The sequence below is a fragment of the Pipra filicauda genome, unplaced genomic scaffold (genome assembly GCF_003945595.2).
Source record: "Pipra filicauda isolate LSUMZ 115617 unplaced genomic scaffold, ASM394559v2 scaffold844_size67700_pilon, whole genome shotgun sequence".
In the NCBI taxonomy this organism is placed as follows: domain Eukaryota; kingdom Metazoa; phylum Chordata; class Aves; order Passeriformes; family Pipridae; genus Pipra; species Pipra filicauda.
The window spans coordinates 1-67,697 of NW_024105025.1; the positions used below are offsets into that span (position 1 = coordinate 1).

A 67,697-nucleotide genomic window follows, 5' to 3' on the forward strand; every position below is an offset into this window, starting at 1 on the left:
ACTCTATGACTCTATGACTCTGTGATTCCGTGTTTCTCTGATTCTCTGATTCCCTGATTCTCAGGGCTGAGGGATGCACAGGCTCCCACTCACCGAGTGCGTCCGGAGCGCGGCGATGGTTTTGGACAAGGCCATTTCCCACAGCTCATCCAGGTAGGCCCGGTTGACCAAGCCCTGCGTGGTGTGCAGGATGTGATCCTCCACCACGAAGAACCTGAGGACAGGGGACAACATTCCTGGCATCACATTCCGGCTCCGGAGAGACCCGGAGACATCCCCGGGCCACCCCCGCGAACGGAGACGCGGCACCGGCGCATCCGGGAACACAGGGTGGGAGGCACATTTGAAATATTTCAATGCAGGGAAAATCATTTAAATGCAGGAAAAATGCTTTAAATGTAGGGGAAAATGATTAAAACGCAGGAGAAAATTCTTTAAATGCAGGGGGAAATGATTTAAATGCCGGGAAAAATGGTCTGATTGCAGGGAAGAGGGTTTTATCTGCAGGGGAAAATGTTTTATCTGCAGGGGAAAATGCTCCAACTGCAGGGAAAATGATTTAAATGCAGAGGAAAATGATTTAAATGCAGGGGGAAATGATTTAAATGCAGGGAAAAACTTATTTAAATGTAGGGAAAAATTATTTAAATGCAGGGGAAAATTATTTAAGTGCAGGGGAAAATATTTCAATGCAGGGAAAAATTATTTAAATAAAGGGGAAAATGATTTAAATGCAGGGGAAAATTATTAAAACACAGGAGAAAATTATTTAAATGCAGGAGGAAATGATTTAAATGCCAGGAAAAATGGTCTGATTCCAGGGAAGAGGGTTTTATCTGCAGGGGAAAATGTTCTAATTGCAGGGAAAATGATTTAAATGCAGGGAAAAATTGATTTAAATGCAGGGGGAAATGATTTAAATGCAAGGAAACATTATTTAAATGCAGGGGAAAATTATTTAAGTGCAGGGGAAAATTATTTAAATGTAGAGAAAAATATTTAAATGCAGGGAAAAAATATTTAAATAAAGGGGAAAATGCTTTAAATGCAGGGGAAAATGATTAAAACGCAGGAGAAAATTCTTTAAATGCAGGGGGAAATTATTTAAATGCAGGAAAAATGGTCTGATTGCAGGGAAGAGGGTTTTATCTGCAGGGGAAAATGTTCTAATTGCAGGGAAAAATGTTTTATCTGCAGGGGAAGATGTTTTATCTGCAGGGGAAAATGCTCCAACTGCAGGGAAAATGATTTAAATGCAGAGGAAAATGATTTAAATGCAGGGGGAAATGATTTAAATGCGGGGAAAAACTTATTTAAATGTAGGGAAGAATTATTTAAATGCAGGGAAAAAGGATTTAAATACAGGAAAAATGGTCTAATTGCAGGGAAAAGGGTTTTATCTGTAGGGGAAAATGCTCCAACTGCAGGGAAAATGCTTTACATGCAGGGAAAAATGATTTAAATACAGGGAAAAATTATTTAAATGCAGAGGAAAATCATTTAAATGCAGAGAAAATGATTTAAATGCAGGGGGAAATTATCTAATTGCAGGGAAAAGGTATTTAAATACAGAGAAAAATGATTTAAATGCAGGGGGAAAATGATTCAAATACAGAGAAAAATTATTTAAATGCAGGGGAAAATTATTTAAATGCAGGGGAAAAATATCTAAATGCACAGGAAAATGATTTAAATGCAGAAGAAAGTTATTTAAATGCAGGGGAAAATGGTCTAATTGCAGGGAAAAGGGTTTTATCTGCAGGGGAAAATGTTCTAATTGCAGGGAAAAATCATTTTATCTGCAGGGAAAAATGTTCCAACTGCAGGGGAAAATGATTTAAATGCAGGGGAAAATGATTTAAATGCAGGGAAAAATGATTTAAATGCAGGAAAAAATATTTAAATGCAGGGGAAAATGATTTAAATGCAGGGAAAATTGCTCTAACTGCAGGGAAAAGGGTTTTATCTGCAGGGGAAAATGCTCCAACTGCAGAGAAAATTATTTAAATGCAGAGGAAAATTATTTAAATGCAGGGGGAAATGATTTAAATGCAGGGAAAAACTTATTTAAATGTAGGGAAAAATTATTTAAATGCAGGGAGAAATTATTTAAATATAGGAGAAAATTATTTAAATGCCAAGAAAAATGGTCTAATGGCAGGGAAAAGGGTTTTATCTGCAGGGAAAAATGTTTTATCTGCAGGGAAAATGCTTTAACTGCAGGGAAAAATTGATTTAAACGCAGGGGGAAATTATTTAAATGCAAAAGAAAGTTATTTAAATGCAGGGAAAAATGCTTTAACTGCAGGGAAAAAATGATTTAAATGCAGAGGAAAATGATTTAAATGCAGGGGGAAATGATTTAAATGCAGGGAAAAACTTATTTAAATGTAGGGAAAAATTATTTAAATGCAGGGGAAAAGGATTTAAATGCAGGGGAAAATTATTTAAATGCCAGGAAAATATGGTCTAATTGCAGGGAAAAGGGTTTTATCTGCAGGGAAAAATGCTCCAACCACAGAGAAAATTATTTAAATGCAGGGAAAAAAATTATTTAAATGCAGGGGGAAATGATTTAAATGCAGAGGAAAATGATTTAAATGCAGGGGAAAATTATTTAAATGCAGGGAAAAATATCTAAATGCAGGGGAAAATTATTTAAATACAGGGAGAAATTATTTAAATGCTAGGAAAAATGGTCTAATTGAAGGGAAGTTTTATCTGCAGGGAAAAATGTTTTATTTATGGGGAAAAATGTTCTATTTATGGGGAAAAATGTTCCAACTGCAGGGAAAAATGCTTTAACTGCAGGGAAAATGTTTAAATTATGGGGGAAAGGGCTTTATTTCCAGGGAAAAGGGCTTTATTTCCAGGAAAAAGGACTTTATTTCCAGGAAAAACGCTTTATCTGCAGGAAGAAATGTTTCCACTGCAGGGAATAATGTTTTAAGGACAGGGAAAAATGCTTTAAATACAGGGAAAAATGCTGAAATTGCAGGGAAAAATGGTTCAGGGAAAGGGAAAAATGTTTAATGGTAATGTTTAAATGTTTAATGTATTTAATGCTTTAAATACAAGGAGAGTGTTTTAAGTGCAAGGAAAAGTGTTCTAAATGAAGGGGAAAATGATTTATCTGCAGGGAAAATGCTCCAGTTGCAGGGAAAAAATGCTGGAAATATAGGGAAAAGTGGTTTATCTCCAAGGAAAAATGCTCTAACTGTAGGGAAAATCCTTGAACTGCAGGGAAAATGTTTTAATTACTGGGAAAAGGGCTTTATTTACAGGGAAAGGGTCTGTAGTTCTAAGGAAGCGCCGAAATACATTTCTTATTTACCTTTTAAATTTCTTTTTACCTTGAAAATGTTTTATTTACAGGGAAAAGGGCTTTATTTACAGGGAAAGGGGCTTTATATACAGGGAAAAGGGCTTTATATACAGGGAAAAGGGCTTTATATAAGGGAAAAGGGCTTTATTTCCAGGGAAAATGCTTTAACTCCAGGGAAAATGTTTTAGGGGGAGGGAAAAATCCTCTCTCCCATCCAGATATCCCAAACCCTCACAACAATTTAGAGCCACTCCAACCCCCAGTTCTGGAATGTGCTGCTCCAAAACCCCATATTTTTAGGGAGGGAGAGTGACAGGGGATGTTTTAAACCCCCAAAACCCCAAAAATCTCAGGGGTGTTTTGCTGAGGAAATCCAGTCCAGCACTGGATTTGTGATGGTGATACTTAGATATTGAAATTATTAGCACGTGGGGATGAAAATATCCAATTATCCCCTGGGTTTGAGGGATTAAAAAGCCTTTGGAAGTCTCCTCTTGGAGCTGGGATGGGTTTGGAAGACTCGTGTGAAATTTGGGAGCGATAATAAAGACCAGGGGGTTGAGAATCACCTCCTTTCCAAGGAAAACCATCACAGAATAACTATTAAATATGCAAGGATAATTGAGGCAGAGGGCCTGTTCCCCTCATTAGCAGGGCAAGAAGGTGCACAGAGTTCACAGAGGTTATTTATCCTCGAATTCCCAGAAATTCCCAGAAATCCACTGGCTGCTCCAAGAGCTGGCAGGTCCCTCCACGCTCCCATTGGTGCCATAAAATCCACTCTGCACCACTTCAAAAGCACAAACCACCTTTCATTTCCCTCTTTTGGGCCTGAAGGACCATCAAAAATTCCAACATTCCTCATCCTCTCCCGTTTTTTTTTTGGGGGGGGGGGGGTATAAAAAGGGTATAAAAAGAACACCTACCCTACAATTTGATTAAAATACTTCCTGTAGCCGTCCAAGGTTTCGTGCTGCAAGGAAGAAAAAAGGGATAAAGATTAAAACTGAGGTGGCCCAAGAGCCACTGGGAAATTTTGGGATGCCCCAGGGAGCAGGGGTGGAGGTACCATGTTGGAAGGAGGCTGCAGGACCAGCCGGGCTTGTTTTCTCCTCTGCTTCCTGTAGTAGCTCTCGAAGGTTTCTCGGGCGCCCTGGAAAAGAGGAAAGGTTCATTTAGGGAATTCAAATTATCCCAATTCAGGGCTGAGTTGAAATATAAAATCATTCCACTGGTCAGGTTGGAAAAGCCCTTTCAGATCATCGAGTCCAGCTGTTCCCCCAAAGCCACGACTGACCCATTGATTAGGTTGGAAAAGCCCTTTGAGATCATCGAGTCCAACTGTTCCCCCAAGGCCACCACTGACCCCAAAGCCACCACTGACCCATGTCCCCAAGGGCCACATCCACAGGGATTTGAAATCCCTCCAGATCTTCTGAGGAGGTGGAGGGTGAGCAGTAACTGAGTGGGGTCGAACCACTACATCCAACATTCCTTCGGATCTGCAATCACAGAATCCTTTAGGTTGGAAAAGCCCTCTGAGATCAGCCAGTCCAACCATCCCCCCCAGCACTGCCAAGGCCACCACTGACCCCTGTCCCCAAGGGTCACATCCACAGGGATTTGAAATCCCTCCAGGGATGGGGATCCACCACTGCCCTGGGCAGCTGTGCCAGGGATGGAAAAACCTTTCCAGGAGGAATTTTTCCCCAATATCCAACCTAAACTTCTCCCGGTGCAACTTGAGGCTGTTTCCTCTTGTCCTGCTGCGTGGTTTTTTGGGAAAAGAACCCGACTTCCCCCCAGCTCCCCCCTCCTGTCAGGGAGTTGCAGAGCCAGAAGGTCCCCCCTGAGCCTCCTTTTCTCCAGGCTGAACCCCCCTGCTCCCTCAGCTGCTCCTGCTGCTCCAGCCCCTTCCCAGCTCCATTCCCTTCCCTGGACACGCTCCAGCACCTCCATGTCCCTCCTGTCTGAGGGTCCCAGAACTGCCCCCAGGGCTGGAGGTGCCCCAGCAGTGCCAGCACAGGGACAATCACTGCCCTGGGGCTGTGCCCAAACCATGGCTGGTACAATATAAACTGCATATATTATATATATTTAATATATTATACTGCATTTAATATCATTAAATATCACATTGCTCCAGCATTTTCCTGCAAAATTCAATTTAAACAGCAAAGAGTTTTCCTCAAAACATCAAGTCCCAACCCAACAGTTCAGTCCTGAGAGTATCTGGTGAGCTCTCCTGTATCCAATTCCCAGTGTCACCCTGGAGGTGTGGGATTAGAGGGATACAACCAGCTGCTTTCTGCACCATGACATGGACAAACATCAGATCGATTTAACCAAAGGGGGGGAATGAAACAACCAGTTCCAGGGGCAGCAAAAAGAAAGGGGGGACAAAGAACACCAAGAAATTCATAGGAAAACAGGGAGGCAAAGCCACAAACATCAGGGAATTCCAGGCCAGGTTGGACAAGGCACAACCTGGGCTGGTGGAAGGTGTCCCTGCCCATGGCAGGGGTGGCACTGGATGGGCTTTAAGGTCCCTTCCAAGCCAAACCAGTGTGTGACGTTCCCTTACATGAGGTGCCCAGTTCTGAACACTTGGCCAGTCCTTGGTACGTGGAGATGGGATACTGGGAAGGAATTCCTGGCTGGGATAGTGGGGAGGCCCTGGAATGAGTTTCCCAGAGAAGCTCTGGCTGCCCCTGGATCCCTGGAAGCGTCCAAGGCCAGGTTGGAGCAACCTGGGCTAGTGGAAGGTGTCCCTGCCTTCAACCCTTCCAGAGGGTTGAACTAAATGATTACTAAAGGTCCCTTCCAATCCATGGAGCGACAGGACAGGGAGGATGGCTTCCCACTGCCAGAGGGCAGGGTTAGATGGGATATTGGGAAGGAATTCCTGGCTGGGAGGGTGGGGAGGCCCTGTCCCAGGTTGCCCAGAGAAGCTGTGGCTGCCCCTGGATCCCTGGGAGTGTCCAAGGCCAGGTTGGAGCAACCTGGGCTGGTGGAAGGTGTCCCTGCCCGTGGCAGGGGGTGGGACTGGGATGAGCTTTAAGATCTCTCCAACCCAAGGAATTCCAGGAGAACGTGGCTTGCGTGGGGTTACAGCAGTTTACGAGACCCATCGATACATTCAGGAAAAATAAAATTCCCAGCTCATTTTCTCCCAGCTCAGCTGCGGAGGAGAGCTGGTTACCCCGAAAAGCTCCACACCCCACGGGTGCCACTCACCCCCCACCCTGGGCCCTGAGCAGCCCTGCTGGGGTGGTTTGTTTTACCATCCTGGCTCCACGGGAGGATCCCACCCCCAGGCCCCAGAGCCGGGAGGCTCCTCCAACGCCCGCGGGAGCCACCGGAGCGTTCCAGGTGGAAAACCTGGGACGTTTCATCCCCGCCTGTTCCTCCCTCCCCTCCCTCCACGCCCGCGCTGTTTTCCGTCTGAAATTGGATTCTAAACACTTCAGAGAAGGGACAACGGCTCCCTTTGAACTCTTGGGAGCCGAAGGAGACGGGGAAGAAAAAAAAAAGAGAGAGAGAGAGAAATCTCATTTAGAATTCACAAAACAAACAACAAGCAACAACAAATATCACCTGAGCGAGGCACCAGCTGTCAACCTGCTCCACACCAGGAAATAAATTAATGAAAAGGCAACCTGATGGTAATTTAATGATTCTCCAGCTGTCCTGGCATTATACAACCAGGCTGCCTCAGGATGCCCTCAGCTCCCGGGCTCTTATGAAATGTCTGCAAAGAAGCCTCGAGGAGCCATAGCCTGAGTTGCTCCTTGTCTTCTCCGAGCTGGAGCTCCGGGTTTCAAAGGAATTCAGGCTTGCTGAGGTGCCCAGAGCTCTCCCAACCCGGTTCTGCCCTTCCCAAGGGTGCTCAAATCCAGCCAAAAAAACCTTCTTGCCACCCCTGCACTGCAAAGATAAAGGGGTTTTTTTGTCCCTGGATTATAATTTTTATTCCAGGTGGGAGTCAGGGAGGCACAGGATGAGCAGCTCCTGATCCATGCTGGGCACATCCATCCATCCATCAGTGGTGTCAACACCCTGGCAAGGGACAAACCTGGACTGGGTGCAAATCCCAGCCTTTCTCCTGGGACCAGGTTAAGAATCTACTTGAACCTGCAACTAACTGGACATTTTAAGGAGGACTTTAGAAATATCTGGGAACCAGCATTTCCCTGTCCTGTGTCTTCTCCTCGCTCTCCAAAGCTGTTTCCCTCAGGAAAGGGAAGGATCACAAGCCAGAAATCAGGGACAGCACAAGGAGGATTATTACAACTTTTATCAAGCCCAGTGATAAAATTTAAGTGCCATATGAAGTGATTAAGCCAAGCAATAAATTCAGAGGACCTACAAGCAGGGAGCTCCTCTCCCAGGTCTGGGAGCTGGGAATTCTCAGGATGCTGGTGCTGACCACCTCCTTCTCCCAAGACACAAGGGGGTTGTCCCACTCCCGCCCCACCTCTGATGGGACCAAACCAAAGATAATTATGAAATTCAGCTGTGCCTCACCTCCCAAAACCTACACAAAAACCCCCTGATCATCTCCCCCCTCATCAACTCACCCCCGGCAGCAGCACCGAGAGCTCGGAGGGAAACTGCTCAATAAACAGGAGCTAATTAACTAATTAATTGATTTGTGGTGCAAATTTAAAGCTGAAGGTGAGGGTTTTTTTTTTTCCCCCATTCCTTTAATAAATTAACTTTGGAACCATCCAAGAGCACACCAGGTTGAGCCACCTGGGTGACAATGGCTGGGGGCTCCCACCGGACACCACGTTGGGTTTTACCATCCCAGGGGATTTGAGGAGCAATTATTCCCTGCTGCTGAACAAGCAGAAGTTGCCACTTCCCCCAGTATTTTGTGGTGACCTCGAGGACCTACTGGAAACTTGGAGAACACCTCAGACACCAATCAGACCTTTAAAGACCAGATTTGGGAGATTTCTGCTAAGACTGCACCAAAGGCAGACAGTTCAGCTGGAATTCTGCCCGTTCACCTCCCCCTCACCACGGATTCCTTCAGGGAAGAAAGGACAAGGAGTCATCCCACCTCCTTAAAAACTTCTCTGTTTCATGGAATCATGGAATGGTTTGGGTTGGAAGGGGCTTTAAAGACCATCCAGTCCCACCCCCTGCCAGGGGCAGGGACACCTTCCACTAGCCCAGCTTGCTCCAACCTGGCCTTGGACACTTCCAGGGATCCAGGGGCAGCCACAGCTTCTCTGCCCAACCTGGGCCAGGGCCTCCCCACCCTCACACCCAGCAATTCCTTCCCAATATCCCACCTATCCCTGCCCTCTGGCAGTGGGAAGCCATTCCCTGTGTCCTGTCCCTCCCTGCCTTGTCCCCAGTCCCTCTCCAGCTCTCCTGGAGCCCCTTCAGGCCCTGCCAGGGGCGCTCAGCTCTCCCTGGAGCCTTCTCTTCTCCAGGGGAACCCCCCCAGCTCTCCCAGCCTGGCTCCAAGACCCAAAATCCCCAACCCCACCATTCCCCTCCTTCCCCACTGGGACAAACCCCAGTTCAGGTTTCTATCCTTACTTTCCCGATGGCTTTGAGGCAGATGAAGCATCTGCACCAACTTCATCATATTCCCTGAAAATGAAACTCATTTTGGACTGGAGTTTCAGAGGAAAAAGTGTTTTCCACAGCCAGGAGGAGCAGGAGTGAAGAGAAGGAACAGCAAAGACCTTTGACACCACACCCCCCAAAAAAATCATAAAATCCTATTCACATTTTAGTTTCCCTAAAATTTATGGCCCAGAGTCCTGCCAATGTGACCAAAACCATCTTCCTCCCAGTGCCCTGTTCCAAGTGTTTTCCTTCTGGAGCCTTTTCTGACTGTCCCAGGAATCAGGGACTCTCTCAGGAGAGGTTCTTTCAACACAAAACTCCTCCTCAGGACATCTCTCTCGACCATATTCCCATATTTCTCGCTCACACTTTCATCCTTTTCTCTTAAATCCATTCCTCCATCGTCTCCTCGGATACTTTCATTGCTCAGGACATTATATTATCCTAAAAATGGAAAATATTTCTTCCCCTTGGTGGCAGTTTGAGCTCAGACCACCCAGTTTCCCCCGTTTGATCTGTTTAAGACCATTCAACTTCCCAGGTCTTCAGACAATCCATTAGTCCCCTGTCTCCTATGTTTTACTACTGTTCTCCTCTGGATAAAACCCCAAAAACCCAACAAACACGGAAACCACACCAAAAAAAGTCTCCAGAACAGGTCATGGGATCCCCCTATTTTAGAAATTACTCCTCTGAATTTATATTTATTTTTGTATTTTATATTTTAATCCCGTTCTTCTCTCACAGCCCAAGGACGAGAGGAAACGGCCTCAAGTTGGGCCAAGGGAGATTTTTGGTTGGATATTTGGGGAAAATTCTCCGTGGAAAGGGTTTTCCAGCCCTGGCAGTGGTGGAGTCCCCATTCCTGGAGGGATTTAAAGTGGATGTGGCACCTGGGGACATGATTTAGTGGTGGCCTTGGCAGTGCTGGGCTTGATCTTAAAGGGCTTTTCCAGCCAAAATGATCCCATAAAACCAAGGTTGGGGAGAGGAGAAGGAGCTCCTTTTCCCATTCCTCTCCTCAGTTTTAACAGGATTCACCCAATTCTCAATCCTTTAGGATTTCACCCCATCCTCAATCCTTTTGAGGGAGTTGAAGAATCCAAACTTCCACTTCCAAACTGCCCCTTTATTGCAATATCCCCAGTCCAGGAAAAACCCTCCAGAGTTTTAAAATGACGGGGCAGAACTTTCCCCCCCAATTAACTGGGAGTTCACAGAGCTGGCAACGAGAGGAGGGTAATTAAGAGTGTGGATGAGCACCAGGGAAGGGAAAACAGGAGAGAATCCCAAGAAAGCAAAACCAGCAGCTGAAAAAAAAAAAAAAAAAAAAAACCACCAAAAAACCAACCTTAAAATGTTTAAGAATTCAAGAGGTGAAAACGAATCGAGCTGGGATTACACGGGGGAAAAAAACCAGGCTCTGAGTTTTCTCGTGCTCTTGTCCCCAGAAATGATGAAAGTGCCTCGTGAAATGGGACTTTTGGGATCCAGAGCGTGTCAATAACAATATTTTGGATGACTGAATCCCTGCAGAAACGCTCCGTGTCATGATTTGCTCCCTGGGTGACACACAGCAACCCATACTCCACGATTCCCACGGGATGTTCCTGGCTGAGCCACCCTTTGGACTTGCAACATCATCAGAACATTCCCTCAAAAATCAGTGAGTCCTCTGAGTTCTGACATTAAAATATCCTTGCCATGACAGGAAGGAGGGGGATGTGCTATGATGATATATCTTGAGAAGATCCTCCCTTGAGAAACCCAAGTTGGGCTCAGTTTATTGTAGGTTTTTTGACACCAGGCACGGAATAGGCAGAAATAGCCCAAATTTACTTGAACAGCCCAATTTTACAGCCCCTGGAGAAGGTTTTTGTACCCCCTGATCCACAGAGCACCTCAGTCACACCTCTGAGACTGATTTAAGCAAAGAGTGATGAATTTGGCTTTAATTTCTTCTCCAGGAGAGTCTTAAACCCACTGCCCACCTGGATTTATTAATTTATCAGCACTACATGGAATCATGGAATGGTTTGGCTTGGAAGGGACCTTAAAGACCAACCAGTGCCACCCCCTGCCATGGGCAGGGACACCTTCCCCTATCCCAGGTTGCTCCAAGCCCTGTCCAACCTGGCCTTGGACAACAGTTAAAGCTTTAATGGATTCCCATAACAAGTAGAAGGAACAACAGGAGGAATTTTGGGACCTTCACCAACGATCTTGAGGAGCAACGCCAAGGTCTCATCCACTTTGCAGATGCCCCCAAGTCAGGGGAAAAGTCAACAGGGATAACATCTGGAGAGGTCCTGGCAGGCTGGAGGAACGACCACCGTGAACATGAGGGACTCCAAGAAGGACAAACACCAAATATCCCACCTGGAAAGCCCTGAGCTCCTCGCAGCGACACAGACCGGGGAACCACAGCTTTGGGAGCCCCCTCTGTGGGTAAGGATGGGAAGTTTTGGTAGTTTTCCACAACTAGAACAGTCAGGCAGCAGAAAGAGCCCCCAGAGGTGCGTTGGAATCTCCATCCTTGGAAGATTTCAAGAAATAACTGGATAAAGCCCTGAAAAAGCTGCTCTGGTCTCACAGCTCCAGGCAGGAGGTTGGACTTGAGATCTCCTGAGGTCCCTTCCCACCCCATCCCTGTCCCTATCCCACCTCCCAGCCTGGGAGAACACTCTTTACAAACAGCCCACACAAGAGATTTTGGAAACCTCTGTGCATTTTACACACGATTTATCTCCCAGCCTGGGCTCCAAACATCCCGGTCACCAACCATGTCCCACGAGTCACATTCTGGGAGAAGGAAAGGCCAGACCTGGGGCCAGATGTCCCATTTCATGGGGGGGGGTTTAGTCACAGTTCAGCCAATCCCAGTCTCATTCCAACAAGGAACAGTTTATTCCTTCCCCCCTCCTTGTCAGGAGCAGAGCCCTGGGCTGTGTCACCCTCACCTGGCTCAACCAGCCCCTCTTTCAGTGTTTCATTTTCATTTGCCTCCGAGTGCCAAACAACACTTGGCATCGTGTCAATGCCCAAAAAGTCACTCCATCCGACCTGGACCCCACCTCTGCTCCCCTCTCATAACCCCAGAGTTCCATGGACGTGCCCCAAACTGGCCCCACGGGTCCAACTCCTCAAGAAACAGCAGTTTGGATGGGCCAGACCTCATCCAAAGCAGCACAGAAGCTTTAAAATCCTCCAAACCACCGTTTTTTTACCCTGAAATCAGTTGAAACAGGCAGGGTTTCTTATGAGGTGACAGTCACAGATTATGCTGAGCTGGAAGGGACACGTGAGGATCAGCAAGTCCAACTCCTGGCCCTGCACAGGAGACCCTGAGAATCCCACCCCGTGAATCCCACCCTGTGCCTGGGAGCGTTTGTCCAAACACTCCTTGAGCTCAGACAGGTTTTCCAGCGCTTAAACAAACCACCAGGAGCTCGTGCAGCCACGGAAAAACTGCCAAGAAAATAAATTCAACATGCCCTGAAGATCTCTGGAGATAAGAGAACACCAGTAGCCACTAATGAGGCACAAAGAAGTCCGACTCTCTTGAGCAGATGCTTAACTTGAAACACGTAAATATTCCCAAATAATATCCCATGGATACACACGCAGGTGCTCGGGGATCAAAAAGGAGGCTCCTGCTCTGTGGAACTGTTTGTTGACTGTAAACACCCCCCTCGATACCGAAAACAAAGAGATAAAGGGAAGCAGAGAAGTGCGTGGGGGGAAGAGAGAGGGAAGAGCCCCTTTGGAGCTGAGTCTCTCCCTCAGTCTCTCCCTCGGAGCTCTGCAACCTCTGGAGCAGCCCTCTGATCACCACAGAATCCTGGAATATCCCGAGTTGGAAGGGACCCCCAGGGATCAGCCAGTCCAACCCTCAGCCCTGCACAGGCCCAGCCCCAAGAGTCCCACCCTGTGCCCCAGAGGATCAGCCAAACCCTCCTGGAGCTCTGGCAGCCTTGGGGCTGTGCCCACTGCCCTGGGGAGCCTGGGCAGTGCCCAACCAGCCTCTGGGGGAAGAACCTTTGCCTGAGATCCAACCTGAGCCTGCCCTGGCACAGCTCCAGCCCTTCCCTGGGTGCTGTCCCTGGTCCCCCAGAGCAGAGCTCAGTCCCTGCCCCTCCTCTGCCCCTCCTGAGGATGTTGAAGACCCCAATGAAGTCTCCCCTCAGTCTCCTCTGCTCCAGCTGAACACACCAAGTGCCCTCAGTGTCCTCCCAGGGCTTCCAATCAAGGCCCTTCCCCACCTTCACTGCCCTCCTTTGGACACTCCAACAGCTCCATATCTCCCACTGTGTCCCCCCAAACCGCCCCAATGTTGCAGGAGAGGCCTCCCCAGGGCAGAGCAGAGCGGGACAATCCCCTCCCTGATGCCCCCCAGGACAGGTTGGCCCTCCTGGCTGCCAGGGCACTGCTGGCTCAGGGCCAACTGGACCCTCAGGGCCCTTTCCCAGCACTGCTTTCCAGCCTCTCATTCCCAGTCTGTCCCCACATCCAGGGTTGCCCCATCCCAGCTGCAGAATCCGACACTTCCCCTCCACCCAGCCCTGACTCCAACCTGTGCCCTGGATGAAATGCAACCCATTCCTTCTTTAAGCATTAAATCCCAAGGTTCAAAGTGAACTTCCCGTGGTTTCAGGGCTTGTATCCAACCCCAGGGCACTGGTAGGACCCTCCTGACTTAATGGACTTGGACTCAAGCACCTGAAAATAAATTAATGGAGACCTAGTGAAGAGGAAGAAGGCCAAGGAGCACAACCAAAGGTGATCCCAAAGGAAAAGAGCACTCCAGAGCTCAGGAGATAGTCAACTGAAGTTGTCCAGAGAGGCTGTGGACTCTCCATCCCTGGAAGTGTCCAAGGGCAGGTTGGACAGGGCTTGGAGCAACCTGGGCTGGTGGAAGGTGTCCCTGCCCATGGCAGGGGGTGGCACTGGATGGGCTGGAAGGTCCTTCCAACCCAAACCATCCTGTGACTATAAAACAAACTCTAACCAAGAGCTACCCAGGGCCATGAGAGCAGAAAGGCCACCCAGAAGGTTCCATCGGAGCTCCAGTCCTCCCTTCCCTCTCTCCAATCATTGGCTTCGTAAGTTAATTTAAAGTGTATTTTGAAAGCAGCAAAAAAATTTGCAAAGCAAAAGCAAGAAGAAAACAAAGCTTGAAATCACAGATCCAGTGACCTCCCTCCTGCTCCACCAACCAGTCCAGTGCTGGTGGCCACCTCCAGCAGCAAAGATGGGAGAGGTGGGAGAGAAAAAACCCTCCTCATCCCTCAAGGATGGGCACCGAGATCCAAGGGGAGCTCCCAGCCAGCCCTGGTCGGGCAAACAAGGTTCACATGGACATCCACACAGAAAATTGATTTTAAACTCGGTTTTAAAACTGGTCTCTACAGAGTGAAGGTTCACATGGACATCCATATACCAGAAAATTGATTTTAAACTCGGGTTTAAAACTGGTCTCTACAGGAGGAAGGTTCACATGGACATCCACACAGAAAATTGATTTTAAACTCAGTTTTAAAACTGGTCTCTACAGGGTGAAGGTTCACATGGACATCCACACACCACAAAATTGATTTTAAATTTGGTTTCAAAACTGGTCTCTACAGAGTGAAGGTTCACAAGGCTTTTCTTTGGGCACAAGAGCAGCTGCCCGTCCTGGGGTCCCGCGGCAGCTCCTGGCACAGCTTCCCACCGCTCAGCCTGGCCAGGAATTAGTTAACTAAGAGCAAAATAGGTAAGATTTTCCCCCTCACCCCCCCTTCCTCCAAGGTAGACGCCCAACACCTCCTCTCTCAAAGGAGCAGGGCTCCTTCCTCCCAGAAAATCAGGCCATTACCCCCGTGCCGGTGCCGGGGCCGGCGGCGCAGCATTGTTCCCCAGGCCTGGCCATAGGAAGCAATATCTATTTTCCATTTAGAGCAGGGTAAAAGCCTTTAATTTCACCCTCCTGGCTGCAGCTGGAGTTCCCTTTTAACTGCTCGGGCCACAGGAGTGAAGACAGTTTTATATGGAAGAAAACGCTGAAAAGGCCACTTTAATATGCTTGGCCTGTGAAAAGGGGAGAGCTTTTCCTACGGCATGGTAATGAGGGGCAGCGGGATATTACACTTCACCATATGGCTAATTTGCACAGCAGGTCAACTGCTCTATTTGCTTTTTAGGGACAGGCCTGTAGATTAAGCTGCAGTAAAACAAAACGCTCTCAAAACAAAAAAAAAAAAAAAAAAAAACCCAAAAAACCAAATAAAAGCACGAGCAGGAGATGCCCTCTAATGTCGGAGCCCGGCAGCACAAGCTAAAACTAGGAAAACTGGGAGAGGAGAGGGGTGAGGATGAGGTAAAACGTGGTGTTTTGGGGTGATTTGGGTTCACCCCATGCCTGGCACAGGTGAGGGGTCACAGGGAGCAGCTCTTGGGCATCACCAGCCGTGTTTGCTCTCTGCAACTCCCTGACAGGAGGAGGGAGCCGGAGGGGGTCGGGCTCTGCTCCCAGGGAACCAGCAGCAGGACAAGAGGGCACAGCCTCCAGCTGTGCCAGGGGAGGTTCAGGTGGGACATTGGGAAGAAATTCTTCCCAGAGAGAGTGATCAGACACTGGAATGGGCTGCCCGGGGAGGTGGTGGAGTCACCATCCCTGGAGGTGTTTAGGAAGACATTGGACGTGGCATCAGTGCCATGGGCTGGGTGACAAGGTGGGGTTGGGTCACAGGTTGGACTGGATGATCTCAGAGGTCATGTCCAACCTGGCTGACTCTGGGATTCTGGGATTCTGGGACTCTGTGTTTGCGTTGGCGCGTCCTCGGAGCCGCGGCCCTGGAGTGACCCGCGCCGGCGCTTCCCGTTCCCAACAAATCTGCCGGGCAAAGATTAGGGAGCAGCGTTTGAAGAGGGTAAACAGGCTGATTAACGAGCCTGGCTTTTGTAACACCCCATTCCCTCCCTCCCTCCCGCCCTCCCGAGTGTTAATTTATAAATACCTTCACAAAGGGCCTTTCTGAGCCGGCCTGGCTGGGCCGGGCCTTGCTGGGTCCCCATTCCAGCCCATAAAGCTTTAATTGGCCATTGCTTTGCACAACCTCTGACCCAGGAGGACAAACGTGGGGCCACATCAGCCAGAGGAGGAGTTTCCATCCAAAAAGAGCCCGGGAGCTTGTAGGGATGCCACGGGCTGGGATGGATCCGAGGGATGAGGAGGCTGGGGATGAGCATCACCTTGGTCCAGATGGACCAAAAGTTGGTTGAGGGGGGGATTCTGCCCCTCTGCCCCTGTCTCAGCTGAGACCCCCCTGCAGAGCTGCTCCAGCCCTGGGAACAACAGCACAAGGACGTGGAGCTGCTGGAGAGAGTCCAGAGGAGGCCCCAGAGGTGCTCCCAAGGCTGGAGCCCCTCTGCTCTGGAGCCAGGCTGGGAGAGCTGGGGGGGTTCCCCTGGAGAAGAGAAGGCTCCAGGGAGAGCTGAGAGCCCCTGGCAGGGCCTGAAGGGGCTCCAGGAGAGCTGGAGAGGGACTGGGGACAAGGGAGGGAGGGACAGGACACAGGGAATGGCTTCCCACTGGAAAAGGGGAGATTTAAATGGGATATTGGGAAGGAATTGCTGGCTGGGAGGGTGGAGAGGCCTGTCCCAGGTTGGGCAGAGAAGCTGTGGCTGCCCCTGGATCCCTGGAAGTGTCCAAGGACAGGTTGGAGCAACCTGGGCTAGTGGAATGTGTCCCTGCCCCTGGCAGGGGGTGGAACTAAATGATCACTAAAGGTCCCTTCCTACCCAAACCATTCCACAATTCTTCTCACATCAGTCCCTTTTACAGATGCTCCAGTTTTCCCAATGGGAGGAAACCACATTTTGGTGAGAAATGGGGAATTTTTCCAGCTTGTGTGATACAGAGGGGAGCCAAATGCTCTCTTCTCATTTAAATCTTAGGAATTCAGGAACAGAGATCCAGGTCCTGGTATTCACCAGCCCCCCATTCCCTGCTCCCAGGTAGAAAAAAAATCCAGCATTTCCCCCTTTTCTCCAAGGAATCACCACAAAAGCAGCTGCAGGGAGGTGGGGACCAGAAAGGCAAACAACTCTTTTTGCTTTGGACATGATCAGGGTTTCTCATGTTCTCACAGCCCAAAGCCACCAGGGAAGAGACAGAAAACTGTCTTTGGCAACATAATGGAAAATCAAAGAATTGAGGATTCCAAGGGAAAAATAAAAAAAGGAAAGCCTGGAGGAAATAGAATTCCCAGGTTGGAATTGCCTCTTGAGCCTGGTGGAAGGGTTGGGTGGCTCATACCTCTAGTTCTTCTCCCCAGATTCCACACCAGACATCTCTGGAGCCAGCTCTGCTCTCAGGGTTCCAACCAGGCTCCAGTGTTTCACCTCAAGCCCAGGAGGTGGAATCGAGAGCTGCATCACTGTTTAAGCTGTCACTGAAAATAAATAAATCCTTGAAACGGAAGGATGGGGCAACCTGGGCTAGTGGAAGGTGTCCCTGCCCATGGTTGGACATGGAACTAGAAGGCCTTTGAGGTCCCTTCCAACTCAAACCATTCCATAATTCTATGATGATGAAAACAATGCTAATCCTTGAAACAGAAGGGAAAAAAAGGCATGAAAATGAGAATAAAGTGCCCTTGAACTGCTCAGTCCAGGAAAGACCCTCTTTTCTGAACGCCACGAATTCTTTCACCTCATTCACATTTACCTGCACTGGGACAACAGGGAAAAAAACCAGCAATTCCCAGGATAAAAAAAAACCCTGCCTGCTGTTCTACAAAGCAGTCAGAAGTATTTTAACCACATTTAACTTTAAAAAAAAAATAAGGAAATTAAATGTTTCTCAAACCCTTGGCAAGACCAAAGGCAGGAGGTGCTCACACAGTCACAGAGTGGTGCCCAAGATCCATCAGGAGACACCCCATGTCCTGCCCGGATGGGGCTCCAGCAGGTGTTGAGGAGAATGAAATAAAACTGGAATTGAACCAGCAGGAACAACCAGCTTTCCTGACACATGTGTGGGAATGTTCCAGGGCAGCAGAGCCTGGGCCCCAACCCCAGGCAGCACTACTGAGGGTGTTCCTGAACAATGACACAACAATCCAGCTTTTCCAGAGGAGTTTCTCTGTCTCCAGCAAATGAGGGAGTGAGGACGCCCTGAGCCACAGGCCAGGTCTTGTTATTTGATGGGATTTTTTTCCATCAATTTGCCCAACGGCTTCCCGTGCCCGTGGAAATTGGAGGTGTCTGTAGGAGCTGTGTCAACGTTTCAGAGAAAACAGAGGTTTGGGATCACAACACCCTGTGAGTCTTGAAAAGTGATGGAATTGTATCCGACTGTGTCCTGGGCTGATCCCCCAGCGTGGGCAGAGGGCAGGGGGGGATTCTGCCCCTCCGCCCCTGTCTGAGGTGAGACCCCCCTGCAGAGCTGCTCCAGCCCTGGGAACAACAGCACAGGGACGTGGAGCTGCTGGAGAGAGTCCAGAGGAGGTCCCGGAGCTGCTGCCAGGGCTGGAGCCCCTCTGCTCTGGAGCCAGGCTGGGAGAGCTGGGGGGGTTCCCCTGGAGAAGAGAAGGCTCCAGGGAGAGCTGAGAGCCCCTGGCAGGGCCTAAAGGGGCTCCAGGAGAGCTGGAGAGGGACTGGGGACAAGGCCTGGAGGGACAGCACACAGGGAATGGCTTCCCAGTGCCAGAGGGCAGGGATAGGTGGGATATTGGGAAGGAATTCCTGGCTGGGAGGGTGGGGAGGCCCTGGCACAAGTTGGGCAGAGAAACTGTGGCTGCCCCTGGATCCCTGGAAGTGTCCAAGCCAGTTTGGAGCAACCTGGGCTAGTGGAAGGTGTCCCTGCCCATGGCAGGGGGTGGGACTGGAAGGTCTTTGAGGTCCCTTCCCACCCAAACCATTCCATGATTCCATGATGATGAAAACAATGCTTATAATTTATATTCTCCCTTAGAAAATTCCAGCTTGTGTGACAAAGCTGGGAAGTGTCTCGTGGTTCAGAGGATCCAAAAGCCACCAAAAAACTGCAAACAAGCCCCAGATCTGGGGGCTGTCACAGCAGCACAGCCAATCATAGAATCACAGAATGAGCCTCCCCCAGGCCCTGGATAACCATGGAAAATTCAGGCTCAGGTGCTCTTATCTTCAAAGCACTCAATGGGATGGAAGGAGCTCATGGAAATCATCTCCTACAGACTCCAGGATGAAGGAAGGATCAGCAGCTCGGCTCTATATATGCAGCAGACACCCCCCTCCCACCAATAAAGCTGATTTTGCAGCCTTTGGAGGGGCTGCCAGGCTGCAAAAGGCAGCTCTGGAAAGAATTCCACTCATCCAAACCCTCAGCCCTTCCCAAACACAAGCAGAGGAGGAGGATGAAGAAGTGATGATCCATCTTCCAGCCCTGCAGGAAGTCCATGGACAAAGAGAGGGAGGGTAAACATGCACAGAACAGATGGATGCTGCCCCTTCCAAGGAATTTCTGAAGTGAAATCTGCCTTCCAGGGAATTTCTGAAGTGAAATCACACGCCTGGTTTCGGAACTTGCCTTCACAACCCATCTCCCTTTTCCAGGAGCATCCTGGGTTTCGGGGAGCTTTGCAAGGGGAAAAGGGAGAGCAGTCACCTCTTCCAAGTTTATCTCCCTGCTAAGAATTTAACCTCTGCAAAAATCTAGGATGAGTTTCCAGGAGAAAGGGCATTTTTAAGTGCGTGTTGATCCCTGAAAGCAGAACAGACAGTGACCATGGAGAGGATGAGGAGGTGAAGACCTGCCTCTCTTCCCAGGCTGGATCAAAGTTCCCAAATTAGAAATGCTGAGATTTCAAATTCAGCAACAGAGTCAGTGACCCTCTGGTGTCCTGGGACAGGGCAGTTTGTTGGGAAAGAAGCAGGAGAGAAACTCTGCAGGGAGATGTAAAACTCTTGGGCCACCAAAACCCTGCTGATGGGGAGATGGAAATGCTCCTCATCCTTAGGGATGCAAGGACACCCTGCAACAGGAGACTCCCAGATTCGCTGTCCCCTTTCACACCAATTCCAGCCTCTTATGGAATCCCAGAGTCACTGAGGTTGGAAAAACCTTCTGAGGTCATCAAGTCCAACCATTCCCCCAGCACTGCCAAGGCCACCACTGACCCCTGTCCCCAAGGGCCACATCCACAGGGATTTGAAATCCCTCCAGGGATGGGGACTCCACCACCTGTTCCAATGACTGACAACCCTTTCCATGACGAAATTTTCCCAATATCCAATTTAAACCTCCCCTGGCACAACTTGAGGCCGTTCCCTCTCCTCCTGTCCCTTGTTCCCTGGGAGGAGAGACGGACACTGCTCACCATGGGCTCGCCCAGGTCTCTCCCCGCCCGGGCTGGGCTCCTGCTCAGAGCAGGCAAAGGCATCTCAGCTGCAAGTCAAGTGTCTGCCTGGAGGTGTAAATCTCCACGAGCCAAATACAGGGAATTTTAGTGAAACACAGGGATTTTCAGGCCTGAAGGAAGTTCCCCCCAACGTGACGGACAAGCGGCCACAGCAAACCTTCCGAGTAACCCAAGACGCGAATTCCACTTCCATCACATTTCAGAGGTTTAAACGGTGACCAGAAATGTGTTTTCTTTTCTCTTTAACATCAGGAGGAATAATTTAGTGCCTTTGCTACTGCTCAGTCATCGGGCTGGAGCCGCTGGGCTCATTTAACGAGCGGAGGGAGCGCGAGCGTTCAGCCTCTGCTCCCCAAGTACCGCTTGTTTTGTTACTCTGCTTAGCTTTGTTCCTTAAATTAGACCAAGCTCAAACTGCTGCCCGAGTCCAGCATGTGATTTAACATCCCATCATCCCAGTCAGGGAGTGCTGGTTTGCTGCACAAACACCGAGCTCACGGCCGAGCTTTCATAAGGCGGCGCGTTCGGATCTATCGGATCGATCCGCGCCGTCAAAAGGAGATATTTTCATCCAGGAGGAACAGAAAGGCTCAAATACCTCACAACGTTCCCCTCGGGGGGGGGGGGGTTTTTGTATCTTAAAACTTTTCCTTTTTAATGGCTGGAAAGCAGAAGGGGCTGCAGAGCTGGCGCTGCCGCGGCTGATGAATGAAGTGAAGCGCCGAGCGCGCCGAGCTGGAAAAGGCGAGAAGGACATTAAACTTCTCCGGGAATGACAGCTGGAGCTTTCCCAGCTCCTCGGAGCTAATGCTGCTCCAAAGGACTGGAAAGAACACGCACAAATCCTCTCCCATGATTAACGGGCCGGAGTTTATCTCGGAGTGGGAGCGGCGCAAGAGAAGATCCAAGGCCCGTCTGTCCCCCCGGGGCGGGTGACACCGATAAGGAGCCAAATGTAAACTGGTTTTCCATAATTTTTCATGGCTTTGATTTTGTTTTCAGATGACAAAATCCATCAAATAACAGCGTGTGTTTCTAAAAGCCGTGGCAGTGACCGGGACCATCCACAGATCCAGCCCTTTCACTGCTCTTCTCGGTGCCTGATGGAACAATTCCTGTCACTGCTCCAAGACCTTCTCCTGCCACAGAAAGGGTTTTGTGCATTACCCTCATTTCTGCTTTTAACTTCCCAGCCACCTGCACACACATCCTGAGCACCTGATCCACCTGCTCACACAGTGATCAAGCCAATCTTCTCCCAGATATCCCCATGGACATGAGCTGGTCCATGTTGGAGCACAAACCAACCTCAGGCAAGGGCAATGAGCTTCTGGGCTCTTTGGGGAAAATTCAACCTTTCAGATGGTGCGATGAAAGCAAAGCTTGTTCCCACAGTCACCCAAGCTCAGTTAGTCCCTTGCATCCCAGAAGCCAAGAGATTCCCAAAGAAAGGGATACTGATTTTAGAGCCCAGAGGAGGCCCCAGAGATGCTGCCAGGGCTGGAGCCCCTCTGCTCTGGAGCCAGGCTGGGAGAGCTGGGGGGGTTCCCCTGGACAAGAGAAGGCTCCAGGGAGAGCTGAGAGCCCCTGGCAGGGCCTAAAGGGGTTCCAGGAGAGCTGGAGAGGGACTGGGGACAAGGCATGGAGGGGCAGGACAAGGGGGAATGGCTTCCCACTGCCAGAGGGCAGGGATAGATGGGATGTTGGGAAGGAATTGCTGGCTGGGAGGGTGGGGAGGCCCTGGAAAGAATTTCCCAGAGAAGCTGTGATTGCTCCTGGATCCCTAGAAGTGTCCAAGGCCTGACTGGACAGGGCTTGGAACCACCTGGTCTAGTGGAAGGTGTTCCTGCCCATGGTGAGGGTGGAATGGGATGGTCTTGAAGGTTCCTTCCAGCCCAAACCATTCCATGACTTTAAGATTAAACACTCCCTTCCCATCTCCCATAAAACCAGAGTCAGGGATCACACACAAACACTTCTCTCAGCTTCACCAGCCCTGGCTCTGAAAGGGGAATAATTAGCTTTGTACTCCCCCAGGTAAAATCTGCAGGTGAACATTTTCTAGGGGAAACCATGGAAGAATTCACAATAACTCAAAGCAACACAGGGCTCGTGTCAGGGAGCTCCTCTCCAGCACTGGCATCCCTCAAATCCACCTCCACCCGGCAGCGCAGGATCCAAGGTGCACATATGAAACATCCTTCCAAGCCTTGCTGAGAGCCCTTATTTTAATCCTTAAGAGCAGAAACCCCTCCCACAGAGCCAAACCCTCGGGCTCGGAGCTCCCAGCCCCACACCACTGCCAGGCTCCGAGCCGGAGGACCCGCACCGGGAAACGCTCCGAGGAAATCACGGCACGCTCAAACAATGGGATATTTGTCAAAGTACAGCCTGATCACCAGCAATCATCTGTTTTCCATAACCACGTTTGACCTAAACTGAGTTGACTGAACAAGTAGCCTGTGTTTCTCATTCTGGAAAACACGGCTCCCTCTCCGGCCTCCCCCTCCCCTCCTCCGGTCGGACTTTTTGGGAAGTCACGGAGCGATGATGTGGGCAGATACTCCCTCGTCCTCCACAGCATCCACAATCCGAATTCCAGGTCGGATTTCTGGCCATTTCCCCCCCGTTCCAGGTGAAGGTTAAGCACCCGGGGATGCTCCTTTCCGCTCCTCTTGCTCCCAATCCACCCTCTCCACACAAGCAACACTTCCCGGCGTAAAACTGGTTTCCACCCACGTGCCTTTTTTTTGTTGTTGTTGTTGTTGTTGTTTTTTTCATAATATATTTAGGATTCATTAAAACTTTATCATGAATGAGCTGCCAGAGAAACAAATATATCCAGGACAAGCCCACAGGGTCTTCTATGCGAGGCCACCGTGCGTAAAACCTCGGGGAGGACACAAGGAGGAGGAGGAGGAGGAGGAGGAGGGGGAGGAGGAGGAGGAGGAGGGAGCTCGTTCTCCGGGCTGGAGGAAGGAAGGAAGCTCTGGAATTCGGTCACAAGCTTCATGAGGAAGGACACAACCCCCCCCCCCCCAAGCTAATCAGCTCTTGTCAGGGCTTCCATCAATTAGGAGGGGGGGAAATAACCTCAATTCAAGAAGGCAGGAGGAGTCCTTGAGGAAGATGAAGGATGAGGTCCGGAGGGAGGGAAAGGAGTCGAAGGATAGGAAATTAAATGTAGGGAGAAGACCCCGATTTGCCCCAAATCTCCCCCATTTCTCACAGCCTGCTTAGTGTTGGGTGGTTTAAGCCATGTGGGTCCTCCCAGACAGCCCAAAATCACCAACAGACAGGGCTTTGCATTAATTGCAGACACACAGGGGAGGAAAAGATCCCAAAATGGGGATATTTCTGCAGATTATTCGAGTTCGAACTCTTTGTTCTCCCCCTCCCTGATTCCGAGGGCAGGCACAGGACGGAGCAGACAAGGACCAATCCCACACACCCCGTTCCAGCCCAAATGCAGCTCGTTCCTCCAACTCTGCTGGAAAATGTTTGGGTTGGAAAACTACATTTGCATATTTGTTATTTTGTTCTGCCCTGGCAGAACGTGGGGGGATGGTCGGGGAGCACCGAGAAATCCAAACAAGATAAATTGATAAATAAACCTCCTGCTCCGAGCGCCTGCTCCAAGCTGAGGAGCAGCACATCCAGGACTGGATACACTCTCCCTACTGGGAAGGAGGTCGTGTCCTAGGAGCTCCTTTCCACATTTGGCAACCTGGGGTTTGCCCCTTTTTAAGGCATTAATCCACAGAAAACGAGTCCAACGTGCAATTCCATATAAAGGGATGCTGTAGGTTCCACAGGGTCTCCACATGTGGAAGCCACAGCTGGGCTGGCACTGGGAGGGTGGTGGACACTGACTGAGTGGAATCTGGAAGGGATGGGGCATCCAGAGGCACCTGGATAGGCTGGAGAGGTGGGACTGTGAGAACCTCGTGATGTTCAAAAATGCCAAGAGCAAGGTCTGGCACCTGGGTCAGGGAAATCCCAGCACAAATCCAGGCTGAGGGAGAAGGGATGGAGAGAAGCCCTGGGGAGAATTTGGGGGTGTTGCTGGGTGAGAGGCTGGAGATACCAGAAAAGACCCCCGAGACCCCGATTTCTTCCCAGTATCTCACTCCACATTCTTACCCTGAACTGCCCTGACTTGCCAAGTCTTTGCTGCTCAAAATCCCATAAAACACATGATTTTGAGACCCTTCCCTGCTCCCAGGAGTTGGATGAGACAGGATAAACCCACATGAGACCCCCCTCCCCAGCATCCACTGGCACAACGTTCCCCCCAGCACGTCCCTCCCCGAGGAAGATGAGCAAAACCATCAAAAAAATCCTAAAACTAAGCATTTATGACGTCTTTTAAAGAGATTTCAAGGCTGGGAGAAAAATAAAGGCCCAGAGCAAAGTCAGTCGTGATCCAGAGGGATCCAGAGACAGCCAGAGCCCGGAGTGAGGGTCTCCACGGGCATCAGGGAGGGAAATGGGGAGGCTTGGGCTGGATGGGGCTGGAAGGGGAGAGCAGGGGCTGCCCCACGAGCCACTTCCAACCAGTCCCAACCAGTTCCAACCAGCTCCAACCAGTTCCAGCTGGCTCTGGATGGTTCCATGGTTGCCATGAGTGCTGGGATGTCCCTTTGTGACACGGGGGTGACCCATTGTGACCCCAGGGGGTTTGGGGGCACAGATCCCGGGGGTGCCGCTCCCAGGGGAGCCCCCCCCCTTCCCCCCAGGAGGCAGCAGCTCCCGGGATCCCTCTGTGGCTCAGGAAAACGGGAATGGCGGAGAGGGCGAATCCCGGCACTTCCAGCAAAGTGAAGGCAAACCAAAGGAGACGGCGCGAGGTGAGGGATGGGACGGGACGGAGAGGCTGGTGGTGGGATGGGGACACAGGGAGATGGGATGGGGACACAGGGAGATGGGATGGGGACACGGAGATGGGATGGGGACACAGAGATGGGATGGGGACACAGAGATGGGATGGGGACACAGGGAGATGGGATGGGGATACACGGAGATGGGATGGGGACACAGAGATGGGATGGGGACACAGGGAGATGGGATGGGGACACAGGGAGATGGGATGGGGATACAGGGAGATGGGATGGGGACACAGGGAGATGGGATGGGGACACAGGGAGATGGGATGGGGATACAGGGAGATGGGATAGGGACATAGGGAGCTGGGATGGGGACACAGGGAGCTGGGATGGGGATACAGGGAGATGGGATGGAGACACAAGGAGCTGAAATGGGGACACAGGGAGCTGGGATGGGGACACAGGGAGATGGGATGGGGATACAGGGAGATGGGATAGGGACATAGGGAGCTGGGATGGGGACACAGGGAGCTGGGATGGGGATACAGGGAGATGGGATGGAGACACAAGGAGCTGAAATGGGGACACAGGGAGCTGGGATGGGGACAAACGGAGCTGGGATGGGGAGGGGGATGGGTTTGAGCTGTGCCTTCATCCCACGACTGCTCCTGCCCATGGGTGGGACACAGGGAACCACAGGTGGGACACAGGCAGGTACAGGTGGGACACAGGGAACCACAGGTGGGACACAGGCAGGTACAGGTGGGACAGAGGCAGCCAAAGGTGGGACACAAGAAGCCAGAGGGGTGGGACACAGGGAACCACAGGTGGGACACAGCAGACAAAGGTGAGACATGGAGAACCAAATGTGGGACACAGGGAACTGCAGATGGGACACTGGGAACCTCAGGTGGGATACAGGGAAATGCAGATGGGACACTGGGAACCTCAGGTGGGATACAGGGAAATGCAGATGGGACACAAGGCACCACAGGTGGGACACAGGGAACAACACTGGGACAGATGGAACTACAAGTGGGACACAGGGAACCACAGGTGGGACACGGGGCAGTTAGGGCCAGACCTCACCCCTCGATGGGATGAGGCTGCCATGGCTGCCCAGCCCACAGAGCTCTGGGGCCACTGGGAGCCACCACAAAGATGCAGGGAGACAGGACCGAACATCTTCCCAATCCCAACCCCAATCCCGATCTCAGGAGCTGCTGACAGGGAGGTGGGAATGAGGCCCACGGCCACTCATCCTCTCTGCTCTGTCCCCCTGGCAGAGCCCGTTCGTGCCCCGTTCCAGGGTGCCAGAGGACGACTCCTCCAGCGAGCCCGTCAGCCCGGCACGGGCCACCCGCTCCCCGCCCGGGGCCACCGCCAGCCACCAGCCCGGGCCGGCCAGCAGGAGCAGGGACACCCCCCAGCAGCCCCACAGGGAGCCGGGCACGGCCTCGAGGGCGCAGAGCCAGGGGGCCCCCTCGGAGGCCAGCGAGGACTCCTCGACCTGGGTGACGGGGGCCCCGCTGACCGAGGCCGGGCTGCGGCAGCTGGGCCGCATGACGAGCCAGCAGCGGGTGCTGATGTGGCTGGAGGCCAACTTCCCAAACCCGCCCCAGGAGGAGCCGGAGGCCGAGGGGCACAAGAGATCGAAGTCTCAGCGGAAGAAATAGGTGGGAAGAGACCTCTGAGATCACGGAGTTCGTCCTGTGGCCAAACGGCCCCCGGGCAACAAGAGCAGAGCGCCGAGCGCTGCGGCCAGTCCTTAAACACCTCTAGGGATGGGGCTCCACCTCCGCCCTGGGAAACCTGGTCCGATGTTTCAGCATCCTTTCAGTGACAAAATTCCTCCCCATGTCCAACTAAACCTCCCCTGGCACACCTCGAGGCCGCTGTCACTGGCATTCCCAGGTCCTTTCCCACCAGGCGGCTTCCCGGCCACTCTGCCCCCGCCTGGAGCCTTCATGGCGTTGTTGTGGTCACAGTGTAGGGCTTGGAACTTGGTCCTGCACTTTGAACCTCCCACCCTTGGTTCCAGCCCATCAATCCAGGTTCCTCCAGCAGGTCAACACTCCCACCACACTTGGCATCGTCCATGAATTCACTGAGGGTAGAGTTGGGAAGAGCTGTGCCAAAGGGAAGCCAAGAGACACCAAGGGCAAGTCAAGGGATACAAAGATCTGTCCCAGTGGGAAGAGATGTCCCATTGGGAAGATTTCTGTGACCCAGAGCTGTGCCAAGGGGAAACCAACCCAGTGCAGGCCACGGGGAGAAACGGTTCCCATGTGGTCCCCCCACACCCGATGGTTCTGCCATTCCAAGGGACATGGGCAGGATGGAGAAACGGGAGCCCCATGAAGTTCAAGGAATGCCAAATTCTGCCCCTGGGGAGGAACGGCCTGGGAAAGCAGGAAAGGACCTGAGGGTTGTGGGAGACACCATGAGCAGGATGAGGGAGGGGATCCTTTCCTTCTGCTCAGCCCTGGTGAGACACAGCTGGATCCGGGTCTGGGGTCAGCACCACAACAGGCAATGCCCAGAGGAGGGCCACAAGGGTATTCAGGGATTCAGGGATGGGAGAACATGGTATATGGCAGGAGGATCTGGGGCTGCTCGGCCTGGAGGAGAAAAGGCCCTGAGGGACCTTCTCAATGTGTTCAAACACTCACTGGGGGAAACCAAGAAGGCAGAGCCAGGCTCCTCTCAGTGGTGCCTGGTAACAGGACAAACTGAAACACGGGAATTTCCACGGAACACCTTCTCACCATGAGGGTGATCCAACACTGGAAAAGGCTGCCCAGAGAACCTGGGGAGCTCCATCCCACCTGGACACGGACCTGAGCAATCCCACTGCAGCTGAGCCTGCCCTGGGGGGAGCTGGACAAGGTGAGCTCCAGAGGTTCCTTCCAACCTTTGCCTGTGATTCTGTGGAGAAGGAGACAACACCACCTTCTCTAGGGAGCAACAAAATATAACATGCACCCGTGTAATCATGGAATGGCTGGGCTGGAAGGAACCTTGAAGATCACCCAGTTCCACCCCCTGCCATGGGCAGGGGCATCTTCCACTAGCCCAGGTTTCTCCCTGGCCTGGAACACCTCCAGAGTCTACAGACAAAAACATGATGAACCTTCCCATCCAGCACCAGTAGAAAACACGTCCTGTGGCATCCACTAAACGCAGAGTTTGCCACACAGATCCACCCATGTCCTTTGGTTAATACTTTAAACCATTACAAGCTGGAACAGGAGCAGCTTTTCAGGCTCTGTTTTCTCCTAACAAGTTTTTATCCTGAAGGATTTCACGGCGTTCCAACGCCACGCAACAGCCACGGCCGGGGCAAGACAAAGCCGGAGGTTTGTAAAGTCAGGAGAGAAGATTTAAAGGCAAAAAAGACAAACCCCTGCTCCCCAAAACAGCTCTTGTGGCTTGCTGGGTGTCTGTGAGGAGACGATTAAGCTTCCACAAGAAGGAGAAACTAGGAGATCATAAGTCACCCAGACCTCCAGCTCCAAACCATAACAGAGACGAGACACCTTTCTCCGCAGCCAAACCCCTCGTGCCGAGGGATCCAGGAGAGCAGAGCCAAGGAAAAACCCCTCTGAGGGCAACGCTCCCCCCCTCAGGAACGTGTTGCACACACCCCTGCCTTTGTGCACAGCGATTATTTTCCCTCACCTCCCATAAAATACGACCCTGAAACCACCTTTTTTTTTTTTTTTGTGTGGATTTTGGTTGCTTCTCATCCTCCCACCGCTCCGCCGCGGCAGTGAGAGGCTCCTGGAATGCGAGGGCAGCGTTTGTTCCCTGTGCAACAACTGCCCCGTTTCCACATTTTCCTGAACAAAGGACTGAAACAGGGGGGGAATATGCGTCAGAAGCCCCGTCCTGGACGTTTGCTCGGCCTTTTCCTGAGCAAAATATTTGTAAACACGTCGAGAATTAATGTCCAGCCTCGACTCGAGACCCCTTCGTAAAAGAAGGGATTTATGGAAAACAGGATGGAAATCATTTCCCAGCTTCCAGTGCTTATAGGCCTTTAGGATGAGAAACAACCTACAGGAAAACAGGAACCGGCAGCTGGGCACCAACCCGCTCTCAGGGATGGGGAAAACGTGGTGGGTTGGGATTTTCCAGCCCCCTCCTCCCCCCCAACAAACACACTCCAAGAAAATAAAATCGAATGTGGAGTTTCTGGTCAGCAAGTGATGATTCCCACGGGGTAATTCATCCATAAAATACAGAGGTTTGGGGATCTAACACAGATTCCTAAAGAGAGCTTGTGGATCTTCTGGGGGGGGGCTCAGCCTGGAGAAAAGGAGGCTCAGGGGGGACCTTCTGGCTCTGCAACTCCCTGACAGGAGGGGGGAGCCGGGGGGGGGTCAGGTTCTTTTCCCAAAAAAACAAGCAGCACGACAAGAGGAAACAGCCTCAGGTTGCACCAGGAGAAGTTTAGGTTGGATATTGGGGAAAAATTCCTCCTGGAAAGGTTTTTCCATCCCTGGCACAGCTGCCCAGGGCAGTGGTGGAGTCCCATCCCTGGAGGGATTTCAAATCCCTGTGGATGTGGCACTTGGGGACATGAGTCAGTGGTGGCCTTGGCAGTGCTGGACTCAATGATCTTAAAGGTCTTTTCCAACCTCAACAATTCCATGATTCTGTGATTCCAAAACCTCTTGTTCCTGCACTCTTAGAGTCCCCCTCTTACACGTCCTCCACTTTAAAGCCCAGGGTGACAACACAAGGTAAGACAGGGACAGAATATCCTCACAACTTCCCTTCCATCCACATCTTATCCCTTTTATTTTTCCATGACTTCCACATGGAGATAATCATGGAGATAATCCCTCTAAGGCCAAGACTCTTCACTTCTAAGAGGGTTCCTCTCCTTCCAGTTCTGGGGATAATCAGGAAAAACTGGAACTGCTTCACCAGGGTCAAATCTGGGACTAGTTTTATACTCCAATATCTTTTAAATGCCACTATGAACCAGCACTAAGGGCCATCTAATCTAAATTTAATATAAATGTTTTCATTTTTAGGTGCAAAAATAAGTCCTAAACATTGAATATCAGCATCAGCCCCGTGGCAGTTGTGATAGAATGGGGTTTAAAAGTGGGATGTGAAAGAGCTGCTGGTTTGCTACACGTTCAAGGCCACCAAAAAGAAAAACGAGAGAAATAATGCAAAAAAAGAGAAATTCAAATTAATAAAATGGGGGAAAAATTACAGCATGGGAGGTCAAACACTGGAGTAGGGACCCAGAGAGGCTGGACAGTCTCCAACCCTTGAAATGCTCAAAATTTAACTGGATATGGCCCTGAAATCCCAAATATAACTTCAGATTTAGCCAATTTATTGGAGGCTTGGACCAAAGTCCTCCCTGAGTCTGTGCCACTCTTAATTAGGTGTCTCTAATTAGGTGGAATTAGATGACCTTTAAGGCCCCTTCCAACTCAAAACATCCCATGATTCTCTCATGAATCCATAAGCACAGGATGAGAAAAGAGTGGGAATGCTGGGAATGCTGGTTTGAAATTCCCCTTTCTGTTAAACTCAGTTTTACCTCGGAAAACTCCAAAACTCAGAAATTCCTCACAGATCCGCTCACTTCCACCTCTATCACTTGTTATTTTTGAGATATCACCACTTCTGCACCCCACCCCGAAGTTCTGTGGGGTAGCTGAGGCATTTTCCAAACATTCCCGGGACCTTCCCAAGCCTCAGCACCCGGAAATGGAGCAAATCTTGGGAAGAGCCTTCCCACACAAACAGTGGCACTGGAATTCCGGGTCCTCCAGCTGCCCCCTGTTCTGCACCACACAGGGTGAACATCTCCCAGCAAACCCAGTCCTGATGATCTGGGGAGACCCACAGATCCAACAGCCCCACAGGGGTTAAAATTCCATTAAAAAAAAAAAAAATGACAGAAAAAAATAAGTGGGAAAAGGTCAATGTTGCAACAAAGGCTGAAAAAAACGACCTGAGGAACTACAGCCCTGGGAAGTCATGAACTGAGTCCTCCTGGGACACATCCCCAGGAAAATGGAGGAGAAGGGGATTGGAGACAACCAGCACAGCTGGAGACAATTTGCCCAGATCTGATGGCACAACAGGATTTATGGATGAAGGAAAAGCATCAGGTGGCACAGACTTCAGCCAGGATTTAACAGGTTTTTCCACAGTATTCCTGTTGCTAAATCTGAATGTCTCATCTCTGGATGAGGGATCAGCTGGATGAGTAAATAATTAGTGGGGTGGTCAGGTCCAGAGGGTTGGAATTGTACCCTAAAAGGAGCTGGGAACAAGTGGGAACCACAAGGGGGTCTGTCCTGGGATGTGTCCTGTTTAACATCTGGATCAGTGGCTTGGAGGAGGCAACAGAGCTTCTCATGGGCTCTGCTGGTGACACCAAACCAGGGGGAAAACCACAGACTCGTGGAATCCTTAAGGCTGGAAAAGACCCTGAAGATCATCGAGTTCAACCATCCCCCCAGCACTGCCAAGGCCACCACTGACCCCTGTCCCCAAGGGCCACATCCACAGGGATTTGAAATCCCTCCAGGGATGGGGATCCACCACTGCCCTGGGCAGCTGTGCCAGGGATGGAAAAACCTTTCCAGGAGGAATTTTTCCCCAATATCCAACCTAAATTTCTCCTGGTGCAACCTGAGGCTGTTTCCTCTTGTCGTGCTGCTTGTTTTTTTGGGAAAAGAACCCGACACCCCCCCGGCTCCCCCCTCCTGTCAGGGAGTTGCAGAGCCAGAAGGTCCCCCCTGAGCCTCCTTTTCTCCAGGCTGAGCCCCCCCTGCTCCCTCAGCTGCTCCTGCTGCTCCAGCCCCTTCCCAGCTCCGTTCCCTTCCCTGGACACGCTCCAGCCCCTCCATGTCCATCTTATTGTGAGGGACCCAAAACTGCCTCCAGGATTTGAGGTGCGGCCTCAGCACAGGGGACACACTCAGGGGCAGGGCCACCACCCAGAGGGTTCCAACAGTCTGACGGGATCCTGATGAAAACAAACTAAGGAGAAAAGCCAAGTCTTGCACCTGGGAAGGAAGAACCTCTTCCCAACCCCGAGTGGGGACGGCCTGCCCGGGGAGCAGCTCCGTGGAGAAGGACCAAGAGCCTTGGCAGGGAGGAGCTGAGCCCGCGCCAACCGCCTGCCCTGGCAGCCTCCCGGGCTCTGTGAGCAGGAGCAGAGCCAGCAGATGCAGGGCAGCGATTATCCCCCTCTCCCCAGCGCTCCTCAGGGCTGCATCCCTACCCTGCATCCAATTTGGGGCCTCCCAAATTCGGGAGAGACACCGACAAACCGGAGCGAGTTCACCGGAGGCCACCGAGGCGGCGGAGCCGGGGCTGATGGAGCTGGTTCAGTCTGGAGCAGGAATTGCTCCAAGGGGACCTGACAAGCACCTTTCACACCTGCCAGGAGGGCACAGAGCAGGATGAGCTGCCCTGGGAGGTTTTACAGTCTTGTTCCTTGAAGGTTTTCAACACCAGGTCCTGGTCTGATCCCAGAACTGCCCCCTGCTTCCATGGAATCCCAGAATGGTTGGATTGCAAGGGACATTAAAGCCCATCTCATTCCACCCCCCTGCCATGGGCAGGGACACCTTCTTTTAGCCCAGGTTGCTCCAAGCCCCATCCAACCTGGCCTTGGACACTTCCAGGGATCCAGGGGCAGCCACAGCTTCTCTGGAAAAATCCATTCCAGTACCTCCCCACCCTCACAGGGGAGAATTCCTTCCCAATATCCCACCTAAACCTACGTTCAGTCTAAAGCCAATTCAGCAGGAGGCTGGACCAGAAACCCCTGAGTTCCCTTCCATACGGAATAATCCCATAAAACACTCAACAGACACATTACATCTTCCCTGGTCAGGGCTAACAGGGATTGAGCGAGCCGGGATAAAATCAGCCTGAAATGTCAACCATCAGGACATTTGCAGTGACTGTGCAGAGCTCTGTAAATCCTGGGAAAGCTCAGTTCTGTTCCCAACCTCAGGTGACAAGAAGTCTGCATCCAGGCCATTGTAGTAAAACCTCCCTGGGCTTCTGGGTTTTTTTTTTTTTCCCCCTCCCCCTTTCCATGCCTGTTTTTCCGAGCCGAACATTTTAAGCCTGGAGGCCGCCTGCGATCCTATCTCGCCGGCTTCGAGCGAACACTGATTCCTTTGCTGCTTCTTTGATGGCAGCCAAGTGGTTTTCTCCCGGGGTAAGAAGGGTCAGGGGGTTAAAAGAGCGAGATGACAATGACAAAAGTTCAATCTCTCGCCACCGCAGACGGAGCCCGGGCCGGGGCTCCATTAGCACGTAGGACGGGGTGGTTATCACAGGTCACTGACACCAGCCCGCTCTAATGGCTTTTCCTGTGTCCTTATCAATGCAGTGCACAAAGTGTCTCACCCCCAGCCTTTCCCTATGATCTCAGAGCTGTGTTTACAGCTATCTCACTCCACCAGGCACCACTGGGGCAGCCAAGTCAGCAGACAGTGAGATATGCCAGGACACGGCGATGGGACAATCTGCAAAGTGTCTGAGATGGACAAGGAGTTACCCAGAGACTTCCAGAAAGGGAATTTTTTCCACTTCCACCCCCCCCCCACCCCACCCCACACGCCCCTTTAAAAAAAAAAAAAAAAAAAAAAAAAAAAGCTTTTCAAGTTCCCAAGGACACCGAGGGAAAACTTTACAACCCTGAGCTCCAAAACAGAAGAGAACCACAGACTTTCCATGGAGGGGGTTTGTGTTTCAGTATCAAATAAAAGGAATAACCAGTGGGTTGCAAAGAGAAAAAAAAAGGGGACGATTTCACCTGAAAGCGAGGGCTGGGTAGCTCTTCTTGTTTGAACTGTGGTTCCTGTAAGAGCCTCTCTAATCCCATGAAAGGAGAACTCGGGTTGTTTTGCCCCCCTCAGCAAAGAACAAACATTTTTGGTGGGATGCTGGAGAGGCGGGAAGGGGGAAGGAGCGTCCCAGGCACCGCGGCCGAGCAGCTGAGGGACCCCCCCTCCTGCCAAATCCTCACCCCACAAAGGCACAAAAAGGAGGATTCAAGGAGGCAACACAACCACCAGCACACTCCTGAGAGGGATCCAAACAAAGAGGAGGATTTAAGCCGAGGGCTGGGAGGAGAACGACGAGGAGCCGCCGCCGGATTCGCGGCATCTCCCACCTCAAATGGAATCCGGCTCGGCCATCCAAGGGGTGATTCCAGCACTTCACCTGGAGTCCCTGGGCACCAGAATGTAGCAATTCCAGTGATATACCAAAAGAAAGCCTCGTTTCTCCTCCCAAGGCTGTGCTGGCTCCTCACTAAGAGGCAGAAAACCCGTTTTTTTCCCTGAAATACGTCAGGAAAAACGTTCCGAGCGGACACAGATCACCCACACTGCCCCTACTGTAGTGCAAAAGCCTAAAGATATCTCTGCATTGATTGTTTTTAGTAAAGTGTGGGGGGGTTATTACTTATTGTACGCTTTTTTTTACCTTTTGAATGTATTTTGTGCATCAAAGCAGCTCCAGGGTTACAGAGGTTTGGGGTAAAGATAAAAATGTCAGTGGGGAGATACGACAAATTTATAGCAAATCCCTGTCAACTGCTATTTATCTAAATTATCCAGCTCTGGGATTCTCCAGGAATACTCCAGCAGCTCCAGTTTTAAGCCTATATTTACATCAGAATCTGCTCTTTTTTTCTTTCTTTCTTTCTTTTTTTTTTTTTTTTTTTTTGGACACTTGTTCTTTACCCTAAAATGACCCCTTTGTAGCTCGGATCAAAGAGCTGGGAGTGCCAATACCAGTGTCTTCATGAACATGTTAAGAACCTCAAAGTAATTGGTAACCAATTAGCATAAAGCTAAAAAAACCCACCACGCCACAGCAAACCCCAAAAGAGCATTTAACAGGCACCAGAACTGGCTGCAGAAGGAGTTTAAGCGACTTAAATCACCTCCGAGACAACTTTTTGGGAGCACCCTGTGCACAGAACATTGTTCAGCCCACGCCATCTTTATTTTTGGGCTTTTTTTTTTTTTTTAATTCCTTTCTGCTCTCCCTTCACTCTTTTGCTTTCTGCCTCGCTGCAGCTTTACGGGAAACATGAAACAAAAAAAAAAAAAAAAAAACAAAAACTTGCTTTTCATTTCGTGTTATGTAAAAGCAAAAGCAATTCCACGCCTTGGCCTCGAAATCCAAGGCGCCCAAACAGCTGTTGAGATGCTCCAGCAGATAAACCATCTGGCCCAAAACCTCACCTTTCCTCATTTATTTTGGAGATCCATCAAAGCAAAAACCGGAGCAGTTCCACAGACTTTTGGTCAGAGCCAACATAAAAGATAAAGCCGGCGATGGCGGAGTCGCTTTCGCTGCGGCGCTCGGGTTTCTTCTTTACATCAAAATATTGCCATTTTCAACAAACTCCCCTCTCGGGGAGCAAACAGGGCTGGTACCACCAGCCCAGCAGCACGACCACGCTGCAGGTGGATGTCCTCAAATAGCACAGGGCTGCTGAGCCGAAACTAAGCTGGGTTTGGTGAGTAGGATCAGCTAAAACTAGACTAGACCTCATCCAACTGACCAAGGAGGGACCCTAAGATTTACGTGTCCTGGGTTTGCTGCCAGTCCCCCCACCCTTAAAGCTGTCAGAGCTTCCCAGATTTGGGTTGGGAAGGACCTTAAAGCTCACCCAGTGCCACCTCCTGCCATGGGCAGGGACACCTTCCACTAGCCCAGGTTGCTCCAAGGCCCATCCAACCTGGCCTTGGACACTTCCACCTCAGTGTGCTGCTCCTGACACCTGCAGAATCACCATATCCCTCTTTCCAGCTCCTCTTTTTCAAATTTTCCTAGGAAGAGGATAGCACAGTGTTGAGGATTCCCACCAAGGCACTGAGGTTGTTCAGTGGTTCCAACCTGGCATCTGAAAAGCCCTTTTTCCTGCAATTCAGAGGGGATTTGCTGCAGGCAGAAACCAGGGGCAGGGAGAGCACTTGTCGTCCCAGGTAGTTTTAGGGACGCAAACCCAAACCATGGAATCATCTGAGCAAAGCAGGAGTTGCACACACACAGAACCCAAGTGAAATAACACACAAATCCACTTTTGGGATGTCTTGTTTTGCTTCAGGGACATAAACCCAAATCATGGGATCACCTGAGCAAAGCAGGAGTTGCCAACACAGAGAATCCAAGTGAAACAATAAAAAAAAAATCCATCCCTGGGATCTCTTGCTTTGTTCCAGGGACATAAACCCCAAATCATGGAATCATCTGAGCAAAGCAGGAGTTGAAAACAGAGAGAACCCAAGTGAAATAAGACACAAATCCAATTTTAGGATGTTTTGTTTTGTTCCAGAGATATAAACCCAAATCATCTGAGCAAAGCAGGAGTTGCACACAGGGATAACCCAACTGAAGCAACACACAAATCCATTCCTGAGATGGTTTGTTTTGTTCCAGAGACATAATCCCAAATCATCTGAGTAATGCAGGAGTTGCACACACACAGAACCCAAGAGAAATAACACACAGATCCATTCCTGGAATGGTTTGGTTTGTTCCAGGGACACAAACCCAAATGACCTGAGTAACGCAGGAGTTGCAGACACAGGGATAACCCAAAGTGAAATAACACACAAATCAATTCTTGGGATGTTCTGTTTTGGTCCAGGCAGTTGTAGAGACATAATCCCAAATCACGTGAGCAAAGCAGGAGTTGCACACACAGAGAACCCAAGTGAAATAACACAAATCCAACTTTAGGATGTCTTGTTTTGTTCCAGGGACACAAACCCAAATCATCTGAGTAATGTAGGAGCTGAACAAAGGGAGAACCCAACTGAAACAATACACAAATGCACTATTAGGATACTTTGGTTTGTTCCAGGGACATAAACCCAAATCATCTGAGTAATGCAGGAGTTGCAGACACAGATAACCCAAGAGAAATAACACACAAAATAATTCTTGGGATGTTCTGTTTTGGTCCAGGCAGTTGTATGGACACAAACTCAAGTCATTTGGGCAAAGCAGGAGTTGCACACACACAGAACCCAAGTGAAATAACACACAAATCCTCTCCTGGGATGTCTTGTTTTGTTCCAGGGACATAAAACCAAATCATCTGAGCAAAGCAGGAGTTGCAGACACAGAGAACCCAAATGAAACAATACACAAATGCACTCTTAGGATACTTTGGTTTGTTCCAGGCAGTTGTAGGGACACAAATCCAAATCACCCGAGCAAAGCAGGAGCTGCACACACACAGAACCCAAGTGAAATAACACACAAATCCTCTCCTGGGATGTCTTGTTTTGTTCCAGGGACATAAACCCAAATCCTCTGAGCAAAGCAGGAGTTGCACACAGGGATAACCCAAGTGAAATAACACACAAATCCACTTTGGGGATGTTTTGGTTTGTTCCAGGCAGTTGTAGGGACATAATCTCAAATCATCTAAGCAAAGCAGGAGTTGAAAACAGAGAGAACCCAACTGAAACAATACACAAATCCATTCCTGGGATGGTTTGTTTTGTTCCAGAGACACAAACCCGAATCATCTGAGCAAAGCAGGAGTTGCACACAGGGATAACCCAAGTGAAATAACACACGAATCCACTTTGGGGATGTTTTGGTTTGTTCCAGGCAGTTGTAGGGACACAAACTCAAGTCACCTGAGCAAAGCAGGAGTTGCACACACACAGAACCCAAGTGAAATAACACACAAATCCACTTTTGGGATGTCTTGTTTTGTTGCAGGGACATAAAACCAAATCATCTGAGCAAAGCAGGAGTTGCACACACACAGAACCCAAGTGAAATAACACACAAATCCAACTTTAGGATGTTTTGGTTTGTTCCAGGGACACAAACCCAAGTCACCTGAGCAAAGCAGGAGTTGCACACACAGAGAACCCAAGTGAAATAACACAAATCCAACTTTAGGATGTTTTGGTGTGTTCCAGGGACACAAACCCAAACCACCTGAGCAAAGCAGGAGCTGCACCCAGGGACAACCCAAGTGAAATAACCCCCAGCTGCTCTCCTGGGCTGTTTTGCTTCGTATCTCCAGACACCCAAAGCCTCCCCTACGCCCATTTCTTCCTCGAGGCACCGCCAGCCCGTTTCTCAGGGAAAAGGAATCGGGATGAATAGTCCCATAAAGAATCCCAGCAGAGCTTGTCCTGCCCGGAGCCGCCACCACGCCAAGGTCCAACTCTCAATTAACCCCCGGCCGACCTTCCTTCACTTTCTTTCCCCCTCCTCTGCCCTTCCTGAGAAAGTTCAGCGTTTCCTGGAAAAGTCTCCCTGCCTGTTTGATATTGTACTTCGCCTTGGTTGCTGAAGGAAGGATTTACAGGTGCCTGGCCCCCTCTGGAAGACCATGACCGGAGGGTGACCTCCCGGTACAATATGTGAACTCCTGCCCTGCTGATAAGGCTGCCAGATATGAGTAGGATTTTTCAAATAATCCTTTGGGAATTTATAAGCAGCGCGGCCATAAAACCGAGGTGACTGGAAGGTCGATTTCACTAAAAATAATAAATATCCCGATGTTTATTCAACGTTGGGCCTTTTTAACTGCGGGCCGAGCGCCGAGATAACGCCATTGTAAATGACAAATATTGGGATTTTTTGGTAACTATTACATTATGATCCTTCCGTCTGACACTGATGTGGCCGTTTCCCTTCGATGCTTGCAGGATCCCTGACATTGTTCAGCCCAAGTTGGGCCTGGAAAGCCGGGGCAGGATTCGATCACGGGTCAGGAAAAGGGCAGTTTTCTTCTCGGGAGCCTCGGGAACCTTTTTCTGGTGCTCCCGTCTCACTAACACGGCTTCTGCCCGGGGGTTTTTGGCCTTATCGGGGGTTTTGGTGGAAACAGAGAAGGAGGAATGGGAGGACTGAGTGATCTCAGCTCAGGATGGGGACAGAGGACACTGACCTGCTGGCATGGAACCCCTGCTCCAGGTTTAACCTCCCCATGGAACCGTTTCTGGTGGAAAAGACCTCAGAGACTGAGTCCAACTCCAGCACTGCCAAGGCCACCCCTGACCCATGTCCCCAAGTGCCACATCCACAGGGATTTTAAACCCCTCCAGAGATGGAGATCCACCACTGCCCTGGGCAGCTGTGCCAGGGCTGGACAACCCTTTCCATGGAAAAAATTTTCCCAGTATCCAACCTAAACCTCCCCTGGCACAACTTGAGGCCGTCTCCTCTCATCCCATCCCTCGTTTTTTGGGAGAAGTGACTGGTCCCACCAGGCCCCACCCTCCTGCCAGGGAGCTGTGGAGAGACCATCACCAAGACTCCTGCACTATTCCCACCTCCAGCAGAAGACAATCCCACCCAGATCCATCCCACGGATCCGACCATGAAACCTGCCTTGGAACAGCAGCATTTCCATGATATATTCTGGGGGATCGACTGATATTTCAGATTAAAAAGCAAAGCAACAAGACAACAAAAAAAAACCCCTCAAATGTAGAAACAAAACCCATTTGAAATGTGCCAAACTGCTCCAGCCACCACCAGAATCCCTCCATCCTCCTCCTCATCCCACCTTCAGGTCCAAACGCACCATTAAATCCGCGCCGAGGCCCGTGAGCTGCTCCAATATTATCCCCAATATCCTGTTTTCATCATCCATATTTTCCCCTGAAGTTTTCCCAAATAAAGTGACACTTGGAAAGCCACGAAACCCCTCGGAGCAGTTTGTAATCTCCAATTAGCAAACGAACTGAGGAGGAGGGTTTTGTCCAACCTAAACACGGCGACGCATTTTCGGGGAGGGCAATTCCTTCATCCCGATAAAATATCCCGGCAAAGGAGCCAAATGGCATAATTATTAACAGCTGAGGGCACAGAAAGAGGTCTTATATAACTGGGGTTTTAGGACAATTCTTCTCCTTCAGCAAAATTCCTGCTGGAGAAACTTTGGAAGGGCCTTAAAAACAATTCCCTCTCGAGCCTGGCTTGGAAGGGAGGAAAGTTGGGAACGGAGCATTCCTTTCATGTGCTGCCTGGGCTCTGGAATGTCCAACCACAGGAGAAGAGCCCTCCAACAGCTCCCAAGCTCCTTAAAAAAATGGATGCAGACCCCACAGGTTGGTTGGGTTGGTGGATGCAAAGCTTGGGAGCCGCCGGAGGCACCTCGGGAATTACAAGACGGAGGGTGAGCTCCGAAGGGAGCTTTTATTATTAATTAAATAATTTAATTTAATATTCATATAAAATTAAAATAACTTAATTTCACAATAAAAAATAAAACAATTTAATTTGATATTAATTTATCAGGAGCTTATCTGAGCTCCTGATAAGTTAATAATGAACAAATTAATGCCTTACGTGCTCGTAACGCCCAGGAGAAAGAGCAGCACAAACACAGGAGATCTCCTAAAAGTTCTCCAGGACTGACACAGCTCAGGGGGACAATTTGCAGCCAAAAAATGAGCCCTGACATGGAATAGTTCCGGTTGGATCTCGTTTTTCCATCAGGGATGCGGGAGTGCTCCAGTCAAAGGTGGATTTGGTGGGATTCGGCAGCAAATCTGCTCCCGGCAAACGGTGTTTGAAGGGCAGAAAAAGTTCTTGTAGAGCAGCAAATAGTTCATTTCAAACCAATTCCTGCCCCAAAACTCCTCCATTTGCACGGAATAATCAATGTACTGTGGTCAAAGATGAATTTTTGGAGGAAAAATATGTCAAAAATCACAATATCAAACAAACTCCTCCCCAAAACTCCTCTATTTCACTGAAAAATTAAGATACTGTGGACAAAGGAGAACTCTTGGAGGAAAAATATGTCAAAAAATCATAAAATCAAAACAATTCCTGCCCAGAACTCCTCTATTTCCAACAAATTAAGAATATACTGTGGTTAAAGAAGAACTCTTGGAGGAAAAATATGTCAAAAACCATAAAATCAAACTAATTTCTCCCCAAAACTCCTCCACTTGCACGGAATAATGAAGATACTGTGGACAAAGGAGAATTTTTGGAGGAAAACTGTATCATGGAATCATAAAATCATAAAATCCAACCAATTCCTGCCCAAAACTCCTCCATTTGCACTGAATAATCAATATACTGTGGCCAAAGATGAATTCTTGGAGGAATAATAAGTCAAAAAATCATAAAATCCAACCAATTCCTCCCCAGAACTCCTCTATTTGCACGGAATAATGAAGATACAGTGGACAAAGGAGAATTTTTGCAGGAAAACTGTATCATGGAATCACAGAATCACACCCCAAAACTCCTCCATTTGCACTGAATAATGAAGATACTGTGGCTAAAGAAGAACTCTTGGCAGAAAAATATGTCAAAAATCATAAAACCAAACAAATTCCTCCCCAAAACTCCTCTATTTCATGGAAAAATGAAGATACAGCGGACAAAGGGGAATTCTTGGAGGAAAACTGTGTCAAAGAATCACAAAACCACAAAATCACACCAATTCCTCCTCAAAACTCCTCAATTTGCACTGAATAATGAAGATTCTGTGGCCAAAGATGAATTCTTGGAGGAAAAATATGTCAAAAAATCATAAAATCCAACAAATTCCTCCCCAGAACTCCTCTATTTGCACGGAATAATGAAGATACAGTGGGCAAAGATGAATTCTTGGAGAGAAAATAAGTCAAAAATCATAAAATCCAACCAATTCCTGCCCAAAACTCTTCCATCTGCACGGAATAATGAAGATTCTGTGGACAAAGGAGAACTCTTGGAGGAAAAATATGTCAAAAAATCATAAAATCCAAGCAATTCCTCCCCAGAACTCCTCTATTTGCACGGAATAATGAAGATACAGTGGACAAAGGTGAATTCTTGGAGGAAAAATAAATTAAAAAATCATAAAATCCAAGCAATTCCTGCCCAAAACTCTTCTGTTCTCACTAAATAAAGAAGATACCATGGGCAAAGGTGAAAATCTTGGTGGAAACTAAGAAATATATACATTAAAAATTCAGGATTTGTGATAATTGGAGGAAACATCCCTTTATATTTCTGAGCTCTGCGTGAACTCGGAGGGTTTTACCCAAATCCATCCATCCCCTGGGCTATTTTCTACTTCAGGGAAGGCACTTTTGAGGCAGAAATTATAAATAAATATAAATAAATATAAATATAACTATAACTATAAATATAACTATAAATATATAAATAAATATAAAAATAAATATATAAATAAATATATAAATAAATATAAATATATATAAATAAATATAAATAAATCACCCCATGGGTCACTCACCAGGACAGAATAGATGTGCAGGCAGCGATAAACTGGGGAGAAATCCACCAAATCCTGGGCTCCAGGCACCTGGAAAACGGCAGGAGACGGGTGTGAAATATGTGGAATATGTGGAATAAGTACAGGAAAGTGGTACCTTCCCCCCAGAAAAATCACATCTAAAGTGTAACTGCAAAAAAAAATTCTATATAGGTAAAAGTGCAAGGCTGAAAAATAATCAATTAGGAATAAATGACACTTGGGGAAAAAAATCACACCCAGGTAAGTGCAGCTCTTCAAAAAAATAATATATAAATGTCATTCTAAAAATAAAAAATCACATTTAGGTTAGTGCAAGTCTAAAAAATATTTTAAAAAAATCAGATTTAGGTAAGTGCAAGTCTAAAAAAATATTTAAAAAAAATCACATTTAGGTAAGTGCAAGTCTAAAAAAATATTAAAGAAAATAATCACATTTAGGTAAGTGCAAGTCTAAAAAAATATTTAAAAAAAATCAGATTTAGGTTAGTGCAAATCTAAAAAAAATATTTTAAAAAAATCACATTTAGGTAAGTGCAAGTCTAAAAAAATATTTTTAAAAAATCACATTTAGGTAAGTGCAAATCTAAAAAAAATATTTTTAAAAAATCAGATTTAGGTAAGTGCAAGTCTAAAAAAATATTAAAGAAAATCACATTTAGGTAAGTTCAAGTCTAAAAAAATATTTTAAAAAAATCACATTTAGGTAAGTGCAAGTCTAAAAAAATATTAAAGAAAATCACATTTAGGTAAGTTCAAGTCTAAAAAAATATTTAAAAAAAATCACATTTAGGTAAGTGCAAGTCTAAAAAAAAAATTATAGAATATGTATTATTATATAATATATAAATGTCACTCCAAAATATCAAATATAGGTGAGAGTAACTCCAACACAAGCAGGTTCAACAGAGGGATTTCAGGTATAATAACCAAGTTGCTAATATATGATTGTTATATGAGATTATATCTGATTTCACCTCAATTTTTTTTAATTTTTTCAAGGTTTTAAAGCGGGAAAATGTCCTTTTAATGCTGATTTTGCCCCATTTCCACCCCCCCTGCAGCAGATTTATTTTAACCAGGGGCTCAAACATCGGTCCCGGCGTCCCGGCACGAGTCCTTACGCAACAAAAGGGGATCAAACAAACCAAACCCAACTTATTCTTTAGATTCCCAGTTTGATTTGTTTTAAAATAAAGCTGGAACTGTTATTTTATTTTGCTTTTTTTTTTTTTGTGTGTGTGTGTGTGCTCAGGGAAGAGGCGCCACAAAGGCTCCACCACCTTTCAACAACACGCCCGAGTCGTGAGCGGGGACGAGGAAGAGCTTTTTCCAAGGCTTGGGATGGAGGGAGGGAAGGGAGGGGGGGAAAGGAAAGATCAGAGGGGGAAATTTGCATACAAGAGGCTCTTGTCCTTTGGAGATGTTGGAGGGAACAGGGAATTAAAACTTGTTGGCCGGGCCTTAAAGCTGAAGGAACCGTCCCCTTCTCCCCGAAAATCCGGAGAGCGGGGGCGTGTTCTGTTGACATGTGGTGGGGGAATAAAAAAAAAGAAAAGGGGGAGAAAAGATGAAAGGGCCCAATGGACAGGCCTTTGGAAACATGTTTATTTTCTATATTTTTAATTGTGCTTCTGAGGGCCTTTGGGCTGGGAAGGAGGTGGGATGAAGAAAGAGGAGTTTTGGGATGAAGGAAGGTTTGCCAACCTCACGCCCGGGGCGAGGGTCCCGCTCGGCTCAGCCAGCAGGGAGGGCAAAGGGATGGGCTGGGAAGGGAAAACGGGCGATTTTGGGAAAGAAACTCCTGGATAATGTGGAACTGGTGGTAAAGAATCTCCTCCATGCAAAGGAACTCAGGGCTCGGCCACGCAGAGCTTCTCGGTGGGAGTGGAAATGATGGAGCAGAGACTGGTTTGGGTTGGAAAGGAACTTCAGGATCATCTCATTCCACCCCCCTGCCATGGGCAGGGACACCTTCCACTAAAGCAGGTGGCTCCAATTCCCAAAAAGAAAGATATAGAGACAGAAAGTGAAGCTACAGACGTGGGAATATCCAATCCTGCATCATCAGCATCACATCCAGATCCCAAAAAAACCTGTCATTCCCAAGCCATCAGTGCAGGGAAGGGAAGCAGGAGGCTCACTGGGAACAAGGCAGCAAAGAGAAGTAATTTTTGGGGTGCTGTGAGCCCACTCAACCATCTCACTGCACTCTCTTTCCCACCCTTGCACCAAACACTCCATCCCAGCAGCTTTTCTGGATGAGCAGGGTTGGCTCTCCAGGAAGGAGGAAGATTTCCAAGCAAAGGATCAGGTTGGGTTCACCTGTGGGACCCTTCCCATGTTCATCTGCGATGTTCAACACAACCCACCTGAAGGCTGGGAGAGCTGGGGGGGTTCCCCTGGACAAGAGAAGGCTCCAGGGAGAGCTGAGAGCCCCTGGCAGGGCCTGAAGGGGCTCCAGGAGAGCTGGAGAGGGACTGGGGACAAGGCATGGAGGGACAGCACACAGGGAATGGCTTCACATGGACAAAGCACAGGGTTAGATGGGATACTGGGGAGGAATTCCTGGCTGGGAGGGTAGGGAGGTCCTGGAATGAATTTCCCAGAGAAGCTGTGGCTGCCCCTGGATCCCTGGAAGTGTCCAAGGCCAGGTTGGAGCAACCTGGGCTAGTGGAAGGTGTCCCTGCCCATGGCAGGGGGTGGAATTGGATAATCTTGAAGGTCCCTTCCCACCCAAACCATTCCAGGATTCCCTGCTCAGAGCTGAACCGAGGGCACAGAGCTGGGAACAGCCCTCACCAACATCCCTTTCACCTTTTATAACCCTTTATTTGACAACTGCAAACACAAGGCAGCACTTTTATCCCACCTATGCCGGTTTTATCCCGCCTTCCTGGCCCTTGATTTTCCATTTGGAGCCTCCCAGGCCTTCCAAACTCCCGAACCAGCTCCCAAACCCACACTTCAGCTGGTTTGTGGCCTCCTCAGGACACAGTTTTGCCTCGCCGGCGTCGAGAGCGATCGCCCTGCAGTTGTTAAAACACTTAAAAAACGCTTCTGGCTCCCAAATCCCTGACTGCAAAACTCCTGGAGATCACTGGAGCAGACAGGGAAGCACCAGCAGGCCCTCCCCGTTCCATCCTCCAGAGGAATCTGTCATCCCTTCACCATCAAAGCAGGCCCAGCTTTCCAGCGAATTCCGACTCGGGATCAAACAGCTTGGATTCGGGACGCCGAGCTGAACCCGATCCACGGAGAAATATTCCCGATAAAGGTTTATTGCCAAAAAAGCTGGAGTTCCCTCCCCTCCTCCTGCCCCCCGAGAAATTCTTTCAAAGCAACTTGCAGAGTTTGCACAGCTTCTGATCTTCTGTGAAAACTTTTTTAAGCCCACACACGCTCCCAAAAAAAAAAAAAAAAAAAAAAAAAAATCTGCCGGGCTGTCTCTGCAGAGCTCCCAGTTCCGAGCCATTAACGGCTGGAAAAATTCCCGAGAATTTCACGTTCCTAATTTGCAAATCCCTAATCGAGGAACGGCGTGACGGGGACGTGGAAGGTCAACCCGGGACCACAAGAAAGTTTGTGGGAAATAAAGCCAAGCCCCCCCCCCCCAAAAAAACGTGCTGGGATTTGAAGCAGGGTGTATAAATATAAGTGTAGGATAAGGAACAATATAATTATGACATAAATATATATGTTTTTTTAAGGAAAAAAACAGATCATTGTCTTACACACACACACACCACAGCCCTACAAAAACATTTCTATTATTCAAAATCTTTCCAAAATAGCCAAGTCTATCAACCAGTCTGTGATTCCAGGGAATTCTCTCTCTGGCTGGTTTAACACACTGCACCATTTCACGTGTCTAATATTTACAGATTTCGATCTTTAACTAATATTTCGATATTTGGACATACCTAAAAATTCAGACTTAGCACATCCCCTTCAGCAATGACTCGATTTTCTGAGCCAAAGCTGCAGCACCAACGTTCAAAAAACATAAATAAATCCTTGATTTTTGAGACCTGACCACGACCCGAGACCTTGGACCACCCCCACAACGGGACTCATTTCGCCTCTGACATCTCCCCTAATCTTTTTTATGGTTTTTTTTTTAATGCCTTTTCATTTGCAAGAACAAAGGATTTATTCATCTTGTCCAAAAAATTTCCCAGTCCACCAAACATCAGCTTCCCAAATCTCGTTCCTGAATCTCGCACCGGGCACGTTCCCGGAGCTGGGAGCAGGGGGAGACCTGTCAGCCTCTGTAAACAGCCAAACTCTCTCTGTTCTGCAAGAACTTTTGGGTTCAACAATTCCTGACATAAATTTAACCCACGGAAGGCAAGTTTTTCATGGAAATGTTCGACTGTGACGCCACCAACACCAGGTTGGCCCAGATTAAGGGATGCTCTTCTCTGGCTTTGGATAATTTGGGATACAAGGATGGGAATCTCTGAACCTTGATGGGTTTTGATGTGAAGACATGAAACAAGCAGAGAGAGATATGTTTGAAAAACCCTCCCGACTGAAACAGCAGCAGTTCCACAGAACCTGAATTCAGGAATTCAGGAACCACCTCATGGGCCTGGGGGTTGATGTCCAGGGATGAGCTGGGGCTGAGGAACATGGGACACATGACATGGAATTCCACCAAGGCTCAGCTCCAGCAGAGGACACGGAGCACAGTGGGAGGGGTGTGTTCATGGGACACACATTCCAAGAAGGATCTGTTCACCTTATGGGATAAAACTCTACTGCTGCCAGAAGTGTTGGTTCTGCATCTCCAGCTCTGGAGTCCTCAGGAATAAGACATGGACTTCTTGGATCAAGTCCAGAGGAGGCCCCGGAGCTGCTGCCAGGGCTGGAGCCCCTCTGCTCTGGAGCCAGGCTGGGAGAGCTGGGGGGTTCCCCTGGAGAAGAGAAGGCTCCAGGGAGAGCTGAGAGCCCCTGGCAGGGCCTAAAGGGGTTCCAGGAGAGCTGGAGAGGGACTGGGGACAAGGCATGGAGGGACAGCACACAGGGAATGGCTTCCCATTGGTTAGATGGGATATTGGGAAGGAATTGCTGGTTGTGAGGGTGGGGAGGCCCTGTCCCAGGTTGGGCAGAGAAGCTGTGGCTGCCTCTGGGTCCCTGGAAGTGTCCAAGGCCAGGTTGGAGCAACCCGGACTAGTGGAAGGTGTCCCTGTTGTAGATTTGCTCCATCCTGTGTGGTCTCAGTGTCCTTTGACTATCCCATGGCTTAACCTTGGGGAAAGAAATGACTGTATTCCTACAGTCAGAAGGGTTCCCAGGACACTGTAACCCTGGAATCGGCCAGAGGGTCCTGCCGACTCCGTGCTCTCACTCCGGCTCATGTGAGACTCAACAAGCTCTGTCTGGAACACAGAGGGTTTTCCCAGTGTCCAAGATGTCTCTTCCATAATTCCCAAAAAAAAGGTGGAGGCTGAAGGCACCTAAGGAAGACATTTCTCAGACAGAGCCAAGAGAGTTCTCCGGGGTCACTGTTCCAGCTCCCACAACTTTGTAAGGAATCTATTCCGCTCACTCAGAGGATTGCAACTTATTCCTAGAGCCAAGAATGCCTCACAAACAGGAGAAATTTTGGCCATGCCTCACACCTGCTGGTGTTCTGAGCACCAAACTCCTTCTCCAGGGGGAAAAACTGCCTGGAATTTGTTTGTTTGTCCCTCAAAGATGCCGAGAGGCCGTTTTTCCGAGGGGTGACGTCCTCCCTTAGAACTTCCCTACAAAGGAGCACCAGGGAGCCCAACTGGACCCAACCACTTCACAGGACACCTGTTTTGGGGACAAGAGGAAAAGAGGGACGATGCTGGTGGAGCTTGTCCTGCTGGACTCAACAGCAGCACAGACGAAAAGCCGCTGAGAAGGGGAAGAATCCGGCGGAGCTTTGTAGCCCTCTGGATGTCGTTTACTACAAAGGGAAGAGCTGGCACCGACTGGGCAGGCTGGGGAGCTGCTCACTGTGAAGTGCAAACCCTCCTGCAGCAACTGGACACTCATAAAACCCCAGTTTGAGGCTTCTCCCAGCTCGTTTTCCAGCTGTCCCCACTCCTGCGCTCCGGCTCCCTCCACCTCTGGGAGGCATCTGTGCTCCAGTGGGACGAGGCTGGACCGGGATGTCTCCAAACTGGACAGTGCTCATGGAGTTTGTGCTCTGGAGCTGCCAGAGCTCTCTTAAGCTGCTCCAAGGGACAGAATCGTCTCCACTGGAATTGACTGTAGGAGCCAAAACCCTTCTGGCTTGTTCTTCCCTTTCAAAGCTCTTCCTGGAAATTTTGCCGCGGAGATGAAGGGATTGCTCCACAGGGGTGAGGAATAACGGGATCACCAGAACAGTTCGCCCAGCCTAGGTGGAGAACTCCACACCAGAACCTCCTGAAGGGTTTCCTAGAGGTACAAATTTACATTTACCCCACTTTTTCCAGCCTGTGAACCAGGATCAGGAGCTCTCCTGCCTAAACTTAAATCAGGACCACCCAGGACCATCCTGTTTTCCATTCTGAGGTTTCCTTGGAAGCAGAGAAGTAGAAGCCTCAGCAATCTCTGGTGGGCAGAAGAACACAACCAAGGACACGTGTCCAGTGGGTGCAGCTGTGTCCCTCTACCCCACAAAGCACTCCAGAACACGGGGGGTTGTGCAGGAAATGAGATACCTGCACTCAGGACACTTCATATTAATAATTTTAAGCATTAAAGACCAACTTTGAAACCCAAATTCTGAATTAACAATATTCCTGCACAGATCAGGCAATCAGAAGGAGGAAGGGCTCCCACCAGAAGGTGAAAAGTGAGGAATGAATTCAGCAACCACGAAAAGTGAGAAGTTGTTTTTCTCCTTTCCTTAATAATGTGTCTTTACCTTGACACACAAGTTTTCTTGCTGTGGCCCCTCACATTGTGTCCCCAGATCTTCTGAGGAGGTGAAGGGTGAGCAACAACTGAGTGGGGGCTTAACCACAGACTGGGGTCAAACCACTACACACCCAACATTCCTTCAGATTTGGAATCACAGAATCCTTTAGGTTGGAAAAGCCCCCTGAGATCATCGAGTCCAACCATCCCCCAGGACTGCCACTGACCTGTGTCCCCAGGTACCACATCCACGGGGATTTTAATTCCCTCCAGGGATGGGGATCCACCACCTCCCTGGGCAGCTGTGCCAGGGCTGGACAGCCCTTTTGGTGAAGGAATCTTCCCATTATCCAACCTGATCCTCCCCTGGCACAGTTGGAGGCCGTTCCCTCTCCTCCTGTCCCTTGTTCCCTGGCAGCAGAGCCCGACCCCCCCCTGGCTCCCCTCTCTGATCAGGGAGTTGCAGAGCCAGAAGGTCCCCCCTGAGCCTCCTTTTCTCCAGGCTGAGCCCCCCCAGCTCCCTCAGCTGCTCCTGCTGCTCCAGCCCCTTCCCAGCTCCGTTCCCTTCCCTGCACACGCTCCAGCCCCTCCATGTCTTTCTTGTTGTGAGGGGCCCAAAACCTTACTGGCTCTGTTTCCATTTGAGAGATCCATTTGTACTAATAAATAAATAACCTCCTGTTCAAATAGGAAAAAACCCCAGGAGGCCGGAACATGGGGAACTCAGAACTCATCAGGGACCAAAACCCATCCTTTCTCCCACTGAGGCAAATCTGGGAGAAGGGGACACAGGGGTCTCCTCCCTGGGGGGCTCCAGGGAACACAGGGGGGTCCCAGGGCTGCACTTCATCACCACGGACAGCACCCACCCCTGCCAGGGCACTGGGACTGAACCCTCCTGCCATCCACCACCACAGGGGCCCCCTGACTGTGGGGTCACCCCATCCCACCAGCCTGGCTTGGATCACACCCAGGGATGGGACTGCACCTGCCTCGAGATGGGGTGGAATCCTGGAATGGGTTGGGCTGGAAGAGACCTTAAAGGTCATCCAGTCCCACCCCCTGCCATGGGCAGGGACACCTTCCACTAGACCAGGTTGCTCCAACCTGCCCTTGGACACTTCCAGGGATCCAGGGGCAGCCACAGCTTCTCTGACCAACCTGGGACAGGGTCTCTCCACCCTCCCAGCCAGAAATTTCTGCCCAATATCCCATTTAAATCTCCCGTTTTCCAGTGGGAAGCCATTCCCTGTGTCCTGTCCCTCCAGCCCTTGTCCCCAGTCCCTCTCCAGCTCTCCTGGAGCCCCTTCGGGCCCTGCCAGGGGCTCTCAGCTCTCCCTGGAGCCTTCTCTTCTCCAGGGGAACCCCCCCAGCTCTCCCAGCCTGGCTCCAGAGCAGAGGGGCTCCAGCCCTGGCAGCATCTCTGGGGCCTCCTCTGGACTCATTTCATTTTGCTGCAGGACTGAACAGCCCCCCAGATGGTTCCAGAGCAGTGAGAGGGCTCTGGGTTGACCCCACAATTTGGTCCCTGTGCAGTAAATTGTGATCTTACTCTGCTCTGGACCCACAGCAGTGATGAAGAGGAGGGAATCATTTGCAGGGAAAAGGCAGAACAAGAGCACAGAACCACTTGAACAAGCCTATTTTAAACTCCAGAAACTTTGTTTTTATCCCCTTCTCTGGCCAGTCATGGACTGTTCAAGTCCATGGTCAGGTTCAGGATAACAAACACCATCCCGTTCAGGTTCAGGTTGTAGCTGAAATTATCATTTTCTTGACATAAGAGGCTTCAGCAGGAGGAGGGAAAACACCCAGAGTGGCAGACACAACTTGCCAAAAGGTCCAGGGCAAGCCTGAATCCCAAGAAATCACGAGCACATCAAAAAGCTCCACACCCCATGTCCTGCACTCCAGGTTTGGATCTCCAAGCTGCCTTTCCTGCAACACAGGGCTCTGTTCCACGTCATCCATCACAAATCCAAGGTGTCCCCACTCTGCACCGTCCTCCAGCACAGGGAGCAAAGAGAGAAGAACCAACCCTACCACGAGGTTCTGGTTTGTGGTTCCCAAACCCAAGGCAGTTCCAGCTCTGAGGAATCAGCAGCAGAAAGGGAGGCAAAGGAGGGAGCACAGCAAGGAATTACAATTGCTTTGAAAACTTCCACCCTGACAATCCTTTTCAGCCCAAAGTACGTCTCTGCCACCCAGACAAAGTCTCAAAGAAAAGGTCAAGGATGTCTTGCACTAAGGAGTGATTTATCTTTCTAAGGAAGGATGGATCCAAACTGACTTTTCCATAAGCACCCAAGTGCAACCCTTGAGCTGGGGGACAGACATGGGATGTTCAGTTCTCAACCCTTGGCCTCTCTGCTGAGCCTGGGAACAAGATCAGGGATAAAAATGCAAAATAACCCAATTCTGAAACGCACAGCCTGTTCTGGATCTTTCTGAGTCCCTGCCCAGCAACCCTGAGAGAGGAGCAGACACCACCTGAGACATCACAACCACCCCCAGACACCACCTGAGACACCACAACCACCCCCAAACAGCACCTGAGACACCACAACCACCCCCAAACAGCACCTGAGACACCACAACCATCCCCAGACACCACCTGAGACACCACAACCACCCCCAAAGACACCACAACCACCCCCAAACAGCACCTGAGACACCACAACCACCCCCAAAGACACCACAACCATCCCCAAACATCCCCTGAGAAACCACAACCACCCCCAAACACCCCCTGAGCCACCACAACCACCCCCAAACATCACCTCAGACACCACAACCACCCCCAGACAGCACCTGAGAAACCACAACCACCCCCAGGCCCCTTGAGCTGCTGTTGCACAGTTACCTCTTCATCCTCATCCTCATCCTCAACATCCAGGATTCCCGAATCTTGCTCGGACATGGGGCTGGTGTTCTTCACCTCCAGGTCAGAGCTGGCACAGAATTCCTTCTTGGATTTCTTCCCCCCGCTTACCCTGGGATGCTGGGACACGATGCTGTCCAGGTTTCTTTGTTGCTGTGCCTAGGGAAAAAAAAAAAAAACAAAAAAACCACAACCCATTTCACCTTTTACCACGGTATCCTCACACTTAATTTTGCTTTTAGGGCAAAAAGATTCCTGCCCCGAAATAAAGACAAACGAGGAAAAAAACCCAACGCGCGCTTAACGGAATTCAGACCCTGAGCCAGATATTCCAGAGAAACAGAGGGCTCGTTTCAAAACCCTTTCCAGGGGATTATGCAACGATACAAACAATATTCTGCCTCTTCACAAATCCAAATGCCATATTGATCTATTTACAGCCCAGATGCAGGAATATTAGCCCACGGGCCATGTGGTGACTGTCACAGGCTGAATTAAAGGACCTACTTAACCGCTGGATTTGTTCCTCTTTTCAACCCGTGTCAGCACAAAACATTCCACATCTGGACCCCAGAGGTCCCTGAAAGCATTTTTGTGGTACCCCAGGAGAGTTTAATTGCAGTTGCTGATGTACAGAACGAGCTGTAAAAGGTACTGAGCGAAAAAGCCGCTCGCCGGGAGAAGCCCCGGGATCGCGGGAGCAACGCACGCGGAGTCGGAAGGGGGGGGGGGATATTCCAGGTTTTTTGGGGGGGTTTGGGGTTTTTGGGCGATGGGGGTCAATGTGTGTGACCTGCTGCGTGAAGTCACTTGGTTTCCTCATTGTTATCCAGCACAATATTGAGGGGAAAAGCGGTTCAGCCCCAATTGTTCAAGAGTTGACCAAGAAGTTCGAACCGAAGGGGAAGGACAAGGAGCGGGATCAGCACGGGGACACGAGTGGCACAAGGGCCAAAGCCTGGCCAAAATAAAAGGGAGAAGGCCAAGCCAACCAGGACAAAGTGGGTTTATGTCCTGGTGTAACCAGAAAACAAACACTCTGCAAACCTGGAATTTATACCCACAGATTTCGAGGATCCCTCCCGTATTTTTGTAGGAATTTTTGATGTATCAGAAGAAAGGTGTGCAGAAATCAGGGAGCGGTTTGGGTTGGAAGGGACCTGAAAGATCATCTCGTTCCAACCCCCTGCCCTGGGCAGGGACACCTTCCACTAGCCCAGGTTGCTCCTGGTCACTCTGGAATTCTGTGAGGTGGCAAAAGGGGACCATTCCCTGTCCCACAGCCCGGATTTTAAAGGAAGAAGGGAAACCACAAACCATATTGGAGATACGTTGTCAGCGACACCAACCACACAGGGAAACCAAAGGAGGATTAAAACAAACGGAACCTTTTCAAAATTCCCAATTACTTTTGCCACCTGAGCTGCAGAAAGGAGAAAGATCCATCTAATGTGCAAACCCCCCCAATTATTTCCTTTTAAACACTTAAAAAGTCTTAATATGACCCCAAAATAATTTATGAGCAGTCTCGAACTCCCTTTAGAATCCCTCCTGATCACCTGAGTAGTTCCTACATCTCAAGAATATTAAAATATTAAAAAGGACATCAAAACCCAAGCACGGGAGGTCTTATCCCTTGAAAATCCACCGCTGTGGGACGTGAACACGCAGTTGGTTTCATCTTAATTAACAAACATGGCAAATGACGACAAAATTCAATATATAAAGCCGACACTGGACGTGGCTGCACCAGGAACTGCACCAGGAACTGCACCAGGAATTGGAGCTAACCCTTAGCAGAGCTATCCCACAGCACAATCTTGACCTCTAGTGGTGGGAAAGCAGCAGGATCCTCGACGTTCCCTACAAGTGCTCCTACAAGACAAGCACCAGCTGAGCAAGGGGACTCCCAACCAGGCTTATTAAAAAGATCTCCGAAGGGATGAGCCTCAACAATGGGGATTTTTTGCAACAAAAAGCCCCGGGAAAAGGTCTGGGTGGACGCCGCCGAAGTTACAAAGTTTGCGACCGACGTCAGGACTCGAAGCAATTGGGGGGGAAGGGGGGGAAGTGGGTGTTTTGTGCATTGGAAACCTCCAACTTCAGAGGCACAGCTCTATAGAAAGCCATTGCAACACCCTATAAAGGGAATTAGGACTTCAAAAAAGGGGAGGGAGCCGTTTGGTCCCTCTGAAGCTCACACAACAAAGAGCCGGGGCTCGAGTCCACCCTCAGATACACCCATTTATGACATAAGTTTCCCAACTGAAGCGCAACGAGGTTGTAACTCTGAGCCCACTGTAAATTCCACCCGAAGCGAGCCCGGCGCGCTCATTAAAAAATCCCCCAATTTATGTAATCTTTCTTCTTCTTCTAGAAAGGGAAGAAATCAAAGAGTGGGAAAAACGCCGAAGTCTTGGATAAAACGCCGCGCTCGAAACGGATCATTAACCAGGGCGGAGCTGCAGAGGCGGCCATGGGAGAGGGAAAATTTGGGATAACGAGCTGAGCTCCACTGCCCAAGCCCTCAGCAACTCTCAGGCTGAATTTAGTGTCACCAGACGACCTCACAGAACCCCAGAACAGGCTGACTTGGAAGGGACCCACAAGGATCATCGAGTCCAACCTCAGGGATATTTTCTCCAAGGATAGGTTATCTTGGTCCCCATCTCTTTTCCAACAAGGAATGTCTTCCTTCAGCTTCATCTCTGCTCAGAGGAGGACAGCAGTACACTAAATATCTAGTGACCAGGTGGCAATGTCAGTAAGATCCAAAGCAAATCTTAAACGGGTTTAAATAATTCTGGTTATCTAGAAAACCCCAAAGTCAAGAAAATGTGTCTTCCCAGGCCAGGGAGCTCCATGTGAAATTCAAACACCACCTTTTGATTTTGCACTTTTAATGCGAATAAAACTGAGGTTTATCAAGAGAATTTTGACCAACTGGGAAAATCTAAGAATCCCAGAATGGTTTGGATTGAGAAGGGACCTTAAAGATCATCCTGTTCCAACCCCCTGCCATGGGCAGGGACACCTTCCACCATCCCAGGTTGCTCCAACCTGCCCTTGGACACTTCCAGGGATCCAGGGGCAGCCACAGCTTCTCTGCCCAACCTGGGCCAGGGTCTCTCCACCCTCTGAATGAAAGTAAAGGACAAAAATAGACGTCCCAACTCCCAGATATCCACAGGAAGCAGCCACAGGATGCTCCCAGTAGCACAAAAGCTTCTGCGCCCACCAGGAGCAATTTTTACCTTTAGGAACCTTTACCTTTAGGAAGTTGTGGGGAGGGAAAAGTTACAAATGAGAAGAGATTTTTCCAGGGATTTCTACCTTACAGGGCAACAGAAGTGACCCAGTGGATGTCTGCTCCCTTCCAGCACACCGGGAATGTCACATTCCATACCCCAGCTCGCGGAGCCGCCGCTCCGTCCTACGATGGGCACGGTCCTGAGGGGTTGGGGTGACCCACAACCAAGGTGTGATGCTGGAACAACCCAACCTCCGCTCCAGAAGAACCAGTAATTGCTTTTCCATTACCGGGAGGGCATTTTCCCTGCCCCCCACATTCCCGGCAGGAAACAATCTGGACTTGAAGTGACCTAAAAGTGAGAAATATCGAATTTTCTTTAAACTTCGGCGGCGTTGGGTGAAGTCACCGAGGTTTCAGTTTCACCCTGAGAGAAAGGCAGAGCTGGGGTGAGGCCCAGAGGAAGCAACCACGGAGAAATTGGGGTTTAACAGCCCAGGAACTCCCCTCTCCCCCCCTGTCCCAGCTCGTTCCCCACACCTTCCCGGCGCGTCGCACGTAAAAGGATGAAAAATGACCTGCAGAGGAGGCACATTTGGGGTTTTTAACGTCCTGTTTCACATCAAGGCATCTGTGGGGAGCCCAGTGAGGAGCCACGCTCGAGGGAAACCACATCAAAGCCCGGGTGACACTCCCGACGTGCCCTCTGGAAACGGAGGGACCTGGGGCTACGGGGAGGAGGCAAAAAGCCTTCGGGGGGATTAAAAAAAAAAATCAAATTTAAAAAAAAAAAACTCAAATAAAAAATCCCCCTTCCCTTTTGGTGTGGTTTACATGAAAGCAAGTGCATTCTTGTGTTATTCTGTCAAATGGCCTCCATCACTCAGGACTATCAATCTCTGGGCTCTGCTTAATGTGACGATAAAACAAAAGGTAAGAACATCCCCCCCCCCAAGTCTGTTCGTGGCTAATGTTCCACTGAGCAATGACACACTGAGTGTTTGGGTCAGGGAGCTCAAGTTCCCCCCCAGGCACAGCTACTTTCTTCATCCACAGCAGTCTGGCAGAGCAGGAACATCCCACACCACTCTGCCATGGGAGAAATCCCAGGCCCCGGCAGCAGCTCTGCTCCCAGACTAGTTGAGGGAAGAAGTAAAGGCAGCTTTTTACCTCCAGGGTCAAGTTTAGGTCAGTGACCGATTTTTGCAGCTGTAACCAGACCAAGGTTGGCCATTGGGAAGTCCTGGAGAGCTTCTAGGAGACCTTGGAGCAAACCAGTCCAGTGGAAGGTGTCCCTGCCCATGGCAGGGGGTGGGATGAGATGGGCTTTAAGGTCCCTTCCAACCCAAACCATCCAAGATTATGGAACTCACGTAACCTGTACATCACTCCACCAAGTGCTTTTGGGGTTTTCCCTTCAAGCCCGTCCTACAAGAGTCCTAAATACAAATTCCCAGAGAAGCTGTGGCTGCCCCTGGATCCCTGGAAGTGTCCAAGGCCAGGTTAGATGGGATTTGGGGCAACTTGGTCTAGTGGAAGGTGTCCCTGCCCATGGCAGCGGGTTTGGAATGAGATGGTCTTTAAGGTCCCTTCCAACCCAAACCATTCTGTGATTCTAAGCCCTCAACAGGAAGGATTTTCCTCAAGATTTCAGGACTCAATCCTGAAACAGTCGGAACAGCGACTCCCCCTTCCCCACCCACCACAACTCACCCGAGCCAACCCAACCAACCCAGCCCACAGACCCAACATTCTGCAGGAGGAACTAAAGGTGCTGCCTTAAAACACCGGTGACAAGTCACATTTGAATGTTTTGTGGGTGAATTTGTCACAGTCGGATTTTTCCAAGGACCTCAGTTGCCTGTGACCAAGGCCCCAAACCTGCCATCCCAACCACACCGGGAATGACACGGAGGAGCAGAGCAGGCCATGGATTCCTCCAGGCCCTGCCTACAGGAGCCAGACCCTCCCTGTAAGGAAAGTTGTTTTACCACCTACATGAGGAACCAACTCTTTTAAAACCCAACCAGCTTTTTAAAGGGTTTTTATAACGTCGCCTTGTCTTCTGCACCAGTGTAGAAACGTGTGAGTGTCTCACCTCCCATCACCTCCACCCGCCAAGGAACTGACAATATTTACTTTTGAGAAGAATCTAATTAGCTTTTTCCTGATGAGACACGAGATAAGGCCCCGGAAAAAAAGGAGGGTTGATGATTTAAAGGGAGCGTGGCTGTGGCTGGTGGGTGGTTTTGATTAGTTACTGCCACGACTGTTTTACAGACCCCTCTAATGGGCTGAGACACACAACTCTAAAATATCATTTCCCAATATCCCTAGGAACGGGATAAATATTCCTGAAACAATCTTTGGATAGAGGTGTGGGGGGGGGGAAATGAAAAAAAAAAAAAAAAAAGGCCAGAGATGGCTACACGGGGGGGGGAGAAAAAAAAAAAAGCAAGTTAATAAAAACTGACAGTAGGGCTGGAGCCCGGCCAAGGAGCCATTCCAGAGTTATAAAATCCCCCTCGGATCAGATAAAAGCAGGGATTATTATTGCAAGGTGTAAACTCAACACACTGACACAGCTTCTGGTTTGAGTTTGCCCAAAAAAAAAGCCCGTGGCCTGTCAAGGATGATAAGGGGCTTGGCCTCTCCGCTCTCGCCGCGTTAACTGGTTATCAGAGCAAACAATTTGTTGGAGGTTTGTCTGACAAAGTTCACCCTCAGCACAGGAAGCCGGGCCCAACTAAGGGATTTCTTTTTTTTTTTAACTCTATTCCTCATTAAAACAAACAGAAATGCAGCATTCAAAAGGGTTTTTCTCCCCAGTGCTTTCGTTCCCTAAAATGACTCTTCCGCCTCACTGTTAAAATCCAGTTCGTGATCCTGATATTCCTAAATACCAATTTTTGCTCAAATGGAAGGACTCTGTGATGGGGAACACACAACTCTCCCTTTGTTTTTGCTTTCACCCCGTGGTTTATCCCCCATCCTCACACTCCTCCTCCTTTCCCTCACCCACAAGACCAACTCAGCAATATTTGTACCCTCAGAGTTCATCGCAAACTTCGCTCGCTTAATTCAGCATTTCATATAAAAACCTATTAAACCTCAGCTGGGTTTTTGGGGGAAGCTCCTCAGTACAGCGTTTGGAGATGGGAATGATCAAGACTCCCCTTCCCTGGGAGCTGGAAAAAGGAGTTTATCACGTTAACATTGATAAAAAGACTTGGGCAACCACGTCCTCCGGGCGAGCTGCACAATAAAAGACCAAAAGCCATTTTTTAAGAAGCCCTTTGTGCGGCAGAGCGTTGATTTACACCCCCTGTGTGATCCAGAGCTGGGCAGCCTTCAAAAGTAGCTCAGTTCTGCGATTACAAAGTTTATTTATCACATTTACACAGAGCGGAGAAGCCGAAAATTAGATAAGTGGCCTGAAAGCAGGAGGAGGACGGGTGTTGTACAAGGTATTTCAAACACATTAAAGCCCGTGGCCCCCACAACTCCACAGCCCAGGGCTTTGTTTAACCAGTCCCCAGAGCTCTGGGGAGATAAATAGTTTACTATTAAGCAACTGGATGGAGGTTCTTTGATTAACTTCTCCCGACAATTTTAAAACTCCTTTTTCCAACTGAAAATCCCCTGTCCCTGTGCAACGTCCCAGCCCACGCTCTGAGCTCGGGGTGTTTGCACTCTGCCTTTCCACGAGGCACCCGAGAGGCTCCTCCGAGACAGGATTATGACTCAAAGCCCCAAAGTGGAAACTCCCCCAGGTCGGTCCAACCTCTCGTTAAGTCTTAATTGCCACCCAACCAAGGAGCAAAAAGAGGGAGCAGCAGGGAAATCACAACCAAAACCGGTCACAGGTGAGAGGGTCCGACTCTCACCCTGCCCGCAATGACTCAGGTGCACACAACCATGCAGGACCAAGCCTTGGCTTTCAGAGCTCTCTGAGGCACCAGGGAATTGTAATTATTTTCTGAGGGTTTGTTCCAACACGCTCCCTGACAATCAAGGCATGACAGAGGTAATGGGGTGGGTGTTTTTTGGTTTGTTTTTTTTTTTTTCCCAATGAAACTGTTAAAAAGGCAAAAATCCAGACAGGAGGTTTTTGCTTCTCCAGAAACCGAGGTCAGGGTGAAGCTGGAGGAGGGAGGGAAGAAGGAAAGGGACAGAACTCAGGCTTTGACTTCAGGACACGTTGTCACAGAACTAGAGAATCACACAATTGTAGAATTACAGAATCACAGAGACAGAGAATCATGGAATGGTTTGGGTTGGGAGGGACCTTAAAGCTCATCCAGTTCCACCCCCTGCCATGGGCAGGGACACCTCCCATTACCCCAGGTTGCTTCAAACTGGCCTTGGACACTTCCAGGGATCCAGGGGCAGCCACAGCTTCTCTGCCCAACCTGGGCCAGGGCCTCCCCACCCTCCCAGGGAGGAATTTTTTCCACTAGACCGGGCTGCTCAGACCGTTGCTCTACTCTTGGTGTTCCCACTAAACATCTCCACAGCGCAGCACTGGAGCTTGGGAGCTCCAAGGAAATGTCCTCCTCCATCTGACAGCAGCCAAAGAGGTCTCCAGCCCCCAGCATCCCTCCCAACACGGGAATATTCCCACTCCAATAAGCGAGGCCTGCAGGCAGCTCCAGCAAGTGCCGGCACGCCGGCCCTCACCTCTCCCGAAATCCACCCGGGCAACCCTCCAGTGCTTCCCTCCACCTCCAGCCTTGGAACCCTCACACCTATGGCAGTTCAGGGCAGAAAGAAGCCGTGGATTAGATCTCACAAAAGGGTGAAGGTGTGTTGGCCTGGGAAGCCTTTCAGGGTTTGATCCCTGGGTAATCCTGGAAAAACAATTCCGGCGTGCTCACGGCTGCTGCTTCGGCTTGGAGCTCCCCTTGCCTGAGCTCTGACACGACACCAACAGCTCTGAATAGGCTGATTCCAACATTTCCCAATGGTTTGACTCTCATTTTAGCTTTGCACTGTCTGAGGGGGGTGCAGCCACCTGAAGCTCCTGGTTTTCTAAGGACCACGCTGCCAAATATCCCCATTTTCTGGGCCACGACTTAGAGCAGAGGAAGGGCTGTTTCTCCAGCCAGAGGAGCAGACAAGGATTATTGTTCATGGGTGCTCCACACTTATTCACCTCGACCACACTGACCCTCACAACGTTACCCTGGGAAGTGTTAACCCTCCCAGCCCGGCCTCGGATTCATCCCTCGTGTTCCCTTCTCTGTGGGAGTTCCCAAACTGCTGGTTCACACACCCTCTCTCTGGGCCTTGTCAAGCACTTTGGAGATAAGTTTCCTCTCAAGATTCTGCTTTTGTTTCCTTTTATCGCTCTGCTCTGGGTTTCTGCAACATTCTGAGGAACCAGCCGCGTTCAAAGCACCGACGTGAGATGGTCCCGATTATCCTGGAGCACACGGAGGTTTGGAAAACACAAGGATAAAGCTCTGAGTGGGGAGTCCCGGGCAAAACAGGTTCTTGGCTTTTCCACAAGATTTATGGACCTTAAAGGCCATCTCATTCCACCCCCTGCCATGGGCAGGGACACCTTCCACTAGCCCAGGTTGCTCCAACCTGGCCTTGGACACTTCCAGGGATCCAGGGGCAGCCACGGCTTCTCTGGACAACCTGGGACAGGGCCTCAACACCCTCCCAGTCAGCAATTCCTTCCCAATATCCCATCTATCCCTGACCTCTGGCACTGGGAAGCCATTCCCTGTGTCCTGTCCCTCCAGGCCTTGTCCCCAGTCCCTCTCCAGCTCTCCTGGAGCCCCTTCAGGCCCTGCCAGGGGCTCTCAGCTCTCCCTGGAGCCTTCTCTTCTCCAGGGGAACCCCCCCAGCTCTCCCAGCCTGGCTCCAGAGCAGAGGGGCTCCAGCCCTGGCAGCAGCTCCGGGGCCTCCTCTGGACTCTCTCCAGCAGCTCCACGTCCTTGTGCTGTTGTTCCCAGGGCTGGAGCAGCTCTGCAGGGGGGTCTCACCTCAGACAGGGGCAGAGGGGCAGAATCCCCCCCTGCCCTGCTGCCCATGCTGGGGGATCAGCCCAGGGCACGGGGGGTCTGAGCTGGGGCATCTCCAGCCTCTTCCCCATCAACACCCCTAAATTCTCCCCAAAGCTCTCTCCATCCCTTCTCCCTCAGCCTGGATTTGTGCTGGGATTTCCCTGACCCAGCTGCAGCACTTTGCACTTGCCCTTCATGAACTCCACGAGGTTCCAATGGTCCCACCTCTCCAGGTCCCTCTGGATGCCCCATCCCTTCCCTCCAGCGTGTCCACAGCCCCTCCCAGCTCGGTGTCCTCAGCCTCAGTCCCACTGTCCATGTTGCCAACAAAGATTCCAAACTGTGCTGATCCCAATCCCTGAGGACTCCACTCGTTGCTGGGGTCCCCACCTGGACCAGGAGCCATCGGCCACAGCTCTCTGGGAGTGACCATCCAGCCAATTCCCTCTCCACAGAGGGGTCCATCTATCCCTGTCCCTCCAGTCTGGAGACAGGGATGTCCTGTGGGATGGTGTCAAATCATCCAGGTGGATGATGTCACTCATTTTTCCCCTTTTCCACCACGGCTGTAACAGGAAGCCAGGAAAGCACCACAGGAGCTCCTGAATCCCAAAATCTAAAGTACTTCCTATTGTTTTGTTCCTGTCTCCTGGGAAACACAGGCGGCAGCAGCAGCACCTCCACCTTCAGAACACTTTAAAAAAACATTTAAAAAAAAAAACAGGGAGAAATCCTTCTTGGAACAAAGAGAGTGTTTCATTCTGTTTAGGATAAACCCCTCTGGTTTGTGTTTTTTTTTTTTTTTTTGATGAGAAAACCCACAAAGCTGATGCCAAAAGGGCTGAGCCACAAAGACCAGCTTTGCTTGTTAAGAACTAAATGGCTTTTTCAAGAATAATCATCTTCATGATCCCTGAGCTTTGGGGTAGGAGGAGAAGAAAGCAGAACATTATTCTGTTATTTCTGGCTTTAATTAATCACAGAATTAAACAGGCACAGCCTCTGCGAGCGCGGTGACTTTCAGGACTATTTAATCCCAATATGAAAAGTTTCACTCCAAACAACTTCACAGCAGAGCTTGAATTTCATTTTTTCTCCCTTCACTTCACACAAGATACCTCTGATGCTTTGGAATATTCTGTTGATAAACATAATTTTTCCTGAGCATGAGGCTCGGGGATTTAGGGAAGAGATTACAGCAGAGAAGAACGAAATTATATATTCATCACACAGCATTTCTCTGAACTGAACCCACTCTCTGAACTGAAACCATTTCTCTGTGGTCTTTTTTAACATAAAAATGAACTTAGTCAACATATTACATAATTCTTCTCCACCACAGTATGTTCCCAAGATTTTTCTCCCAGCATCTATCACTAATATTTCACTTGCACCACAGTTTTTAGCTCTGAAACTGGAAAGACTGCAAAGGCACGTCGATAAATCAAAACCTGATCTCATCCTGCTCCTGTAAATTCACTTAACATTCAGCCTTTAAAGCACCAGAGGTTATTGCAAAATTCAAATTATGCATTGAAAAAAAAAATTACATCCATATTCAGAGTTCCTCCAACTTTCCCAATTCACGACCAGAAAAACTCAGGCGAGTCCCTAAATCTGCTCTTTCCTGGGCGTGATCTGCCCTCTAAAGGCGTGTGGGGAAACTACAAACCACTTCTCAGCCACGAAAAAAGACCTGAGAGAGTTACTCGCCCTCTTCTTTTCATTTTCTGGCCTCTCCCCCACAATTTTCTTACAGTTCAGCCACTCAGGAGGGTCCCAGGCTCAACTTAACCCAAATTCAACCCACCCAGGGACAATCCTGGTCTCGATAACTCAAACAAAACTCCACCATTCCCAAACGGAGCCTGGATCTCGCTCCTGAGGACACAGGTTTCAGAGATGAGATCAGGCATAAATAAGATGTAATCCAGGCTGAATTGCATCTATTTTACAGCTCAGTATAAATTTGGCAAGTCCCTGGTCAGGACAATGTCACCGATGTGGCAGCACAACCCCACCAGTTTCACGACAACAAACACCATGTTTGTGCTTCCCCCACCCCTGGAAGTCTCCAAGGCCAGGTTGGAGCATCCTGGTCTAGTGGAAGGTGTCCCTGCCCATGGGACAAGATGGTTTTAACAGTCCCTTCCAACCCAAACCATCCTGTGATTCTACATTTGGTCCAACCATTCAAAAAAATCCTGCAAAAAGACTTTGCCCTCAACGCCGCTGCTGTTTCCATCTTAAACGAGAAGTCTGTCACAGCTGGAAGATGGGAAGTTGGAACAGCTGGATTTCCACTCCCCATTTCCTAAGAGGCAATATTTGCTGCCATTCCAAGCCCTGGAGCCACCAGCTCTTCCAGGCTGACAGGGCCTAAGAACACAACAGTTTTTTTCAGGCACAACAGTTTTTTTGGTTACTCAAAGCCTGTTCCTCTCAAGCAAAACCTGCTCATCCCTGATATCCCAAAGGAAAAGCAAGAGATGGAGAAGCCCAGCACTGCCATTCACTAGATCCAAGTGCACATCTCCCCAGGGAATGGCTGGAGCTGTGCCAGGGCAGGGGCAGGGTGGATTTTAGGGAAAGGTTCTTCCCCCAGAGGCTGGTTGGGCACTTCCCAGGCTCCCCAGGGCAGTGGGCACAGCCCCAAGGCTGCCAGAGCTCCAGCAGGGTTTGGCTGATCCTCTGGGGCACAGGGGGGGATTGTTGGGGTGTCTGTGCAGGGCCAGGAGTTGGACTGGATGGTCCTGGTGGGTCCCTTCCAGCTCAGGATATTCTGTGATTCCACGATCTTTTCTTCTCATTACATCTTAATGTATAAGCTCCACTTATAAATCCAGAGAGCTGTCACAGAGCATTGCCCCAAATTAAACGCACATTTCCCAGAATAAACGTTCCAGCAGCACCCGCTGTGCCTTTACATTGCAATTACCCACCACCAGGACAACACAATCACAGAGTCCCAGGATACCCTGAGCTGGGAGGGACCCCCAAGGACCATCCAGCCCAACCCTCAGCCCTGCACAGGCCCAGCCCCAAGAGTCCCCCCCTGTGCCCCAGAGGATCAGCCAAACCCTCCTGGAGCTCTGGCAGCCTTGGGGCTGTGCCCACTGCCCTGGGGAGCCTGGGCAGTGCCCAACCAGCCTCTGGGGGAAGAACCTTTGCCTGAGATCCAACCTGAGCCTGCCCTGGCACAGCTCCAGCCATTCCCTGGGTGCTGTCCCTGGTCCCCCCCAGAGCAGAGCTCAGTCCCTGCCCCTCCTCTGCTCCTTCTGAGGATGTTGAAGACCCCATTGAGGTCTCCCCTCAGTCTCCTCTGCTCCAGCTGAACACACCAAGTGCCCTCAGTGTCCTCCCAGGGCTTCCAGGGCTTCCAATCAAGGCCCTTCCCCACCTTCGTTGCCCTCAGGGACAAAGGAGGAGCCGTGGTGGGATCGCAGCTCCCGGCAGGGACAACTTGAACACCGGTACAGGAATTTGCCATAACAAAATGTATCAAACACCTGGAAACCTGTAATCCCACTTTTTGTGCATCTTTTTTCCCTTTCATCCAGATTGGAAAAGAACTCCAAGATCACCCAGTCCAACCTTCAACCAATATTCCCATTCCCGCGTCCACTCGTTTCCTGAACAATTCCAGGGATGGTGACTCCACCACTGCCCTGGGCAGCCTGTTCCAGTGCTCGACCACTCTTTCCTAAGGCCAGGATCCAAGGCTTTTGGATCCAGACATCTCCATAGCTCTGTGTTAGTTCTCCCTCTGGATTCCCCACACAAGGATCCTAAATGAGAGACGGGGTGTTAACATCCTGAACTGGCACTGGTGTCATTCCCAAGCATTCCACACATTCCAAGCAGGTTGTTTTCATTGAATCATAGAATAGAATCAGAGAATCACAGAACCAGTTGGGTTGGAAGGGACCTCTGAGATCATCAAGTCCAACCCTTGATCCAACCCCGCCGTGGTTCCCAGCCCATGGCACTGATGCCACATCCAGTCTGTCCTTAAACACCTCCAGGGATGGAGAATCCACCCCTTCCCTGGGCAGCCCATTCCAATGGCTGAGCACCCTCTCTGCAAAGAAATTCTTTCTAATCTCCAACCTCAACCTCCCCTGGCACAGCTCAAGACCCAGCCCTCTTGTCTTGCTGATGGTTGCCTGGGAAAAGAGACCAACCCCAGCTGGCTCCCCCCTCCTGTCAGGGAGTTGCAGAGAGTGAGGAGGTCTCCCCTGAGCCTCCTCTTCTCCAGGCTGAGCCCCCCCAGCTCCCTCAGCCTCTCCTCACAGCACTTGTACTCCAGTCCCTTCCCCAGCCTCGTTGCTCTCCTCTGGACCTGCTCCAGGACCTCCATGTCCTTCTGAGCTGAGGGCCCAGAACTGGACACAGCACTCCAGGGGTGGCCTCACCAGCGCTGAGGCCACACCTCACTGACCTGGACTGAAATTTTTTGGCCCCAGTACCCGCCAGGGAAGATGTGACGTAGGACACCAGCCCATCTCCTGCAGACACAGCTGTGGAAGAAGATTTCCCGTGGAATTTCAGCCGGATTCCCCGAAGTCACCAGTGGGGTTCATAAATCAGCAGGACCCTTTGGTGACAAACTTCCTTCAGAGCAACATACAGCACAAAAAAAAGGAGGAGCCCAACCTGGAGGCATTTTTTTCTTTTTTTTTTTTTTTCCCCAAAGCTCTAATTCTGCTTCTGTCTCCCCTCAAATACATTTTTGGAGGAATATTCCAGGAAACGCCCAGTTTCCCGGGCGTCATTTCTCACCCTCATAAAGCACTTTCTGATGATTTGAAACATTTCGAGTTTCAAACCGTCCCCGCCAAGAGCATGGAAGTAATCGCAGGAAAAATGACAGTGAGGGAAAAAAAAGAGGAGAGAGGGAGGGGGAAGCACAGATTGGAATTGGCTGGAAAAAGGAAAGTGCCATCTCTGTGCAGATGAGCCTGAATCCAGTGCCAAAAAAATTCCATGAGATTCCACGAAGCTCGTCTGCACTTTGATCCCTCTTTGACCATTCCAGTGAATTAATCCATTTTATTTAATTAAATTTGCCTAACAACCTGTTTTCAGGAAAAGTTATAAGAGGGAAATTATAAGAGAGCTGGAGAGGGACTTGGGAGAAGGGATGGAGGGACAGCACACAGGGAATGGCTTCCCAGTGCCAGAGGGCAGGGATAGATGGGATATTGGGAAGGAATTCCTGGCTGGGAGGGTGGGGAGGCCCTGGCACGGGTTGCCCAGAGAAGCTGTGGCTGCCCCTGGATCCCTGGAAGTGTCCAAGGCCAGGTTGGACAGGGCTTGGAGCAACCTGGGAAGGTGTCCCTGCCCATGGCAGGGGGTGGAACTTCACAGTCTTTAAATTCCCTTCCAATCCAATCCATTCCATGATACAACACATCAGCAATACCTCAGCATTTAGGTATTTCATGGAATAATTTAGGTTGCAAAAGACCTCCAAGATCATCAAGTCCAACCTCTGACCCATCACCCAAAGTTTTCACCCAAAGACACCACAAGGTCCCCCAGCAGGAACACCCTGGCATGATTTTATGCACATCACAAAGAATTCCTTGCTCAAAAACAACCTAAAAAAACACCAGGAGAACAAAATCCAAGGGATACAAATCCCAATTATAAGAACAGGATCGGAAGGGCTGGAATGTTGAGGAACTTCCCCACAGTGTCACAATCGGTCCCCACCACCACGGATCCATCCCACACCTCCAGGCCCTCCTTCCCTCCCATTCCAAACTCCCAGACTTCCAAATTCCAATCCCATTTTTTTCTAAAAGCCCAAAACAACCAGCAGCTTGCACCGAAAAAAAACCACAAAAAAACCCAAGGTGTGTGTGGGGGGGCAATTAGAAAATCAACATTCCTCCAGCTTCTCGTTAGGAAAAGTTTTATATCCCTCCAACAACATGTGGCACTGGGAAAACCTGGCAGAGGGAGGAATGCCCTTGTCCACCTTTCATAAACACAGCAGCGTTTTCAGCCTTGGCAGACACGACCTGGTTCCTGTTACGAGCCTTTTTCCATTTTAAATTTACTAGTTAATTTTATGGAAACAAATAAAGGGACCTGCGTATTATAAATCTATTAAGGATAAAAAACGCAAGGCTGCAAATAAAACCCGAGAAAAATCTCACACCTCCTCGCCAGCCCTTTCCAATTTTCATTTATATACCTTTTAAAAGGGGGGAAAAAAAAGGAACCTCTCAGAGGAGCTGGGAGGTCTTCCCTT

General features: G+C 49.7%; 1 protein-coding gene across 1 annotated transcript; it reads right to left on the reverse strand.

Annotated features, from left to right (window-relative positions):
* Positions 1-93: 93 nt before the first annotated feature.
* Positions 94-52,327, reverse strand: LOC113992886 (exocyst complex component 6B-like; the record flags this gene model as incomplete). Its single annotated transcript, XM_027730594.2, has 5 exons — positions 94-214; positions 4,252-4,298; positions 4,395-4,478; positions 42,388-42,456; positions 52,151-52,327. Coding segments are annotated over 5 exons (498 nt in total), but the record flags the coding sequence as incomplete, so codon positions are not given.
* Positions 52,328-67,697: the final 15,370 nt, after the last annotated feature.